The following is a 71,937-nucleotide window of genomic DNA, read 5'->3' as shown; positions in this document are numbered from 1 at the left end:
ATTCAACTTACCACCACCTCACCTCTTTCTGGCTGGCTCCCAGCACACTCCCTGTGACAGAAGTAGATTAACTCACCTGGCCCATGGATCAGACACTCCCCATAAGATGCCACAGCTAAACAGTGGATGAGGGGGTTCCATCTGGGCTAAAAATGCTGCTGCAAAATTGATTTGAGATGTTTGTCAACTGAGGAAGAAAGGGACACAGGAACAGAACTACAAAGTGTTTATTTCATGATCATGAGACCCCTCCTTCATCAGAAGGGATCCAGAGGGATTTTTAAGGAGTTTATATACAACTAGAAAATAAAGACTAAGCATGGTCATCTGACAGCACACAGACACACCTTTGCCCTCTCTCCTCACGCTCAGGATTTTTATTTTACAGCATTTTCAGACACGCAGTTCTGCATTGCCTCTGCCACCGCGTGGTTAACACAAGCAAAGCTCCAGACCTTCCCCTTCAACTGCCAAACACACGTTGTTTATTAATCCTTCTCCTTGGAGCAACCTGCCAACATTCCACCTCATGGTTGTCACTGCCTCAAAATTCAACAAGGATATTGTGGTCAGTTTTGAAAATCAAAAGCTAAGAAATCTCAAGATAACAGAGTCACCCTTCAAATCCTGGAGAGCTGCAGTAACTGAATTCTGCAGGAGAACAGCCATCAAACACCAGCAAGGACAGTTTGTGACCAGTACCTGCAGTTTTAAAGCATTTTCAGCCAAATATCATTACAACTCCCACTGCAAAGCATTCCCATAAGAGTCTAACGTGTTTTCCTAAGGTCCTCATTGATCAGTCTGGTGCTGGCAGAAAAATAACCAGCGTGGGGACTCACGTGAGGTAGGGATTAACTACAGGATGCTACATAAGTAATTATGGGAATCTGAATAGCATCCTCCATGAGGAAGCATGTTGTTGAAAGCAGAAAGCAAACAAAAATGTCTGTTCACAGCTGAAGCCAAGTTTCTGCAGTTCCTAGATTTGTCTATTTACTGAAAACTCAGAAAAAGTGTAAATTGAAACCTCAGTCTTTGCCACGTCTCTCAAGCAGAACATCTGAATTTCACTTCGCTTTACCCACTACCTCCATCACTTCCTAGAACTATAAAACACAGCAGGAAAGGAGCCCAAGAGGACACATCTGTTCCCTGGACAGCCCAGCTCACACGTGATGCTCTAGTGTTGCAGTGCTCAGCACTCCAAGGCAGGAATCGCTTCTGTCCACAGGAAAAGCCACCTCACACACCCACCTGAGGGTGCCAGCAGGGACTGCCGCCTTTGCTTCCTGCAGATCACATCCTGGTGTGGAAGGGAGAGGCTCTGTCATTTACCTCTATAGAGTATCTGCCAGTGTCATGTTCCTGTATCCTGCCCAGTCTGAGACAGAACAGTCTCAGAACTCTCCACATGTTCCTTATGGTACCAAAAGCACAAACAATTCATCCAAACCATTTCTGTGTTTTCCATTTTTCCAGACCACCTGAAAGAAGTGTTTCAGCTTTGTCTCTGTCAGATTCAAGAATGTGGATTCACCAATAAGCTCTGTAATTCCTTTAAATGTTTACGCTCCTGAGGGAAGAAAAACGTATCTGCTCATTATTGGGATACATTCCACAGAGAGTGACCACAAGCAGGATTACTCCTTTTATCTCTTGTTAATTGGAAATGTTCTTCCTTTACTATATTTATTTGAAATACTAGCCTGAAACCAATAGAGAGAGATTCACTGTGAGTGCTTTAATACCTTACCTTGTAATAAAATAGCTTTTTTTCATTTTAACAGTGTTTCTTCCATTCCACGTGCTCACACAGATTTTCCTCACCACAAGATGTGCAGGAGGGATGCACAGGAGACCACATATATTTGCTTTCTGAAATCTCCCACTACTTTGGAAGCACTGCCACACAGGCTTACAAATTACCTACTGGGAGCCTGCACACAGCCAGAGGTTGCTGTTGAGAAGGCAGCAAGTAACAAATGAGGTCCCTGAACAGTTCCCCCACCATAAGAAGGTCCATTTCCTTGTCAAGCTGAGGTAGCATTTTACTTGGATTTGATTTAGAAAGAGAGAATCCTACTGGGAGGTCACAAGTCATAGCAAGAGTGTGTTCTGAATCAGCGTCCATCAGATATATTAGTGCCTAGGGACACATCTAGAATATTGTCTTTGACACTGTAAAAAACTAAAATAGTAATTTTTAACAGCTTCCCTACAAAACTGGATCCTGACATTTGCAACAGCTGCTGTGTCAGAAGTGGAAACAAACCCTATCCTTTTGTCATAAGTTGAACTTGGCATGTCTGAATTATACAATTACTGTAGTCTGAATGAAAATAACTCACATACAAATGATGATTGCTTGCTTCTAAAAATCTAACTGCTTCTGAGCAAAGATTATTTTGTTCTGACTAGCAAAGATTCTGCCCACATTGAAACCACCTGCCATAACACAGTTGAGTCCTTTAGCTATTTCAAAATAAGATAGGACATGTCTCAGCCTGAAACCCCTCCTGTAGGTCTGTTCTATCTTCCCATCTAAACTAGAAGTATTTTGTAGGTCCCAAAATCTCCACATTATTCCACTGTGGGTCAGACTTCATGAAGGCTAAGGTAGCTTTTAGTAAACCTTGCTGGCCTGGGTTGACCTCAATATCTAGGTTAACACATATTTCAAAATAAGGATCTAATTTTTCTAGCTGGCAAAGTCAAGAACTGGATAGAGACAAAAAAAACCCCAAAACCAACGAGATGTGAAAGAGTCTAAAAATAGCACCCAATAATTAAACAAGGAAGCTCAATAAGAGCTCAGCACATTTAGGAGCTTAAATGGCTGAGTTTAAAAGTCTAACTGTAACATCTTGTTTTCAGTCTGGTAGGAGAAGCGTAAATGCTAATTGCAAGTGTAACAAACCTTAAATCAAGAGTATAACATGCAGGAGTTCTCATTTAGATTATCACATGAGCTCAAAATGAACTGACATGAACTTTTGCCAGGGGAGGTTCACATTAAATATTTTTTTTAAAAATAAATAAATTACACTGAAAGAGTGGACAGGCATTGGAATAAGATGCCCAGAGAGGTGGTGGAGTCACCATCTCTGGAAGTACCAGAGGCACCTGGATGTGGCACTTGGGAATATGGTTTAGGAGTGATTATGGTTGGTGCTGGGTTGAGAGTTGGACTGGATGATCTCAAAGATCTCTTCCAACCTTGATGATTTTTTGAAAAGCAGAGGCAGCAGCTGCCAACTTTGAACACATAAATCTATGCAACATAACACAAACAAGTGCCTGATCCATTGATCTTGGGCCCATCACTGGGAGCTGAAAGCACAGCACATGGGAAGAAGGCACTAACAAACAATTGAACATGACTGTAGACATCAGGCTGAAACTCTGGTGATGATGGGGGGTTGAGAACATCACCTGGGAGCTGGGATTTAAAAGTGAGAATTGGGATCCACTTCCAAATCCAGCCACTGGAGTGTGTGGTCCCTAACTAAGCACTAAAGCCTGGCTTGTCCAAGTGCCACAGATCATGCCCAGAAGCTTTGTACCAGTCTTTCTCCCTAGCAGTTTTATAAAGCTTAAATGACAAATTTCTTTAAACACCTGTGAAGTTTTTTTATTAAATAAAGCCACAAATGGCATAAGCTGATAAATGTTAAAAAGTATTGCTGACAGCTAATGATCCAGCCGTTTCTACTCTCTGTAAACACTAAGACACAACTCTCAACTCATAGTCAATTAATAATATCTAATAAGCCAACTCTGTCAAATTATATTTGTTTTATTAGTATTATCTTGCTAGAGTTTATTACAGTGCTCCTTCAAACATTAAATCTTTAAGAGGAAGCCGTAAGCTTAATTAATTAATATTCTATTTTTAATTGCTTGCCTTTTTCATATTCTAAATATACTGACGTAATTCCATTAGCCGAGGTCTTTTATTTCCCAGTGGAATTAATTTCAAGCAGAAGCTACTTAACAACAGCGAGTGCAGCATGCTAAAACACTTTGGGAACATAATTTTGTTTCAACCCAACACACAAATGTTGTTCTGGTCCTGCAGCTAATAAACCCACAGCTGAAACCTCTAAGAACACATCCACACCAAACCAGATTAGCATAAAAACATGCTGCTACTAGGGAATTACTCAGGATTAAATAAATTTTCTTACCTTCAAAAATAACAAGTGCACACAACACAACCTGTAATGAATAATATTTCATATTTATAATGATTATTATAAAATATGAATAATTATAAAATAATTTTGAAATAGGTAACTCTTCAAAAGTGACCTTTTCTTTGCAATTATGTATACACTTCTTCATGGGCTTGTTCACCAGGAAACCTTCAAATCCCATTAGCTTAGATCCAAGTATTCTTGCATACCAATTATTTCCTTACTGAACTCAAGCAGAGAATTTTTAGATAGAATAGATACTATTTCATTAAAAAAAAGCCCAAACCTGTAGTTTCATCAACTGGCAGCAGTACTGCTATGAACTTGTGGGTGAGTTTCCCTTTTTTCTATGCCCCAAGTGTGACAGTGGAGATTCACATCATCAGACAATTTTTCACAGCCAAAAGAAATCCAAAGGTGTAGCTGCAGGTCAGCCAAGGAAGATTAATTGCTAAAGATGGACTTGCATGTCTGGACTGGCAACTGCTCCTCTGGCCCTCAGCAAAAATACCCCAACACTGCCAACTGTTTGTATCTGGTGCATGTCTTTATCATCAAAAGCGTGAGGATGTCTCCAAACAACCCCGTGTTACAGTCACCTGCAGCATCAGCGCTTCCCCCAAGGAAACAAACTTTATGTAAAATAGTGTAACCCCATACAGAAACCCACAGCAGTGCCATGCATCCTCCTCAGCTTCCAGTTTTCCCTGTGGATGTGACAAACCATATGAAGCTACAGGAGACAGTGCAAAGCACTCCTTGATATGCCAAAGGAGCATATGCAAAGAAGCCAAACTCCTGCAAGTCTCTAGAGAAGCCCGTGGTTCCAATGCCTCTCCTCAGCAGTCACCTCAGAAAGGAAATTTATTTCTGGAGTTCACAGAATCTGATTTCCCAGCCTGACAGGCAGCCTGCAGGATGAAGTCCCCCTTTGCAGTACATGCACTGCACCAAGGCTGCAACTTGAGCAGCAAATTATTGACTGAACGTGTCTTTGCTGCCTCCTGGTTCTGCACAAATCACCACCTCCAACACGGAACAAGGAAAAGTGCACACAGGGCAGGTCTGGCACTCAGGATGAGCACCAAAACAGAACTCCTGAGGAGGAGAACAGGCTGTCTCCCTGCTTGTCAAGCAATGCCTTGATCCCCAGTTCAGCAAGTACAGGGTCAGAGAAGAACATGCTTCCAAAAGCCTTTAAATGAAACAAATGTCAGCTGCCTCACAGTGACTATCCAAAATAACTACTTGCTGTTGCTTACAGACGTACAGAAATGAGAGGCAAATCTCAAAGGCAACCATCTGAAAGATCTCAGCCTGACTAAAAATACATGTTGCCATCCTATCAACAAGTCAAGTGCTTCTCACATGCAAACTTTACCAGAGCCTCCACAACTTTCATTGCTACCTTGATAGGCTGTGTTTGACCACAGCTTGGCCTTGTGGGTCTCTTTACTGCCTGGTTTCTGCAAACATGGAGACTGTTGTGAAAACCATGGCACTCTGAAAACAAACAACCTATGATTACATATTCATAAGAAGAGGAAGGGAAAAACCACAAACCAGCTCCTTTCAACACAAAAGCATCCAAATTAAATATTAAATATTAAAATAGCAAGAAACAAGTGCAAAACGCCAGCAAATACAAGAAGTTGAAACCATGTGCAGTCTTGCAGCAACTCAGAGGTCTAAATGAATAGGGCAGCTTAATGAAACCAGATAAAATGCTGGATGTCTGTCAGTGCCATTGGCAGCAAATGTCACTCAGCTTCAAAGGTCTCTGAAGGAGAGCAGCCACACTAATAATTAACATATTTTGCTGTAACAAGGATGGACAGAGTGCAGCCTCAGAGGCGCCTTCCCCAATTTCAATCCTTGCACAACAGTCCACACAAAGGCTCATTAAATGACCTCCACAAGCAGTGCAGGTCCCCAGAGGCACCAATCCATTCACCCTCCTGCAGATCTGCTGGTAATGGCACAGCTCCTCTGCCCTCCTGCCACACTGAACTGGGGATGCTCCTCCTCACGTGGATAACAAGGCAGCACGTTTCTTAGGCAGCCAGGAAGTGGCTGAGCCTTTGCACAGCCCAGACTAGCAGCAAGACTGGGTGAGTAGCAGTAGTTGGGGCTTTATACCAGGTTCAAAGTGGAAAGATGTCGCCTTGCACCACCAGTCTTGCTGAAATCACTGTGCCCTTCATTATTCTCCTGCTCTGAAGAACTGTGAGCCTGTGCAGGTGTGCCTGTACCTGTGCAAATGTTTACAGGCAGCTCTGTTTGAGCTTTTTGTTTTAAGCTTTGTCTTGCTCGTTGGATCCTCAGGCAGTCATTGTAATTAGAGAAGGCTCAGGAGAAAAGCAGCTGAATAACTCCAGCTTCCCTTGCCGGGCTTGCTGCGCAAAACCTTCACAGAGCAGCAGCCTCCGGTAGTCTCATAATCATTGTTAATCACGTCTTCTCAGCACCCACAGACCACTGGAGCCCAGATAATTTGCATATGCCATTATCTTTGGGCAGATAAGGCTGGTGCACGCAATTTCAGGTGCACAGATGCACTTGGAGCTTGTCAGCCCATCGGTTCCAATTGAAATGGAGCTGCAGCGGGACCCGGGGCCGCTCGCTTTTACTTTGCATAACGCGATTACCCTGATGAGGCCGGGAAAATAAATATTTAAACAAATAACCATGTTAATATAGCTCCGTCCCCCGATCAGCCATAACCTAAAATGAAGTAATTCAACAACAGACTGCCTGAGGAAAAAAGTGGGGAAAGACTGACCCCTTCAGTACAAGAACGTCTTATTCCCCAGATGTCTGACAGCAAAACACAGCTTTCTTAGCACACTTCAGGACGTTTATGTAATTTTAAAAATTAACAAAGCTGAGTTAAAGCGATTAAAAACAAGTTGCAAGTTCTCTCTGGTGAAAAACAAGCTTTCAAATACAGACAATAAGCACCTCATTCGTGCTTCTCCTTCCAATTCTCCCACAATTGTACACATTTCCCTTCACCCATTCTGATTGGCTTCCCAGTGCTGCCCCTCCATACACAGGACTACATCAGGACTGCTTTGCTACTTCCCAGAAAACTGCTGGAGAAATGAATGCACACTGGTCACTTCATTTTGCCTAACTTCTGCTGCTCAGCATGCTCTTTTTGCATGTTTTCTTCTAAATACCTAATCAATGCTCTGCCACAGGCTCTGCATCCCCAGTGAAACTGATCTCCTAATTCATTAGCACAAACAGAGAAGCGTGAGAGGACTGACTCACAAATCACCAAGTACAATATTGAAATCCGTCTGCGTTTTACAAATACACCGGCAGACCACAGCAAGCTTCATCAATGCCACACTCAAGGGACAATTGCAGGCCGTGATCAATGATGTTTGCCGTTTCCTTGAGGGTGTTTCATCCGTGTTGCTCAAACAAGCCCTTTTTCCTCCCACAGGCAAGTGGCAATTAAGTGACAGGAGACTGTATTATACTTCAGTCTGAAATGCCTCAGCGAAAAATATGAGGGACGACTACAGCGCTTTACTAAAAAACTTACACGTTTTAAGGGCACTCTACCCTTTATGTGTTGAGTTCTTCCTCTAGACCTCTAAGATTACATTTTGAGCTTAATTAAAACTAAGACATCAGTAGGTAGCATTGTTTGCAGATACAGAAAGCTCGAGAGAGTAAGATGTTTACTAGAATATCGTGTTCAGATATTTGCAAGGAAAACACTATTAGAAACAAACCTGTAAAACTGTGATGTAAATGACAATGTGAGTTACAACATAAGAGAGCACTGCTGCTGCAACCACATGAATGCAAAGCTGGGGGCACAACTTTGGGCAAAGCAGTCAGGGCACAGGTAAGCTGGACTTGGGAGGGTCTCACAGAGGAAGCATCACCCAGCACTTGCCTTTCTTACAAGCAGGCCTTTACCTTTAGATGGATCTTCAGTGTGACATTCCTTTCAATGCCTGACCATACTTCCAGTGAAGAATTTTTTCCTAATATCCAATCTGAGCCTCTCCTGGTACAACTTGAGGCTTATTTAACCAGTGAAATATTTAAACCTTGTCTGTCTTCTAAAGATGTAACAAAACTGAGCATCTGTTGAAAGACTACTCAATGCAGTTTCCCTGGCTGCTTTTCAGGCTGCAGGGTTTCTTCAGCTTTCAGCCCTCAGCTGGTTTTGTGAGTGCATGGCCAAAGCCATAAATCCAGATAAGGGGTAGTTAGGCAATCAGGAGCTAAGGGAGTCACTCCCGTAACTCACAAGCTTTTCTGGGGATATAAACACAGCCTCCACTTACAAGCTTGCACCAGTGTGTTGGCCAGCTGTCCCGGGAGCCTCGGGAGCTTGGGGGCTTGCTCTGATAAACTCACACAGGTGTGTTCACTTGTTCTTTGTTCTAGTCTTCTCTAACATTTTTTTTCCAGTTACTCAAAGCTGGGAATGCCTCTGCTGCCCCTGGTTGATTCTCCTCCCCTAGCTGTTACACACCTTTATCTCCACAAGAGCTTTTTTTCCTTGAATTTTACTTAGGGAGTCTTAAAATATCAGGCAATGACAGCTACCCTCTGTTTTGGTGAGGGAAGGGTCCCTCTCAGGTTCCTTACATTAACCTTCACACATGTCAGCTACAGACTGCTGCTCTACAAGTGTGTGCCTAGGAAAACCCCCAGTGATCTCCCTCTGTGTTTTACAGGGGAGATTATAAATCAAATAAAGTAGATCTTCTCAACTACATGTCACTTGCCAAAGGGGTGAATCTGGTGCACAAGCATAACTTTGATTTTGCATTGCATATGTAATTGGCCAAACACACTGGTCAATTTCTTCATAAAGGGAGCAGCAGGTCCACAGATGTGCACACACATTTTCATCTTCTTCTTATTTGGAAAATCTGCAATTTATCCAGTCTGGGTAAGCTTGAGTCAAACCTAGCAAGAAGTTTGTGGCAACTCCTTGCTTGCCCTGACCATGTGTTTGGAATCACTTTGATGGCTATTTCAGTCCCAATCTGTCACAGGTGCCCTTGAGTGTCCTGACAGAAAGCTCTTCTTTCTGCACCCATTTCTAAGGCTGCTAGTAGATTCAACTCAATGCAAGAAGCCCAAAGCAGCAGTTATTAATCAAATACAAAATTAATACCTTAAGCTGGAATCCTTTCCCAGGACTGGCACATACTGTGGTGTGAAGAACGTGTACCTCCCTGAAACACAGTGAAGGTGCCCTGAACTATAAAAAATGGAACATGACACAGTGATGCTACCAAGCTTTTGGCAATTTGCTTGTTCACTTGGTTTTTACCATGAGCACGTGCCTAGGTTAGGGTAGTTGCATTTTAGCATTGATACAGCAACTGTTTGCTTTCCAATTTTTCAGTCAATCTGGTGTCAGTTTGCTTCCTGCCATTTTTCCCCCTGAAATGCCATGGAGATGTGGAGATACTCAGAACTCGACTGGACATGGCCTTCAGCAGCCTGCTCCATCTTACCCTGCTTCAGCAGGGAGTGGGACTAGGTGGTCTCCAGGGCTGCCTTCCAACCTGTGAGTCTGTAATTCCCACATCAGAAACTACTGGGGGAGGGGAAGATTTAATACTTCACATCCAAACCAAGGGCTGCCATTATCTGCTTGGAAAGCACTTCACTTAACTTTCTGCAGTGTTCACAAGCAATCTTCCCTAGGCTACGGAAAACTGCATGTGTTGATGGAGCTGGAATACTTGGAATAGAGCTTCCTGTCAAACAGGCTTGAAGAAGAGTAAGACAGCAAACTGTTCCCCTTGTTTATTTCTCTTCTAGCAGCTCTTCAGAGTGTTGCTGCTCTCTGCATATAAGTGATTGATGCATCACTCCACGCCAAAAGTTCTTTCAGTGCAGGTGAAAATGGTTGATCAATACCTAAGTTTAAGAAACAATCTTCAGTGGGCAGCCACAATTCTTCAAATGCCTTTATTAAACTTACTTCCTTCTATTCAGATGGCAGTTTTGCTCAGCGTAAATGAATTCCTAGAAAAGCTGCTGGGTAGGTACGGTGTTCCTTTTGGCACTACAATACCAAGAGAAATGCAAAGGTTAAGACTAGCTAGAGCTTGCTGCAAAACGGAAAAACAGCTCAGTATTTCTCTTTATTCTGTCATTCCCACCAGGGTTTTTTCATTGCTTTTCTCCAATGATCTCTCCATTCAACACGTGGGTTCGGTAATTTCAACTTGTGGAGTTTCAAATTGTGGAGTTTTAAAAGACAAAATACTTGTGACAATAAAAGCATAGAGCCTTTTAAAACTGATAGATTTGCCTTGTCAAAACAAAACCAAAAATAAAGGAAAGGTGACTGTTAAATCACTAGCCAGCCTGAAGTTCAAAGTAATCAAAGACCGAAATTGCTCTGATGTAGTAAAAAAATGGAGCTAAGGCTTGACACGGTGGTGTTTCTGAACTATTACAGATATTTTGAAATGCAAGAAATTCTTTTATACCTTCTGTCTAGATTCAGGCAGTTTTTAGTAGTGATCTAGTAAATGCTGGCTTGTCATTCATATCAACCTAGAGATACTTTGTTTCTTTCCCTTTTCCTAGAAATACAGTCACATTACCTATTTCGTGCACTTTACTGCTTTATGCATTTTCAAGACAGCCAAATCTTTTTCTGAAGATTTCTCCCAAATTACCAACTCTTAATTATTGAACTGTCTTCATGATGGAGACAGTATAGTATAAAAAATAACTGTAATAGCTCAGAAACTTCTGAAATAATACACAGAATGTTGACTGGAAGAAACCTCTGGAATCCAACCTCCTGCTCAAAGCAGGACTGTCACCAGCACCAGATCAGGTGAGGCAGGGCTTTGTGTGGCCACATGTCAAAAACCTCCAGTGATGGAGATCCAGCAATCAGCCAGTTTCCCCTCTCATTTTGCATACATTTATGCTTCGACTGTGAACACGGTGATCTCCAACCCTCCACACTTCCAAGCAAATGTGCTGTATGGTACAAGCACAACGAGGATACAGCAATGTGCCTGCCAGTTGCACTGTTTTGTAAATTAATGGGGTTATGTTTTCCCTTTCATTCTATTTCAGTATTCCCATCTTATTTTGTTGACAACTGTTTCTCCATCTGTACACAGCCATCGAGCCTAATGAGCCTGTATCAGTCATCACTTCTCCAACAGAAAAGGTCTTTAATGCAAATTGATATTTTAACCTTAACAAACAGAGCCTCAGCATGACAACGCTGAACCCTGTTCATTTGTCTCTTACTGCAGTTCCCATGCACCAGGGTACACAGTGACTAAGGTTGCTGACTAACATCGTTTGTGCCCTGCTAACAACAGCTTGAAGTGAAAAGGGAATCTGGAGGCTTTCAGCGTATTTGTCGCTTCGTTAGCATGAAAGATTTTCAGATTCCTGAAAAAACACCTCTTCCTTTGTCATCATGTGGGTCCTCATCTCATGGCCAACCTGTTTTGTACCACTGCTAAGCACAAACTACGTGCACTGGTGTTTTAGCTCCTGGGAAGGCTGGGCAATTTTCTGTATTATCACCTGGGAGCAAAACCATCACCCATAAAGGCAGCGTATTCATCAGCTGGGATACAGGGGCCAAGGTGAGAAGCAACTTGGTTTTTTACGGCCTCGGGAAACCCATCTGCTGTCTCCTGCCTGTGGCCACAGGGTGGCTTCCTCTGCCTGCAAACCTGCTCATGGTCCCCAGGTAAGGTGGCAGGGAAACCCGAGTGTCACCATGCTTCAGCAAACCCTTTCCCGTGTCACCTGCTGTGTGGGGAGAACTTCTCCAGCATCAGTGTGGGAAGAACTCAAGCGAACACCCAAGCTCTCACATTTTCCACCACATTTCATGAAAACACGCAGAGTCAAATCCCTTCTTCCCTCCATGTATGAGTTACCTGGAGAAATTAGGAAGAGCAGACATCATATTGTAAAAACATCTGTGTAAAAACATTTTATTCTACTGGGGAAATTCCAAATAAGACAAATGATTCCAGAACAGTGACTTCCCGTCTCTTCTCCCACCTCTCACAGCATGGCGTCCTCACATGGAACTGCTGTGTGTCCTGTTTTCTACCACTGATACCTACTATACCCCCCACATCGGCTGCTTTCCCTTCTGCCCTGAAGTTAAGCCTGGCAGTGCGCTGTCACAGCTCCTGCTTGTTCTGTGGTTTAAGTCCAGCTAAAAACGAAGCATCACACAACCTCTCGCTCAACCCCCCTCTCTCCTCTTCAGCCCGGTGGAGTGGGGAGGAGAATCAAAAGCAAAACTTTTAGGTTGAGATAAGAAGAGTCTCATAATTGAAAACGAAGTAAAATGCAATAATAATATCATAATATAAAGGGGGGGGGGGGGGGGAGTGATGCACAATGCAATTGTTTGCTATCCCCTTCCTCAACCCAGACTGGCTCCACTTCCAGTTAACTCCCCAGTTTATATACTGGGCACGAGTTCTAGGGTGTGGAATATCCCTACAGCCAGTTCTCGTCACCCATCCCGGCTACGCTCCCGCCCAGTTTTCTTTCGTGCAGCTCCTCACTGGCAGAGCATCACACACACACACATAAAAAAAATCCTTGACTTAGGATATAAACACGACTTGTAGCAGAAACCCAAGCACCGCTGTCATCAGCATTATTCCTCGCGCTGAATCCGAGCGGTGTGGGGCTGCGGGGCGGGGTTATCCCGGGAATGCGGGGGGGTACCCAGGGCAGCGGGGCTCATCCCGGGGCTGGGGGGGTTATCCCGTGCCGCGGGAGGTAATGCCGGGAATGGTGGCGGTACCCCGGTGCCGAGGAGAAGCCCCCCGGGCCTCCCCGGTTCTCTGCCCGCCGCCGCCCCGCCCAGGAAGCGCCCTTTGCCCGCGGAGCAGGATCCGGAGCGCCGGGATGGGAGCAGCCCTGCAGGTAGGCTGGGCGCTGTCCCCGCCCGCCGGGATGGGGGCCGGGGGCGCCGGGCCCGGGCTTTGAACCCCCTTCCGTGGCAGAGCCTTTGAGTGCCGGCCCTGCGGAGGAAGGAGGCGGCCGGAGGAGACGGGGCAGGGCCGGCTTGTCCCTTCTGCCGCTGCCGTGCCTGCGTGCATCCCGTGCCGAGAGCGCAGTTCCCCGCGTTCCCGTCCGCCGCACAGCAAAGGCCTGTCCTTCCCCAGCTCCCACCAGTGCCTCTGATCTCACCAGCTCTGCCCCCTGCCCCGGCTCGGTGGGAAATCCTCGTCCCCTCCCGTTCTGCCTCCTGTCCCCCCACCCTAGTGTGTGATCAAATCTGACAGCGCAGGGAAGGGGGCTCTCACCACACCGGGGGGTGCAGCTGCATAATTAACAGCTTCCGGTGATTCAAAAAAAAAAAAAATGTCATCACCTTTTGATTTTACCGCAAGCATTATCTGCCCCAAAAAAATAGCTGGGGAGAGGAAGATTTGAACGTCTTCTTAAGGCCGTGGGGAGAGCGCTCGGCTGCTGGTGGCACGTCAGGAGCACAGGAAGCTGGGAGTGTGGAGCTCTGCACTAGGATGAGTCCCAGAACCTCCACACCTCGCTATAGCCATGGCAGGAATACAGAGCTGGGTGGTTGGAAGAGAACATGAGTAGCCAAGGTAAAGAGCATCCATTGTAGGATCCAAATGTAAAAACAGGCTATTACAACACTAAAGCCAAGGCCCCAGGAACAGTAGGGTTTGTCTGCAGAGCCTCCCTGAGGAGGTCCAGATTGGGTACCCTTCATACCTTGTTTTAGTAAAGCTGTGGACATTGCCTACAGGAACCTCACATAACAGATGATCTCCCTGTTTTGGTTTTCACATTCAAGCAATAACTCAATACACCCAAGGATATGCTTCTGCTAGTAACAGATGAAATCCCTGCAGGAATGTCCCCGCTGTTGATGCAGTTTGTGCCCTCCTTTCACAGACACATGATTGTGATCCTGGGAAAGGAAGAAGTACTTTCTTCGTCCAGACTGCCCTATTAGTTGTATAGAAGTTATCTGTTTCCTGCCATAGCAAATCTGAGCATAGCAGCAGTGTCAGTGGCAACCTGAACTAGGAATTTGTGCTGGGTCAGAAGGGAACTCTTCCTTCTACCTTGTCTGCCTTCTGAGATGCTCCCCAGGGCAGTGGTTGTCAGGCATTTGTCAGATGCTGGTACCACCTCTGAAATGCTGATGGATTTGCTCCCCCAAAGTTCCTGTTTGTTGACAGCTTTCAGAGCAAACCCCTTCTGTTTGGTGAGTTGCCTGGGGGAGCTGTTTGTGTGTGGACACGGTTCTGACTGCAGCTCTGGCGCGGGGGCTGCCCATCTGGTGCCCCTTGCAGCATGTAAATAGCTTGGGCTGGCTGAGCTGCCAAACTGTTGCAGCAGAAATTCTCAGGAGTGGCAAAATCCTGAGAGCTGCAGGGCTGCAGAAAGCAACCTCCCTTTATATATCAGCTTGGAACTGCTGGAAACAATCCATCTGCAAGGGTGGTCCACTTCAGCTTTCAGCAAATACTTGAAGTAGGGACTCAGATTAAGGTGGTTTTTTTTGCTGCTAAAGCTTCCTTTTTGCTCATCTGTTTATGTTTTCCTTCTTGATTCTGCAGCTCACAACTGCAACCTTTTTCTTTTGCTTGCTCACTTTGCTTCTGTCCAGCTTTGCCACAGAGAATAAAAGACTTCAAGACCGGTGGTTTTGTAATCCCTGGCACCTGAGGTCCAAAACTGTTCCGTTCATCTGAGCTGTCTCCTTGATTCTGACACCATCCAGTGCCTTATTCCCATCATTAAATAGCTGGTGGTGGATGAAGTGGTCTGGGCACCCATTAGTTTGCAGTGTTTTGCCCATCTGTCCAGTAAGTCAGTTCCATCTAGAGCTTGAGTGGTTGTGCAGCATCTTTGAAGTGATAAAAACAAGTAACTCCGAAGATTGAAAGGGGACAGGGGGGAAAGTAATGTCTTAAATGCCTTAAAAATATCCCCATGAGTGATCTCAGCTTTAGCTGTGGTGCACGTCGCTCCCTGGTCCTAGATTTATCCCCCTGGTATCCCTTTCCTGCTATCTTTGATTCTTACCTTTTAAAATAAAATGGGATCTTTCTTACCATTCTATTTTCCCTGTTCTTCTGCCTTTTCTCTTCAGCAACTGCTATTGCCAGCCTTCTTGATGCTAACTGCTGGTGCTTACTGTTTGGCTGGTTTTGGCCTCAAAATAGTAAATACTGACAGATAAATTCTTGTCTTGGGTGTTGATGGCATTTGCAAGGGCAGCCTGCCCAACAGTTGGATTCATGGTGGTTGTTGGAGCTCAGCAGGGATGCCAGGCTGGGAGCTGGCAGAATCCAGCCAGAGTAGACAGGACATCAAATTGCTTTTTTGTTGGGTTTTTCTGCCTCAGCCTGAGAGTCTTGGAGGAGAAAGAAGAGATGAGATAGCAAATAAGAAAATCGGATTCTGGTGTCTAAAAAGTAATTGTCTATGTAAAATACTTTTAGGAGAGTAATTAGACTTTTGGCTGTTGTTATTGAAGAAGTGTAAGTATGGTTGGCTTTTGCTCTTTTCTGACACCTGTATCTATGATTACTGTCAACCAATTCTGAGCCTAGCTCGTCTGGTGCATGTCCTAATGTGTATCACTTATCAGAAGAGGGGCAGTCTTGAGTCTCCTTTAAAGAAAATATCTGACACCAGATACCTCAGTAGTGCACAAGATGTCCCTAAATGTTAGTTGTGCTCAGTTGACTCCATTCCTTTAAGTAACCACTCTGTTCCCAATATTCAGCAGGGTCAGTGGATTTTAGGACAATATGACAAGCTCTGAATATTCAACTAAGGTTGCTTTTGTTTGCTCCTGCACGAAGCATTCCTGATTGCTGAACCTGATGTAACTGCACAGATGGACCAGGGAGAAGAACAGGAATACAAAGCCTTGGAGGAGACACATACAGGTGAGGAACAAGTTATGTAAGTCTATAAACACAGAGCAAGTGAAATGCTCTTTGGGCTGCCTCAGTGCTATTTGAGCCACTTTATTTTATGCAGGTCACATTGAGACTTGCTCTTTCCCCCTCAGGGAAGGCAGTCTGCTTGTCTTTCTCAGCTTGCAGGTAAGGGTGTGTAGGAAGAGGGAGTATTAAGAATGTGTGAAGGTTTTTTGGGGATAAGGAGACACCTGTAGCATTGCCCGTGGCTCTCCTGTTCATGGCATGTCTGCTCTGGGTCCTATGATGAGGCTACAGAGCTTCTCCAGCTGGGTTGCCATTTGCTCCCAGTCTTCCATTTACTGCTTCTCCCGTGTGGTGCAAACAAGGCTCCCTAAGGTAACAGCTTGCCTGTTTGCTGTGCCAATTCCCAGTGGGAAACACAGTCGTATTTTCTTCTCCAGGTGGTGAGCTGGGGCCCCTTCCAGATCACCTTACAAGCGCATATCTGCAGGACGCCTTGGCAGTGGGCTCCAGAGGAGGAGAGGAGCAGTTTGGGGACAGCCATGGAAGTCAGCGTGGTTGCTCAGAGCCTCAGCAAGGTGGCTGTGAGGAGGAGGTTAAGCTGCCCTGTTCTGACATCAGCCTGGTGAAAAGGCAGGGGAGAAGGGTGGCAGCCTCACGGCGAGCCCCTCGCGTGGAGCGCCCCACCATCTGCCCGGAGTGTGGCAAGGGCTTCAGCCGGAGCATCCACCTGCTCCAGCACCAGCGCATGCACACCGGCGAGCGCCCCTTCCTGTGCGGGGACTGCGGCAAGGGCTTCAGCCAGAGCTCCCACCTCGTCCAGCACCGGCGCGTCCACACGGGCCAGAAGCCCTACACCTGCGCCGAGTGCGGGAAGAGCTTCAGCCAGAGCTCCAACCTCCTCAAGCACCAGCGCATCCACACGGGGCTCAAGCCGTACGCGTGCAGCGAATGCGGCAAGTTCTTCAGCGACAGCTCCACCTGCATCAAGCACCAGCGCATGCACACGGGCGAGCGGCCCTACAAGTGCCCGGCCTGCGGGAAGAGCTTCAGCCAGCACTGCCACCTCCTGCAGCACCAGCGGGCCCACGCCGGCGTCCGGCCCTACGGCTGCGGGCAGTGCGGCAAGCGCTTCGGGCAGAGCTCCGACCTCATGAACCACGCGCGCACCCACACCGGCGAGAAGCCCTACAAGTGCAGGCAGTGCGGCCGCGGCTTCAGCGGCAACTCCAACCTCATCAAGCACACCCGCATCCACACCGGGGAGCAGCCCTACCGCTGCTCCCAGTGCGGGGAGACCTTCCGCTTCCAGCCCCAGCTGGTGCGGCACCAGAAGCACCACGCGGAGTAGCTGGTAGAGAGGAGAAAGCTCCATGGACCATAGGAAGCTGGCTGGTGCTGGGAAGACATAAAGCTGCTCCCTGGACATCTTGTATGGGACATGAATTTTGGTGGAGAGAGGCCTCAGAGCCTGTCCTTTTATTTACTTTTTTTTTTTTTTTTTTTTTTTTTACTTTTTTTTGGTTGGATTTATCCAAATCTGTCTGTGAGCACTGCCCAGCCACTCAAGCCAAGAGGGAGGCCACTGCTGATTGAATTAAATGAACTAGAGCACGTTCACTGTGGTACAGTGGTTGTTGTGAGCCTCTCTTTTGGGGATGAAGAACACAAAGGTACTTACTCAGTGTGGTACCTTCAAGGACAGAGAGAACATAGAGACATTCCAAGGATCAGTGTCTTTTCCTGTTATTTCTAGTGGGGAGTGATTTTTATCCCAGGATAAAACAGCTAAAATTTGTACCCGTTTCTTGTACAAGATGCCTGTGTTTTCCCTCACACTAAGGCCACAGTCTGGGCTGATTGCTTCCCATAGAATCCATGTCTCCCACATGCCAGTAGTCTTGCTTTTAGATGGTGTTTGCATCTATTTATCTGAAACCCCTGCAACGCTGTGCTGGGTCCCTCTACGTGCATGTTGTGGGCCCAGCTGATGCTCTTTTGGGGCCACATCTATGAAGCAGTGCTTTTGCTGGGTTGTATCATTGTTAAATTGACAATTCCACAAATCATGCTGCCGTCTGACAGCTTAGCCCTCAGAAGCAGTTAACTACATTAACCTCCTAATTGGTGTTTCAGAGTCTTGTTTAGGCGTTTTTGTGGGTGGCACTTTATGAATGTTTTTATAAGGCTTTAAAAAGTATTTAGGATGACTTTTCCAGTTGTGGTCTTTTAATTTTCTGATGAACTGAAAATGAACAAGAAAATGATGCACAGAAAAATGATGGCATTTGAAAAATAAGCTGTGTCAAACTGATTTTATATTAAATGTTAAGCATTTTTTCTTGCATAAAACTTTTGAATTCGAACGCTACAGTTTTGAGTTGTTAATGATTACAAAGGGGTAATTATGATTTCTCGATTGATTCTGAGAATTTCTGTGATGTTTTTGTGAGTGGTTTTGACTATTTTAATAATGACTTTCTAAGGAACATAAAGGAGACAGGATTCTGAGAAAGCAGAAGGATCTGACCTCTGAAGAGGTCTTCTTCACTTTGAGGAGGAGAATACTACTACTGGAAGTCTGTCCTTAATAGGATTTCTAGCTCAGGCAACTGCTTGGTACGGGGGAGGAGGAGGGAACTGGCAGTAATAACAAAGATGTTAATATCTCTAGAACTCCCTGTAATGAGCGTGGCAGTATATACTGAAATGCCTGTTCCACCCACGAAGACAAACAGGGGAAGAAATCACAGTGTGCTTCAGGCAAGAAAACGAAGCAATCAAATCTGTTGTGCTGCAGAATTTTTATTTTCAGCACCACACACAGGCCTGGTGCAAACAATGAGCTTTCACACAGGGCTGAGCTTCCAAACAGGGGAGATCACTTAGGGCAAAGAGAACACCCAACGTGAAGAACACAGGATCCTGAGGAAACCAGCAAGCTGTGACCAGAATATGACTGGAATTCCTGGCTGAGTAATGTGGATACATCCATGCCTCCCTTAGCCACCAACTGCTGCCACAAAGAGCACAGCTTCTTGCTCCATTGGCGGCAGATCTGGTTTAAGTCATTTGGTCTCTACTCCCACCTTCTCCCCAAGAGCCTGAATTAATAGAGCTGTGCTGAGTAAGTGTTCACATGGCTGTGCTCTTAAGATCCATAAGATGATCCATGCTTTTTGAAGTACAGATTCTGGAGAGTTCACTCCAAACTCCATTAGTCCAATCTACACCACAGGCTCATGAGGAGCAGGGTATGTACCACTGCAAGGCTTGGAGTCAGTGAACAGACAGGTGAAAAAAAGGAAATAAATAGTGTGGCCAGTATTGCTGTTAGTTCCCAAGAAATACATCATTTAAGATGTTTGTTACTTTCCTTCCTCTTTTTTTTAAATGTTTCTAAAAAGGGCTAGACCTGAAAAAGCCTGACACATTGCCTTTGTTGTTTCTGCATTCCCAGCCCCATCAGGAAAGCGTTCATTGCCACCAGAGGACGGAAACTGCAATTCATTTTTGTGGTGTCTTTGCTGCACATGCTGTTACCAAAACATGTATTTATTCTGAAGGGTAATTCTGCCCCCATAAAGCAGCTGAAAAGATGTCTCTTGCCTCAGAGTTGGAGTTTCAGCCAATTGTGTATGTTTGTGGAATGGACAAAGCCAGGCCAGGGTGGTGACATTTACACAGTAAAAGGTGCCAGGGTCACAGAAGCCAAGCAGTGTTAGCCCAGGTGAACTCTTTTGCTCTAATGCTGTTTCTGTTCATTTTTCAAACTAGGCACGTGTAGAACCTGCTGATGGGCATCATCTACACCCAGTAAGTCCTCATACAAACGCTGCTGCTGGGCAACCCCTGTGCCCTCACTCTCCACTCCAGCCATGACAAGCCAGGGCACTTTGTGCTCTCTCTGTTCAGTCACTACAAACCCCGTAGTTCAGAGCCCACTGCATCCAATTCAACTTCATTGCATTAATTCAGATTCCCTTAGCTGGGAGCCAGGGGGAGTGGGAGAATTACGAACATCTGAGGACATTTTCTGTCCCACACTTTCCGTGTTCTCTCTTAGTCATTCATTGAGGTACAGGAAGAACGGGCAGCGGGCCATTTCGGGATCAGCCTCTTTCTAGAAATGGCAAACAAAACTGCTGTGAGGACTTGCCTGTATGCCATGCTGCATGACTTCTCAGAGAGTTGGCTGTCAGGTTCTCAAAATGCCAGGTTGCCACCTAACTGTGGCCTGGACCACGTGTTGGTTTTGGTGCACCTTGTGCCCTGGTCTTCTAGACTTGTAGCTCTTGCTGCAAGTGCCCCCATGGACAGCCTTGTTCAGCTGGCAGCGAGAGTGACTAAATGTGGGCTGTGGCAAACAATTTTACTCCAGAATATACAGTATCTATAGAATAGAGTACACTAATCCCTTATGCAGAGCAGATGGGCAGGGACAGCACCCAGGTTCACTCCTTGGGGCTGTATTACACACGGGTGTAGACAACATAAGGGTCCTAATCAGCTAAGATGTAAGATGATCGGTGTCCATGCAGCATTTTTGTGTTGCCACTCGATGTGCTGAAGCACACCAGCGTGTTACCCTTCACTTCGCTTGAATTTAGTGTTAATCTGCAGGCAGCTGTTTTCCTTTTCCAGGCGCTCCCTACTGGCCGCTTCACAAACACCAGTGTTCTTCATTCTCCTAAACAGTTCGTCCAGTATTTTGACCATGATTTTTTTTTTTTTTTTGTTTTCCCATTAATCTGAGCATGTTTAATCATGAAACCAAATGTCACTGAGATGCTCAAACAGGAAATCAGTTAAGCTTAGCTGCAAGGGCAGCTTCTTAATTGATTTGCTTGCAAGTAATGGTGAGCTTTTCACAGAAGTGTGTGGATCTCAAATCTTTCCAACAACACTGTGCTGCCTTTCAAAGATCTTTGAAGTAGTACAAAACTAGGCTTCTGCTCTTCAAACACTTTTTTGAAATGTGTTCTCTGCATGCTGCACATGCTTGAGTGTTGAACTTTCAGACTTAAAATTCTCTTGAAATCCTCTAAAACCCCTTGTTGTTGGGAGCTCTTTAACTTCAGGCTCATTGATATGATGAGGGAAGTTGGTACACTTAGGAATTGTTTCATCTACAATGCAGCATCTTCTCTTAATTAAGAAGTGTCTCTCATCAGGATGACAGGCTGTCCATGGAGACCTCTTGATTACAGAGCTCTGCTACAGTAACTTTCCTTTTACAGCTATTCACAAGAACCAGTCTAGACTGCATTTGACTGAAACTGGGGAGTGAAATTTTCCATTCAGGCATCATACTGGCCTGAACAGAAGGCAGCCTCAGATCTCTCTTCTGAGGAGCAGAGACAAAAATTTATATATATAAATATATATTTCTATTTAAAGAAAAAAAAAAAAAAACAAAAAAAACCCCCACAACTCCCAAACCCATTTCATCATTTCACTTCCCCAGTTCTAATTAAAACATACCTTGGGCTCAGAGGCTGCTACCCACTCAAGTTCTGTCATTCTGCCCATTGGGTGAGGGCCTATTTGTGCATGGGACCAAGTGCTCTCCAAGCCTTGGCAGCTCAGCTCCCCAAAGATGCAGGTTCCAAATTGCATCAGTTGGTTCTGGCTGCCAAAATTGCACATTGCAGTCTCTGTAAACTGGCTGCACTGGGGTGTTGTGTGCACTGTGGTTTTACCAATTTGAGTAGTTTTACTTTCTCAGAAATCCTGAATACTTGACTGTGCTGAAAATGTCAATTCAAGAAACTGGGACTCCAAGTTCTAAAGAAAAATGTTCCAGGTACCAGGTCCACACATCATTTCTGTATGCACTCAGTAATTGTGGCCAAGTTCATGCATGAATATTTGTAGAACCTGCATTTTAGACAGGTACTGCTCAAACTTCAACTGTGTAGGCCTACTCTTCAAAGTCTAACATGGCCAAAAACCTGAAAGAGAAATCCAGGAGGAGTTTACATAGCTAAGATAGCCTTCATTTTAGTGACCTCACCCTTCTTGCAGAATCAGTGATGCGAAGATGGTATCTTTACACTTTTTACACACTTTACACATCTTTTATGCACTTCACACAAGGTAAAGCTTTTAGCTTTTTCTGCTACTGTTTTACCTGATCTCCACCCTACTGGATGTTAAAAGTCCTTGCGAAAACTTGTAATTCCAAGGTGAGCAGGCCTGAGGCCTGTAGAAACACACATTCTGGTTTTGCCAGGAAGCAGAGCACTTTGAGAAACTAAATGAATTAATCATTTAGCAGGCTCTTGAGTGTAAAATGCAACCAGTTGGAGATCTGCCTCTCACTACCCTGGAGTACCTATTCAGACACAAGTGCACTGAGTGATCTTTTGCTCAAAGAGAAGATCTGATAACTGGGACAAGAAAATCACTCCCACCTGCTATGGAGAGGCTGATGGAAACGAACGTGACATGTTAGCAGAAAGGATTTCTGTCACACAGCAAGGACTAAATGAAAACACTACACCTGCTGTAGTAAGTAGTGCTGTGCAATTTTAGGCAATTCTTTCAGACTCATTTCTCTAATTCAGAAATGGCCCTGAATCACAAACCTGTATCCATGAGCCAAGTGCTCATGGGTAGCTGAGCATGGAAGAGTGTAAGTTGTAAGCAGGAATTACGGTGGGAGCTGTAGGGCACCTCTGCCTTGCTGGCACAAACACTTCCCCACCCAGAAGTGACTTCCTGCAGAGCTGGGTGACCTCTCCCTGTTGCTGTTGTCAGGTCTTCCTCACCCCCATTAGTCTTTAAGGTAGGGATGGGCACCTTTCCTGCTCCATGTTGGCTCGGAGACTTCTGCAGAGAGGGAGCACTGAGGGACAGAGGAGTGCTAAAGAAGCCCAAAGAAACACTGAGCACGTTGACAGGTGGTAAAATAGAGGATGAGTGACAATTTTCAGAGCCAAGGGATGCTGTGCCTTGCACAGAGAAATACAGAGCAGAGCTGCTTCTCTTGCACCTGACTGCTGATAACACCTATCAGACACAATCTAAACGTGCAAATGCTGTTCAGGTTACACCTACAAACAGTGTGAGTCATAATCCATTATTTACAACACGGAGACCTTGATCTGAATGAAGTTGCTTGTTTATGACACAAAAATCATCAGTCCAGAGTACTGCAGACTTTAGGACAAAGAGGCCAAAAGAAAAGAACATGTCTGTACTAAAAAGATAAAAGATTTCTGAATAAAATAAAAAAAAAAAAAGTTTTACATCTGCAAGACCAGGGGAGAGTTTATCCTTTCTCTGAAGGAGTGTGGCTCCATAGGGTACCTGCATGGATTTTTTTGTATGAAAATGCTGGGCAGAATGTTTTTGTATGGTATCCTGTGAATGGTATGAGATTTATGAAGGGTCTGCTGCTCCACAATGTTTGGTTTATTGGCCATTAATCAAAAAAAAAGGGTTGAAAACTACTCATGTAAACTGCCCATTTCTTAGCAAAAATTGGGCAAATTATTTGCCTGCAGGATAATAAAAAGGCAGATTGGTGGTAGCTTTTCCTGCTTTTATTCTCCATGGTGACAACTCAAAAGCAATGACTTTGATACTGTATGCATGGCAAATGTATAATGCTTGGTAATTGGGGATGTGGATGTGTCCCAAAAAGCTATAGAAGTGTTACATTTTCATTACAGAGTATTGTTACGTCCTTCTCCCCCTCATATTGAAAAAGTTCATTACAGGGGAGGACAATCTAAGTAAAATAGCAGCAGCAAAGAAAGCCACTCACTCACTGTGTAATGGCTGGGAAATGGCTGTGGTAGGCAGCAACAGAGGCAGGGAAAAAGCCCAGCTCATCTGTAAACAGCAAGAGGATTGTACCCCTGGGCCAGGGCTCAAGTTTCCCTGGACTGAATTTTGCTTTTAAGCCAAGCCTGTCGACTTCTAGTTCACACTTCTAACTCACATGTCATTAATAGCACCTTGGAACACCGTTTGCTTTCTGACTCATTAAATGCTGCTTCTCTCTGCCACTGCTCTCACCAAGGACAATGCAACCTGAATGCATTTGCTCCTGCGGCTTGCACTCCACAGCTCTGACTGCAGCTGCCCTGGGGTTGAAAACTATACCGACTCGTTTTGAAATTATGTTCAGCTTTAATTTTTAAAATGTTTCCAGTAACACCCCTGCTTGGGCTTGAGAGAGTATCTGGAGGGCTTGGGCTTTTGTTGCGGGCATTCTGCAATTTTTGCTTTTATGGGGGTAAAAATGCCTTTTTTACAAAACACCACCCATTCTACATCCAAGCTGCCTGGAACCCCTAGGCACAACACTGAAGGCTGACTGGAAATAGCCAAAGGAAAGCACAGGGGTCAGAGAGGCATTACAAGCATGACAAAACATGGCAGGCAAAAGAGAGAGGAGGTGGTGGCCTCCTCCCCTGGCAAAGGCCCCTGTGCAGGCAGGGGTGAATGCCAGAAAGAATTATAAAGGTTACAAGAGAATTCATATGGGAATCATGGCAGGTTCCTTCCTTTAGTATTAGCTAACTTTATTATTTAGATTTTTGCTGTTTCTAATGCTGGTAAATCCAGCTGGCATTTCTGAGATCACATCAAAATGATAGCTGTTCCTTCACATTATACAATGGATACTTTTTCTGATCTTCCAGGCAATGGGAAAGGGACTTCAGGAGCCCCAGGTGACTATGAGGGTGGTTTCGACATCACAGCTGTTGTAGCAACCATGTACAGCCAGTAGAGCCTGGAGATGCTGCACCACAGAGATTTCTGGAATTATAGGGGCAAATCTGCAGCACCTGGCAGATGCCAAAGGCATCTTTGCTTCTGGATTCTACTTTGCTCCAGTAAAAAAATGGGCTAAAGCCCCTTTAGCTTTTATTTCCACATGTCCCAAACCCTGTACCTAGTCACAGCAAACAGATCGTCACCCACATCTTGTGTGAAAGCTACCTGGACAAAAAGACAGCTCCATGCAGTTTCTCAACAATCTCCACATCATTAAAATTATTTTCAGAATAGCTCAGGCATGATGAAACACCATGGTGCTGCATTTATGTACCTGGAACAGTTTGTGGCAAGGCTTGACTCCTGAAATATTTTGTGATTGCTCCTTCTCAGGGATCTATCCCAGGGGCTGTCCTTTATCTCTCCGAGATGCAGCTCTGGGGTGCACTGCTGATGGCCACCCCTGACCCAGCTCCAGCAACAAAGGTGGGGATGTTACAGCTCCAGTCCCCTGTACCATATGCCAGCATAAAGACCTGAGTAATTCTGACTGCCTGTTTCAGCTGATAAATGCTGGGAGTTTCTCTTAAGTATTCAAAGTGCTAATTTTGTTAATTTTCCATTTCAGTGGAAATTGAGTGTTCTGAAGATATTCACACTGAAGCCACCCACTGGAACTTTTACAATGCACCTTAAAGGAACAAAGGGATTGATGAGAAGTCATTACCATTGGTATTTATCTTCCTAGTCCATTATGTCAAAATCTTTTTTTTAGTAGCCAAGATCACTTTTGTTGACAGCACAGCCAAATCTAGTGCTGATGCTCAATCCTGCTTTTGCTCTAGCGGCTCTTCTAAATTTTTACAGGATTCTCTCATCATCTGTTTTCTTAGCAAGTCACCATTGTGATGATGTGATTTTAAGACCACAAAACCCTCCATGTCCTTGACATGACCCAGACATCCATATCCAGTAAGAAAAGGATTTTAATTTTATGCCAGCAATAAAAATTGATCACCGGAAAACTTATAATTTGAGACCACATAATAGCCAGGCTCATTATTATTTCCCAGTGCCAGCATTCTGCAGGTGTTCTGAAAGATGGCACAGACACAAACCATTACTCCTCTCTTGAAACATGAGGCTCCTCTCAAGCTGTCTGTCAGTCTCTGGCCCCCTGCTCCCCTGCTGCAGGAGTCACAGGTCATTAGGGTTGTGTAGCTGTGCAGGTACTCTACATCACCCCTCGCTTCTTGATTTGGTCCATTGGCTGCTGCTGCAGACATATTTCTAATGGGAAAAATAAAGATGGCCTGAGGACAGACATGATCAGTAGCTGAAAATTCCTGGAGATTTGTACAGCAAGATACGAAATCTAAAACTTTAGAGCAAGGTTGCTGCTGCCCAGATCTGACTTCAGGTGATGCCATGATGATTTTTTGCCTTTTCTTTTATACCCCTGTTATACCTTTTTACAACTTCTATATTCTTAGTGCTTTTTGCCTACATTCTTGGACTTGTTTGTCAAGCTAAGAGACTAAACATTTTAGAAGCTTCGTAGCTAGGGATCAGTGTGCCCCAGAGCCCAAGGTCCTCTCCAGAACACCTTCTGTAAACTGAGATAGAACCATCCAGGGGAAGCTTCCTTGGGGAGGGGGGCTGATTCGAGCCTCTCATTGGGGAATTTTTGATAGCTATGCTAATTAGTAACACCTATAATGTTATACCAGATCTTTTGGGGGTGTGTGTTGTGGGGTGCATTTCAGTGCATTCGACCTGGACGTAGTGCACCTAAGGATCCGTAAAATAAATACCAAAGTAAAACCCCTTTTTCCCTTCTAACCGTGTTTGACTCTTGATTTTAAGACCAGGAAAAGGCATCACAGGCAATTAAGGCCTCCTTTTTTTCTTTTCTGCAGCTGAAACTTTTATCACCTGATAAAACTCATAGAATCACTAGTCATAAAATCTTCAATACTCTTCCAGGTACTTGGATTCAAGAGACATTTCCAAGTTCTCACAAACAGTCGTTTCTACAATCAAGACAGTTTTCTTAAAAGAATTAGATTGCAACTACTTATTTATAAGCTAGATACACAGATGGCAACTTCTTACACACAGTGTGCAGATGCCCTAAAGTACCAGCACTGAACAAAAAAACCTGACTCAAATAAATGAAGACTTGTATTTTTAATACACACAACTCATTCCTGAGGGCTTGATCAAATAAACTACAGTGACTGAGATAAGGGACAGAACATAACTGATATGAGAAGATTGTAATGCTCAGGCTTTCAGTATGATTTAAAAGACAGTAAAGATTCAAAGACTGTAAAATCACTGGTTTGGCCCCTTTCTGGCATAGTCAGATGCACTTTCAAATTTCAGTGTCAACTGTTTCCTGGGTCTGCTGGATGTCTGATGGAAATGATAGCAGGCTAAGCTCCCTTGAAATTCATGGCACATGGGTTGCCAAGGTTTTCAGACTAACAAAACATCAACTTGCTAGAATCCTCATAGATCAGGAATGAAATGTTTGATTTACAACAGCATGTAGTGAAGCTCCATAGACTTCTCAAGGCCCCAGAGTCCTCAGATGGCACCCAACTGCTCACCTCTTGCTAACTGTGCTGTGATTTTCCTAAAAACACACATTAATGGTAAGAAAAGATGAAAATACTTAAGATGTTCATCTCTCCAGCCATAATACAGGTAGATGGTAAAGGCAGTTGCTAAGTTGCTCTCCCTGTTTGGAAAGTCATGGTACTCGGGTAGTCAGGTTCCCAGTGACTGGTGAAAGGGAAACATCCCACCTCTTTTAAAGAGGAATAAAACAACAGGACCCCGGGAACTCTTGACCAATCAGCCTCACCTCTGTGCCCTGAAAGATTCCCCTGGAATCTATCTCAAGGTATATGGATGGCAGGGCAGTGATTAAAGACAGCTGGCATGGCTTCACTCAGGACAAATCATGCCTGCTTACTTGGAGACCTTCTATGAGAGTGATGACATTGTGGATAAGGAAAATCCATCTGCTGTCATCTACCTTGACTTCTGTGAGGCCTTTGACACAGTCCCACACAATACTGTAGTTTCTAAATTGGAGAGAGATGGGTTTGATGGATGGACTTGATGGACACAGAATTGGCTGGATGGACACGGAATTGGCTGGATGGCCACATCCAGAACATCAGGCAATGGCTCAGTGTCCAAACAGACATCAGAAACAAGTGGTGTCCCTCATGGGCCTGCACCAAGCCTGACACTGTTCAATCCTCATAAATGGCACAGACAGTGGGACTGAAGGCCCTCTCAGCAGTCTGTGGGTCACACCAAGCTGAGTGATGCCACGGAGTCACTGGAGGCGAGGGATGCCATCCAGAGTGACCCTGTGACAGGCTTGAGGAGTGGGCCCATGAGAACCTCATGAAGTTCAACACAGCCAAGTGTGAGGTGCTACACCTGAGCCAGGGCAACCCCTGGTACTGATACAGACTGGGGCAAGAATGGACTGGGAACCCTGAGAAGGACTTCAGGAACTAGATGATCTTTAAGGTCCCTTCCAAACCATTCTATGATTCTATGATTTTATAGTGGTAAAGGTTGGACATGAGCCAGCCACGTGCTCTTGCAGCCCAGAAAGCCAACCACATCCTGGGCTGCATTGGGTGAGTGACCAGCAGGTCAAGGAGTGGAATTTCCCTCTCCTCTCTTCTCCCAAGACCCCACACAGAGTGCTGTGTTCAACTCCGGGGCCACCAGCACAGAGACATGGACCTGTTAGAACAGGTCCAGAGGGACACAAAAATGGTCACAGGGGCTGGAACACCTCTTCTATGAAGACAGGATGTTCAGCCTGGAGAAGAGAAGGCTCTGTGGAGACCTTAGAGCAGCCTTCCAGTGCCTAAAGGGTCCTACAAGAAAGCTGGAGAGGGACTTTTTACCAGACTTTTTTACTTTTTTGCACTGATTTTCAACTAAAAGAGGGCCATTTTAGATTAGATACAAGGAAGAAATTCTTTACTGTGAGCGTGGTGAGACACTGGAACAGGTTGCCCATAGAAGCTGCAGATGGCCCATCATGGAAGTGTTCAAGGTCCGGTTGGACGGGGCTTTGAGCAACCTGGTATGTGGAAGATGTCCCTTCCCATGGCAGAGGGTTGGAACTAGATGATCTTTGAAGGCTACCTCCTGCACAAAAAACTCTGCAATTCCACAACTGTGTGGTCCTGCTGGCCAATCCCTCTCAGGCCAGGAAGACCCAGGACTGGGATTTCCAAAACTACAGTCATCACTAGAGGAGTGTGGGAGAAGAAAGTCATCCTTTCATCAATGCACTTTCTCACATGAAAACTGTCATCAAATATACGGAGATTTTTTTTGCTCTCCCCTGACCATTCCTGGTGGGTGAACAATCTGGCAAAGGAGTAATGCAGAAATTAATCTATCATTTTTATGGAGAACTGCAGTGATGTTACTATACCTTGTGTTCCAAACAGTACTGCCAGTATGAGCATCTGAGGCCAGACAGCTTCCCAAATTCCCACAGGAGCAACAAAGATGTCATTTCAGAGGCTGATAATGTCTGTAACACAACAGGGCACTAAGTTGTTTCTAGGTGTAATAGGGATCAAGATACTGGACCTTAAAATGTTCCCATCATGTTCCCTCACATGATGATTTTAGCAGCTAAATAAATGACTGCATAATACCCTATGAAAACCAGAATGTCAGGCTTCCAAATGGTGTGAAGCACTCACTTCTAAATAAAGCTATTCCTGAGACAACAGCCACTAATACCACATCCCAACCAAAGTGAATGGAATGGTTTTAACTGAAAAGGTGACTTTCAAAACTTGTATCCATCCACAGTGCTAATTCTTTTCCCACTGCTGTTCGGGCTCTCTTCAGTGCCTGGAAACAATTCCCAGAAAGGAGTGATACCAGTGGCACAGAACGAAGGTCTGCAGCTGCCCTCTCGCTGAGGCTGTCCCCTTTTTGCTTCCTTGAAACAAAAAGGCCACTCACTGGAGTAGCAGAGGTGTCTGGTGGTGCTGGAAGCAGAGCACTAGGAAGGCTAGAGCACTGCTTTTAAAACAGTGGAGTAGGTACTCCAGCTTGAAGCTCTACAGGGTCACAGTTCAGCTGCAAGGAAATGCAACTGCATCAAAACAAAACACAGTTGGAGGCAGGGGGGAAACAAATCATGCTCTCATCACAATAAAAGCTACTTTGACCCACTTTTGAAACAATACATCAATCTCACCTGCAACTCTCATCACACAACGAACAGAACTAAATATATTGAACAAACCAGCTCATAATTGTCTCTTTCCCCATTCAGCCCTTATCAAGGTAACATCTCATCAGTCATTTCTTACAGTGTCTGAAAGGATGTAGATTTTCTTTCATGATTTAGGGCCTGATCAGCTGGAGGCAGTCTGCAGCTGTAAGAACAAGGCCTCCTCCCAGCATGGGGGTGATACAGAAAAGGCTTTAAGTATGGCGACAATTTTGATCCAAACGGAGAACTGAGGAGACAGAGAGAGCAAGAGGTACACAGGCCTCCCTCTGCACATGAGACAGGGCAAGAGGCACAAAGGCAGCCTCACTTGTAGTTCAGGGCTGCAGGGGCAGGAGGGATGTGGCTGCCGTCCAGTGCAGAATGGAGGGCACTGGAAAACAGGGTGCCAAAGAGAGCCCCGGCCTCATTTTCGTGGCAGGCTCTCAGAGCCTCTGAGATCGAGTGCTGTCCATGGCAGTCTGTCTCTTACAAAAGCCTCAGCTCCCCTGGATGAAACAAACAACTGAAACAGTCCATGGCTGATGGCTGCAGAGGTTCACAGAGGCTTGTCTTGCTCGTTGCTCTGCATCTTCTCCACTGCAGTCACCTCATGATATCCAGCCCATCAACATGACAGGTCCACAACAACTTCAAACCACAAGGGACATCCTTGTTGGGAAATCATTCTGAGAGGAAAGAGAGAAGATTAAATGTCAACAGGAAAGCACTCATTGGAACAGACAAAGGGACAGACAAAGCTTTGACAGAGACAACTAAACAGCAACGGCTTTGTCCACTCACAATCCAATCCTCTCTCCCACAGCTAAGCTACTCTAATGATAAGATCTCCCTCATGGCAAAGGCTTCCCCAGCTGGGGTAGATGGGGAAGATCCCCTTCCCCAGCAACGATGAACTCATCAGTCCTCACTAGCTTGGACCACATGTGGCAGGATGTTTTGCACTTGCTGGTATCCTGGGTGAGGAATGCCTTTGGCATGAATGGCCCCTACAGAAGCCCATGTACCCACAGGAGTCTGTGATCTCACCCCATTCAGGAAGATGCCTGTTACGCCATCCCTTGCTACCAACCCAGAAGAACAAGAGCCTCTCAACCCTTCCTTAACAAGGACTAAGGCCAAAGCAAAGCCCCGTAATTTCTGTAAGGCCTGGGTAACTTCCCTACCATGATCCTCCTGAACTCTAGATAAACTCCCACCACCTTGGATTTACCAGGCCACATATGCCAAAGACATCCCTTGCCTCCCCAGTTCCAGGCATGTCTGGCTTTCCCCTCCATCATGGACTCACCCTTTCTGGCTTCCTACACCCACAGTTCCTTTTCCCCTTCCCACAGGGAGTGACACCCAGACTCCAGGTGTCACCCTCCTGGAAAACCCCCTTGGCCCATCAACTCTGGTTAGTAACCCCTGCCTGGTGGCTCTCCGCTCAGCCTATTTGGACCAGGACCACCAGACATGGCCTCACTGTTTTCTTGGGGTCCTTTTTCCTCTTCTTGTCAGAGGCATTGAGGTAGGCCTGTTCCCTGGCCCTGTAGGAAGGGCCTCGGCTCAGCTCCCTCTCGCTGTAGGGGGGCAGGCTGTCCTCCTCCTCCTCGTCCTGCTCAGGGGACGATGACTGCGGCGGCGGCGGCGGCTGCGACTTCTCAGCTTTGTAGGTGGAGGGTGGTGACCAGGCATAATATGTGCTCCCTCCCCTCTGGCTGGGCTGCGAGCTCAGCTTCGAGGGGGTTGCACAGTGGTCACCACTCTCGTCATAGCTCCGGGATTTCCTCTCCAAGACGCTGCTGAGGTAGGAGTGATCATATTTCTGGCTGCCTCCGGGCGTCCGGCTCACCAGCCTGGGAAGGTGCTTCTCCTCGTGGGCCCGTCTGCGGGGCGGGCTGTAGGACCAGCCCCGATCCGAGTCCGTCAGCGGCTCCCGATTGCCCCTGCAGCGCTTGGTGTAGTATTCCTCCATGGAGCTGTCCTGGTGGGGCAGCCCCCCGCCACGCCCGCCGTGCGACTCGGAGCGCTCGAAGCGCCGCATGTCCTGGCTGTCCGCCCGCCGCGGCCGCTGGCTGTAGGACTCAGCAAAGGCCGCCAGCTCATCCATGGACACGGCCGGCACTCCCACAGAGAAACTCTTACGGGACAGCATCTCCGACTTGGATCTCTGCTGGCTGGAAGAGGGAGCTAGAGTTAGAGGGCAGGATCCAGCTGCACTCATCCCCTCAGCTGCCTGCAGAGACAATGGAGGGAAACAGGCCCTCCTGGGAGCGTGAATCATCCGAACTGTTTTCATCGTCTTTCATCATAGGAAAAGATCTATCACATCCTTGAAACCCCAGGTTCTCTCTGCTGTCTGTAAAGGCAGCTTAGCACAGATAGCTCAGGTTCTGCATGTCTAATGTTACCTGAGGTTATCCCCAGTTGCACTTGCCCCGTCCTCCAATATGCAGGGCTGCACCTGCTTCTCCTTCATCCTAGAGCTTGTAGGTGTATATCCTGCTGGAAAAACCCAAGAACCCAGCCACAGAAGCTCACAGCGGGGCAGTTTTGAAGCAGGTTTAAAGACAGTGAGCTGGTACAATAGCCCACTCCTGAAGGAAGGAAATCCCTGCCACAGCTTTTGGAATATTGGACTGCTTGTACATGAGGGAAGGTTGTGCCATCTCTCTTCTAGGCACCAGAGTGAGAGTCCTTTAGGCCTGGAGCACAGATCTCCTGGAGCACAGAGTCCTTTAAGCTTGGTGCACCAAAGCACCAGGGTGTGACTCCTAATAAAGCACACCAGCACTGGGAAGTGCTGGAGCAATCAGGTACAAATTTCAAGAGATTTGCACCTTCCCACTTCGGGAAGGGTGGCCTGGTTCCCTATTGATCTCACTTTTACGTCTCACTGGGACTACTAAAGCTGTACCTAGCTTTACCCAGCTGGGAAGGCTTCAGCAGGTTTGTGGCAATCAGCTTCATTCTGACCTCATCTAATGACATATCCAGATTTCCTATTTCTCTCTAGCCCCTCTCCCCCTCTAAGCAGAACAAGAGCAGAAGGAAATAGGGGAGAGCTACCAGTCCATCTGTCCCTTCTGCTCTCTTTGCCAGATAGAGCTGCTCCACAACATGGTGTCCCTCACCTGTGCCAGTAGCTGTCCCGCTCATCCCTGTAATCAGACACAGCCTGTGATCTGGAGGTGCTGCCCCCGCCCACAACTCCTGCCCAGTACTCGGTGTCGCCGTCCATGTCCCCCGCGGGGGGCAGAGGTTTCCTCCGCGCCTGCCGGTAGGGCTGGCGGAAGTTCAGGTCCTCCTCGTGCAGCGAGCTCAGCTCAGACACTGTGTTGTTATCTGCAGGGGAGGATGCAGGAAAGAAACGAGATAGGCATCACCCGACGGCCGCCAGGAGGGGCTTCTGAGGGTATCACTCACGGAATGAGATGCCTGCGTTCCAGATAACTGAGTTCAGCCTTCAGGAAGAGCTTACCCTCAGTAACACATGTGAGCTCCCCACCCTTGTCAGGTGGGCACCAAGCTTGGTGGGACACCACTACAGCACAGAAGTTGTGCCACCTCCCCTTCTCCTGGTGTGAGACAGGCTGGCTCTGGATTTGGCCTGACTTGCCCAGCTAAAACAAAAGCAACCCCCTCAAAAAAAGATTAAGAAAAAAAGTAAAAGTCTGTCTGAATCACTGTCAGTCTCTACCCCATCAAGCACACTGACATCTGTAGGCCTGACATACCAATCTGCAGAAGTCTTTTTATAGTAAATCTTGTGGGTGGAGAAGACAGTGTGCTCAGCAATGACTGTTTTAGAAGTATATATAATTTGTTCGTTATGCCTAATCTGTACAGAGCTTTGATGTAGTGCCATTCCTTAAAGCTCTTCCCTTCAATGATTTTCAGGATCCCACATGTCTGTTTTAAGTGAGCCTCTAGCAGTGCCTAACGTGGCTTAGCTCTGTGCTGCCCAGAGGAACTGAGCCCCCAGCCGGCCCTGTCCTCTGCACACAGCAGCCCCAGGACAAGGAACAGCACTGCAGGCCCTCCCCACACACCTTGTCCCACTCTGTACCTCTGCCTCCTAATGTGGAAAGATCCCCACTTGGATTTGTGTTCTGACACACATTAAGTGCAGCCTCAGCCTTTATTTAAGGAAATAAAGCTTACCAGAGGCTATGGGAAGATAGTGAGGAGTTCCACAGAGAAGCTCAGTTCTGAGTTTGCACCACATCCCTATTCACCACCCTGCTCCTCCTGCAGGACAACAGCCACTCCAGACAAACTTCCTGCTTCCTTCAAGCCACACAGTGGTCACTGCAGCCCACAAAACATCCTTTCAATAAAATTATCCCTCTCCTGTTTTGCCATGCTGGGAATTTACAGACACCACACTCTTAAGAATTTGTGAAAACAATATCCCAGCTATTATCACACCACAGGTTGTAGAAGGCATGGGTAGGGACTTGGCTTTTCAGATACTGATGATCCCAAAATTTAATTATATGAGTGGACAATTTTCATGAGCTTTTCAGTAACACTCACTTTGCTCTAATTAATAATGATTAGGCAAGCACCAGACCTTTAAAATCAGAACATACCTGTAGATACCTAAAATCTAGACTTTATCTGTCCCAATTACATATCCTAGACATCATATCCTAAGGGTTGATGCTGAGGCAAACCAAGTGAGCTTCTAACTATAAATTTGCAGACTTTCTTAGGTCAGTGGGGGGGGAAAAAATCAAACCATGCTTGTTTCTCACATCGTTCTCGCATCCTCCTAGATGGGTCAAACTGAGCCAATTCTTTCTCGACATAGTACAGCACCTTCATGGAGTCCCTGTCCTTGTCAGTCTGGATCCTGTACCCTTTGCGCACTGCTAGGGAGAAGAAAAGAAAACATTAGAGGAAAATCCATGTAAGAACAAGGAGACTTTCCCACAACTCTGCTTCTATAGTTGAGCTCACGTCTGCAGGCAGGTAGGCTGCGTCAAAACACACTGAGTCAGTCGCTGCTTCACCAGAAATTCATCTACAGTGTGGGATGTGAAGTTGTAAGCACTTGCATCATTTTAAAAGTTTGCAGGAACAGCAAAAACGGCTTGGAAATGCCCAGTTTGTACAACCCAATACATCTGGTGATGGACACTGAGCATGGTGGGACATCCTCACAGCACAGCAGCTGTGCCACTTCACCTTTCCAGGTGGCTCAGGCTGGCTCTGGAGCTGGCCAGACTTGCGCAGCTAAAACAAAGGCAACCCTTCCTTGCCACAGAGTGATTCCACCTCCCACAGCTTATGGCAGAGAGAAAAGCAGAACTCATTTCTCCTTCCTCAGCACTACTGAAAAGATTCGTCATGGTATGGGAGAAGCAGTCCCAGATCAGGCTTCCTCTAAGCTCCCTGTCTGCAGGAGAAGCAGGTGGCTGAGCATTTGGGAGCTGTCACTGTGCAAGACCACTCCACCCTCCCACCTCCATGAATTCTCCTCGCATAGGTTGAAGAGCGTGTGGCTGAAGCTCCAGAGAATACAGAAGGAAACACAAAGTCCCACAAAGCACATCACACTGCTTTGAGATTTATACTGACTCCAGGGATGAGGCAAACCAGGTCACTGGTAGCTGTGAAACTGTCTGCTCTGGGATTCTCTACGTGCTTTACTTTACAGAAGAGGTATGTATCTTAGACATACATGAAATGCTTGACTTCTGGGAAATCTGGACAGCTTTTTGACTCGTCCATGTTCCTGTGTATAGAAAAGAAGACCCTATACAACTGGAGCCAAAGCAGCTTTAATTCTGGCAGGATGGCTCCATGCACACTTTACCTGCTAACAATAGCTACAAACAACCTGACTACCTTAAGGCAACTGTGGCCAGCAAGCAGAGAACTCCACCTTTCCACTCGTTCTTTGAAGAAAATCAGGTTTTTATAGCAGATTATTTAAGAAAGGTCTCAGCCTGGAGCTATTTCAGGATGGACAGAAATTCAGGTCTAGGTACAACAGTGGACTACAACCCTCAAATTCAGCGTCATTAGAGAACCATCTTATGGACAATTCACTTAACACTACAAAATGGAACCTGTCCACCTTGCATGGGGTTAACATGTTCCCTTGAGGGAATACTGCAGTGTTGCATGAATGCTCCTGCTGGGGAACAATTTAAATACTTGGACAGTGGTTTTGAGCCAACCTGTTCCTTCTGTTTTATCCCTCACCACCGCAACACATCGAGCTATTAACATATGGCTTTGGTAGTACGTCGCATAGTATGTGCTGTGTGGGCTGAGCAAGGACTTGGCAGAGGTATTCTTAGGCACCTTCTGTCCTAAACTGCTGTGCATGTGTCTGCACACTAGGAAATAACCATGTTCTGCTTCAGGAGTGCCTGTGCCATAGAAATGGGTAGAGTGATTCCTCTCATAACCCCACAGACTGCTTCAGAAGCAAAGTGCTTTACTGTGGGTTTGGACTGTGCGTGTGTAAGGTAAGTGATTACATCCTGAAATACCACCTTGTGGGTCTGCACTTGGGAATGGTATAGGATGTAAAAACACAGTAGGGGTCTATCAAGGCCCTTCTTTTAACGTGCCTCCAGACAGCTCAGCTGACAGCAGTGTGTTCTTTATTATCCCCGTGAGTGAATGCACAGTGCCTGGAAACGCAGACAGTGGTTTACAGAACACAAGGAATCCTGCCTCTGCCCCCCAAAGTGGAAGCACAGCAGGTCTCCTCAAGTGAGGCTGGTCTGACTGGCCTCAGAAGCAATGCTTCTGGCTGCACTGCATGAGCAGCAAGGCTAGTTCTCCACCTCACCATCACAGCTGGTACCTCCCTTCTGTCTGGTACCATGCCAGGAAAGAGGCCTCTCACTGTTCTTTCTTCTAATGTGCCTGTTAGGAGCCCAGCTAAGCTGCCACCTCATTTATACACAGGCCACCAAACCAGTCTGACCTACTAATAACCTTCGGGGAACTTGAACAGGCAGCTTCCAGACTCTGTCTCCCCAGAGCCACTGCTCACACTGAGGCTGTGCCAAACATCTATTTGGGCAACATCTATAGCACCTGGAACTGATGGAGAATTAGCTAGGCTTCGTGCTAGCTTCATACTAAACTTGCTATTGCAGCTGTGTATCAAAAGACAAATGAATTTCTTGGTTAATTCTGCAATCATCTAGAAATTAATTTTGGATTTAAATCTGCAAAGATGACTGTGAACAGCTCATAAAAAGTATTTTCCATTACAGAGGAAGCATGTTTTGTCTCTATGTTTGTTTATTAAATACTTCTCATGATACTAAATGTTCAACTTACTAAATCTCTTCATTATTACTTCATCTGAGAACCAAAGATATTATAGCTTTCTCTTCACATTCTTCTTCATCTGTAAATTGCCATAATCCTTTAATCAGGTCTGAATAATTTTAAGCCCATTTTAATTATAAAGAAATAAAGATGCAGAGATGTTGCCCACATGTGCAGAACCATTCACTGAAGTCAAAAGGAATGGAACATTCTTCCCTGTTAGACCATATTTTCTTCTCCTGAACAGTTCATAAATTTCTAATGTTTAATTTGTATTTAACTGGACACTATTTTTATTCTTCTGTAGGTGGAACCAAGTCAGCCAAAACTATAAGCAGTCTCCCTCCTCAGAAAGGACACCACTACCTTTTTTTCAGACAAGTATGTTTAGGAAGTAAATTATGTCTCATCCTTATACACTTCCCATGTTAAAGATCTAGGACCAAAAGCTTCCCTGTGTGCAGGGTTTAAGGGATCTATGCAAGAGCCTCTAGGCAACCACTGCACTTAAAATAGAGAATAAATCCTAACTTATGTGTTGTCAACACTCTTCTAAATAAGAGAGCTAAATGGGGGGTTTTTTTTCCCCTATTCAGTCCTAAATTTAATATAGAGTTCCTAAGCTTAATCTGAGCTTTGCCACATGGCTTTTATGTAAGCCTAGACAAATTTTCTAAATATCCTCATGCACAAGTTTGCTCACTAGATCCCCTCACAGGGGTCATTTATAAGCACAGAATCTATCTAGGGCAAAGGCTGTAGTTTTTAGCTAGAATTACAGAACTCTCCAGTCTCTGTTCCCCAGCACTTCTGATCCCATTTTTTTAAATGGACTTGACAGAAAGGTTGAAGCCACAAAGACAGAAGGTTTCAGATCAGACCTACACTGGCTGTGTGGAGGACACAGAGGCTTTTTATTGCTTCTTCTGAGAAAGGCTTTTATTATAAACTCAACCATTACCTGTTTTGTTTAGCTTGCTGCCTGGCCAACAAGCAAATAACTAGCTTGGAAAAGCCACACAATGTTTTCTCTTCTACAGCCTGCCATTAGGGGATATTCTGGCATTGTGGAGGACCTTAAAAGAACAGAGTACAGGCTATAACTCTTCCTCATCTCCACAGTTTGAGCACCTTGAACAACACGTTCATGATCTCGACTAAGGGTTTGTCCACATTATTGCAAAAAAGTTTAACTAATTTAAAAAAAAAACTGAAGAATCTCTGTTGTCCTGCCACAAAGGTTAGAACTCTGTGATAATGTTTTTATTTGCCATACGCACTACTTCCTGTAAGGTCCTGAGGTGAGGGATTGAGTCCAAACACCTGATTTGGATGCATCATACATTAAATACATCTTTCTGTGTAAGGATCATGGGATCCTAAGAGCCATTCCATTTGGTTACCAAACATATCCACTGGTTTTTATTCTGCACTTGTGCTCTGCTAGCAGAGACAAGACTGGGAGCTGTGATCTGACTCTTAAAAAATCCCTGGAGTTCCCACAACCAATACCACACTCTATGTGCAGTGACATTTTTCACAGGAGAAAGAACTTTAAGCACTGGGGTGTCATTCATCATTTTCTGACAAAGGTTTTTGAATTGGATACGTTCTGCGTTGGATCAGTGATTGATTTATTTCCTATTTCAAAATGCTCCATTCCAGAGCTCTGTTTTGATTCCAGTGGCCAAAAAAAAGTACGATTGTTGAAAAGAAAATACTTTTTGTAATTCCAGAAAGGTTAATATACTGACTGGGGCAGCGGAAGCATGTGTAGGGTTGTTCCAGAAGCTTCATTAATTATGCTACTTAATCTTGTCTTTTAGATGTGTTTTATCAACACACTGTCTGTCGTGAGTTAATTTAACAACTGATACTTAGTGTGGTGCTTTGAAATCAGACAAGTAGCTGGGTCAGTGATGACTCTACATTGGTGAGAGTCATTTCTGCTGCATAATGTTTGAATTTAGACAGCTGCTCTGATCCTGAAATGCATGTGGCTAAATAACTGCCCCCTTTTTTCCCTGATGGCAGCTTCCTTTGAGGCAGCAGAAGTGACCCTCACCAAGACAAGAGGCATCTCACTGACACTCTAGGTCTGACACTGATCCACAACTCCTTTCTAGTCAGAAGCCTTTCATCACTCACATTTCACAAATGCAAAGGCTGAACAAAAAAGTGACCTACTGACTTCTGTAAAGTAGAGGACGGGATCCAGCCCCAAATGCTCTTGGGCAGAAATATCAAGAGAATAGGTTACTTTGCCCAAAATGCCATGGCAACAGTAAAACATGCTGCAGCAAAAACTGCTGCCAGAGGCCAAGCAGCGCCCTACAGAGGGTTGGAAGGACAGTTTACAAAGAGAAAGCAGCCTGCAAGGCATCAGCTCTAAGGGGAAAATGGCTCCTGCCTCTGCTCCCCTGAAATCATCTTTGTCCTTTTGTCCTCTGCAAGTGAACATCTGCAGCAGTAATGAGAGGGGTCCTGTAGAAGAACTGGGCCTCCCATTCCCTGCTGACCTAATTAGGCACCCACAAACTGATTCTGTGTTGATGGCCCTAGAAAAGTTAGACCATGTGGCCCTAATGCAAATGTCACTGTCAGAGACAGGATTAAAATGCAGTTTCCCTGTGTTTCTTCTCTTCACACCACTAGATCAGTGACAATTGTTTCTCCCCTTCCCAGCCCTACTCCCAGTAAGAAGACTGAATGTTGTGCCTGGCACTGCAAATTACCATTCTGGCTTCCTGCGCTGGCCTCACTTGGGGCTAAGGGAGGAGGGTGTGACTTATCCATCAGCACAGCAGGAGATGGGACACCAGCTACAGGAACACTGGGGATGTAGTATGGACCTGGCATGGCAGAGACTGCAGGAGGGTACCCAGCTTTTGCTGCTTTGCCTGCTACATACACTGAAAAAGAAAAAGAACAAGAGTTAGCATCACACACCAGCCCCCCACAGACTCACTGGACACATGGATGAAACCTGCACCAACACAGGTGGCAACTCCACAGGAGACAACCAGACAAATGAATTAACAAGGACCAACCTGAATTTCTCTAAGCCTTAAAGGGCACTGAGGGGAGTTTAAAAAATGCACACAGCACTGTGAGATGCCCAGAAAGACACTCAGAGTGTTACAGCCAGCACTACCGCTGCCATGATCTAGTGGCAGTTCGGCTTTAAAAATAACTGATGACTCAAGCAGCAGGATGAGGCTCATGGAACTTGACAGATCTGACTGAGCCTGACCAGGAACCTGCTGGGTTGCAAGGATTTTGCACTGTTGTAGAAGACAGCTGATTTGCATTGCCAGGAAGAAACCTCCCAGGATGCTCTTAGCTCTGACCCACAACATTCACTGACACAACAACAACTTTGGAACGGGAGCATGACACTTTGGAGAAGCAGGCACAGCTGCCAAGGCAGGGAGGGCTTGGGGAATTACATTTGTAATTAACTTTGAGCATTCAACCATTGAGTAATAGGTCAGATGCTTCACTCCCTAAGAACCAGTTCTTTAGCCAAGCAAAGTGCTCAGGGCAAAGGAAGCAATATTAGCAGATTCTCCTCCTGTTCTGCCAGGGAGCAGAAGTAGTAAGGCAGAAGATTTGCACCAGGCTTGGAGAGGGTCACTCACGTGCCCGGGGACAGCAGCAGGACTCAGGACAGCAGGGGCAGCGGACGTAACAGCAGCAGCTGTGTGGGCAGCACTGGCACCAGCAGATCCCCACCAGGAGGAAGAACAGGAACGCCCCCAGGATCACCAGGCCCACAAAGACCCACTCTGGAAAACAAGGGGAGAGAGAAAGGGAGATACTTACAGGACTGCACACTGCTGTGGAAGGGAACGTCAGCAACATCCTCCCAGCGGAGAGCACAAGGACAAAACACACAGGTGAACAACAGAAGTGGACCGACTCCCCATGGGTCCAGGACTAGGTCTACTCCTCCTCTTGTGTCAAAGCAGAAATGGCAGACGACAGTGAGAAATGAGCTACACGAATGTGGTCCCTTCTGGCAGCATCTCTGGCTGGCTGAGAGGCGAGCAGCACAGAGGCAGGAGCTCTGGTTCCCCGGCCAGAAACCCTTCACCCCACAGCAGACCTGTGCCAATGCTGCAGGACGTGCTCCATTAGCATTTGGACCTCATCAAAGACTCATTCTTCTTGGCCATGTTCGTGCCCTGCTTATGTGTTTGTTCCCTACCCACACTCTGGTTTTAATGGGACATACGATGGTGAAAAGCAGGCTATAAATAGCCCAGTAAACGAGCCAGGCCTGCCCCTTCCCAGCGAGGCCTACGCATGCAATTATTCTTGTGAATGTGCCGAACGAACACCCTATTCAGGCACCACAGCCAGCCAGGAAACCTAACAACCACTTTTTTTCTCCCCCATTGAAGCCTCAGATGCTGTGTGCCAGGCCCCAAAAGGGAGCGGCTGAAAAACACCCTACAAATGAAAGCATGCAAGAGCTGGCTCACAAAAACCAGGATGGGGCTTGAAGGGGAAGGGGAGGGAGAAAAGCTTTGCTCAAACTTTCCTACTGGAAAATCTGGTGGGAGAAGGGGTAGTGGGAGCAGGGCTCAGCCTGTGCCAGGGCAGCACCTACTGCCACATAGGAATTCCACAGACTAAGGGGATGATCAGTGAACACATCTGGACCAAGAAATTGCAAGACTCTGAACATACAGGAGGCCTGGGGTTGGTTTTATGTCAGAGAAATGCACCAACCTATCTAGAAGCAAGACTGCTGGTGGGTAAAGACTTCAGGTGTACCCAGGTGGTTACTCAACCACCTTGGAAAAATGGCAAAAAAGCAAATAAAGATGTGGTGGGGCTGCTTTGCAGTGGGAAAGGGTTTATCCCCACCCCAGAGGAAAAAAAGCAGCAGACCACTATTTCCAAAGAAAAGTCCAGAGTTCACTAAAGAGTCTCCTGGTACATTATTATTTGAGATGAAGAGGTATTGATACAAGGATTGCAATGTGCATGAAGAATCACAATGGAAAAACAGTGCAGCACCCTCACCTGTATTGCTAAGTTAAAAAGTCAAGGAAAAATGTTTCCCTTGGACCATTCAAAATGGAATTTTTCGTCGTTATTAATACAACACAAAAATAAGAAGTGTCATTTTTGATCCATCCACAGCATTTTGTTTGAACAAAAGTATGATTCTTTACTTTGTTGGAATTCTCCTTAACTCTTTTACAAACAATTCCCCTTTTTTAAAATGACATTTTAAATATAGAATTTAAAATTTCCTTTAAAAAATATCAGTCAAAGATCTGGCATCTACAAATCAGAACACTTCAGAAGTGTGCAATTTTTTTTTTTTTTTTTTTTTTTTTAGTTCTTTATTTCTTTTTTGGCTGACACAGATGACTTTCACTTAAATTTGCAGTAATTTTGGTCCCTGTGGAATAATTTTTTGGGGTTGAATTTACTGTATGCTGAGAAAAATTCAGCTAACAAGTAAGGAAATGGCAGAAGGGAAGCATTCATGAACGGGAAAGCAAGAGGTGAGAGATTGCTGACACAGTCCCTCAAGTTCTGCTTCTAGCAGCTGTTTTGCATAATAATTTCATTAATTATCTTGACACAGAAAATAAGAATGTGTTAATAGATCATGACAGTAAGCAGTAGGGATGCATTGTCACTAAAGGCTGGGACATGTTACAGAAAGGCCTACGGTAGGAAATGTGAAATGCAGCATTCTCCTGAATTTCAAGGTATGCAGCAACACTTTCAGAGTCACAGGTTCAAAGATGAAGAACAATTTCTGTTCCGAACAAGACTTCACTGGTTGAAAAGAACAAGAGAAATGATCCAGTATACAGAGGATTACTGTCACCACTCATGTAATACAGCCACCAAAAATGACAAATGTCATCCTAGGTCAAATACGGGAAGAATTTCCAGTAGCATTAAGGAAATATCAATGCCATCACATAAGGCCTCCTTTGTTACAGCGGGGATTCTGTAACACGCCTATACCAAACCAGGAGTCCCGTGGAAAGGAAATCTATAGGAGGGACTCTGGGTAGGTGTTCGGGAGCTGTTCATTTCCCCAGCCGGGGCCGGGGCTCTGCCGAGGAACTCTCACAGGCCCGGCCCGAGGGTCCTTCCCGCGCAGGGAGCACAGAACAGCCAATGGGAGCGAGGCTGAGCAGGGGCTGGGGAAACCCCGTGCCGCCCTCACGGCCCCTGCCCGCGGCTGCTCGGCGGGGGGACGAGAGCCCGACACTCCTCTCCTGGTAACTTCAGATGAAGTTACTGATGTTATAAAGCTCTGGTCATCTTTGCAGCAGAAAAGATGAATTTAGGTCAGAGCCCATGGAAAGGAGGGATTTGAGGGATGAAGGGACTCTGGAGCCTGCCTGGCAGCAGGGGAGCTGAAGTTACTCTGTTAAACAGAAGGTTGAGGGCAGATGTAGCTTCTGCCTGTAAATATGGTAGGAGGATAAATGCAGGAGGAAAAGCAGGTATTGCAGTTAAAGATCTTACATAAATGGACATAAATAGATGATCAGTGATGTAGAGGGAAGCTAAAAGAAACCCATCAAAGAAAGTGATCCAACGGGAAAGGCAAAACCCAGATTACTCCTAAACTTGCTAAACTTTCAGAAAGGATGAAATTACATGGTGCTGGGGATAGAATGCAAGACAGGGAGCCAGACTATCCGTTCCAGTCCTGCACTTCCTAATCTATGCCAATCTAAGCAACAGCTTAGTGGCTTTTCTTTTGTTGTGTTCTCATCTTGTTTTCTACAACCATCATGGACACGGAGGTGAAACAGTACTGAGGGACACAAGTGGCCAGCCAGAGCTATCTGATGAAACTCAGATGTCAGATCTCCAGAGCTGTTAGTGAACAGTTCACAACCACTCCATAAAGGATAAAAGCCTGGTAGAGGAAAAAACAGACAGCAAGTCCATTATTAGTCTATCTGTGGTCTTCCTGAAAATATTCTAGGAGTACAAAGGGGGGTCAGGTTAGCGTGTACATTGCACATTGCAGGATACTCACTCAGCATCTAAAGTGGATGCTTGAAATCAGTGTCCCAGCCACAAGGACCTGTGAGTCAGAATTTTACTTCAGAGGAAGTCAGACCATTTCCTTCTCTGATGAGGGTAAGGAAACAGCTAAAAGAGCCTGCTGGGTTCTTCCTTTATGCACACAACTAGGATTCAACCAGCTCCTGATACAACTGTGTAAGGCTGAGATTCAAATGATGAGAAAGCTGACATGCTCTGTGTCCTCACTGTCTGGAAACTATTGGTGTGTGCTTGCAGAAGTATCTGCCTTTGTTTACTCAGATAGCAGGCAACACCAACAGCTGAAATGTGGTTTGCTGCTGCATCTTACACTTTCTTGTTGTCTACCCATGCAGTGAGGGTACCAGAACGCTATCTGCCCAACACACCAGAATTTTATACCCGTTCAGTAAAATTCTAAATAACGGGAGGAAAAGTGTTAGGCAATAGAGAATCAACTGTTATCTATGCTGAAAAGACCAATCCCCCTCCTGCCATGCAGGAATTCTTGGGAGCTTTGGGTTACACGGGAGGTGGGTGAGTGTCTGCCTTCTCTCCGTTTGCATCTCTGGGACAGGCTCGAAAATAGCTTCACACATTTATGTGGAGTTGCATTTTTGCACGAACGTGTGAAAGAAATGCTCCTCGGGCACCACCAGGGAATGATCAGATGACTCGAGGGCTAAATATTCTCACAGCTTTTCCCTTTCAAAAACAATCTGTTGCACTGTCTCTGTCTCCTCTGCAAGGAGTGCCAGAACTGGTGGCTCTCACTAGTTTTGGCTAGCAAGGGATTTATCACGGGCGCAGAGCTCTCACGTCGGGCCCAGAGCTCTCGCGTCGGGCCCAGCCACCTGGTGTTACCAAGATCATGGCCTGGCCATGCAGCACAAGAGGAGCTGTGCCACTGATGGGTTGCTAGCCAATGCTCCATTCCTAGCACCTCCTGTGCTGCCATCTGTGGTGATGGTGTAGCAGTAGCACGGGCCGGGTCTGGGGAGCTGAGTGGCTGCACAGGAGCAGCTGACACACAGCCATGCAGGGCTGTGAGGTCTCAGGCTGCAGCACAGCTTCCTCTGTGCTAGCAGGGGGAGACCAGAGAGCTTGATAGAAAACCTGCCCACAACAGCTCTGGCATTTCTGCTCTCACACTGATCCTGGCATGACAATCAACCATCTCTGTGTGCTGGCTCCCAGCATGGCCCAGCATCAGCTCTCTCAGATCTGAACCCAGAACTTTCCCAGTAAGTGATAGGATTTTCTCTTTAAATTCTCAGATAAAACACACATACAGGTGAAACATAAACCACACAAAGATGCTGCAGAAGGATAAACAGACAAGATGACAGAGGAATGGATGATTGAAGGGTGAAATGACTGAATACCTGGCATGATCTCCACAGCAAAACTGGGCAAGAGATCAGCAAGCAGCCCTGTCCTGCCTAGAAAAGACAGAAGGAGGAGAAGAAGGAGAGAGGTTACTGCAAAGAAAACACACTCCCCAGCCCCTGCCTCAGCCTCTAGTTCCCTTCCTCATCAGCCCACTTGCACTCTGCGTTATGTGAATTCCTATCAACCACAGATGTCATCCTGCTCGATGCCTGGTGTCTGCCTCTGCACTTCTGCCATTTCTGTGTCCTTGCGTTTTATCTTTATCAGCAGAGCTGGAGGGAAAGAATCTGGAACAGAGCTTCTCCAATCTAGGCACAAAACAACAAGTAAAAGGAGTCCCTTTAGCACGGTTACATGGTAACATCTTTCTGGAGTTATGCTCTACACATGCAAAAGCTCCTGGAAATGCACAACAGCCCTTAAACAGAAGGACACAGCTTATTTTTGAAACGTACTGATGTAGTTTCTACAGATATGAAACATCTTTAACCCAAGGCTATTGATAAATCAGCCACGTGCTTCCAAAACCTGTGAATGCTGCTCTCTGTGCGGGGCTCTGTGAGTGCACAGACAACTCCAGGAAAGGAGCCTCAAAGCAATGCTGTGCATACATGCTAATTATTTGGAGATGCACAAGCATCTTGGTGAGACTGTGTGACGAAGGCCAACTCTCAAGTGAAGCAAACCAACCAGGGAAGGATTTGTGTAGAAATTCGTGGGATCACTTTGCAAAAGGAAAGAAAAGAAAAAAAAGAAAAAAAAAGCAAGTCAACTTCGAAATTTATAATTTACAACCAAATACAAACAAACTCCAAGCCCAAAGGCAGCTTGGTGCCTGTTTGCTTTGGCACAGAATGTCTGGGATATTTCCAGTACACAGCAAACATCCTGCACAGGGCTCAGCTGTAATTTACACACACCTGCGCATTGGCAGAACAGCCCTAAGTGCAGCTGTGCTGTGAACTCTTCCATAGAGCCCCAGGATCATGCCGGGATTTTTAAAGACATGCATATGGTAGGAGAGCTGCACTCTGAAGAGAGACACACAACAGGAGCAGCTAAGGGTAAGCCAAGGCAAAAGTGGCAGAAAGCTACCTTTAGCCTCCACACATGCCCTTCAGGTCCTGCACTACACAGCACTCAGGCATAGTGATGAAGTGGATCCCAAGTTCCTTGGCCTCTAGTCTATCCTTGAAGCTTATTACAATCAAATTCCCACCATCCGTTTTTTCTCAGTGCTTCAGCAGAGACTCTGTAGAGATCAAAAATCCACAAGGAAGCCTGCTGGAGCCATAATGAATATACTGTGACTGCAGGCAGTGCTTTGCAGCCAGTTGCAACTCATCAAAGCCGACTAGTACTCACAGGAACGCCCATCCTGATGAGGTGGTCCTGAATCCTTAGCAAAAGATAGCATGGTGATGCTTCACATAATTGCTCCCCATCTACCATTTTGAGGGAGGAGACTCTTGCCACCAGTCTGCTGCAACATTTTCATCTACATTTACAAAGAGTTCCGTGATGTTCTTTGCAGTCCATTTCCTGGAAGGATCAAGTGTCCAAGCTGCTCACAATCAGCACATTATGTTCCATGTGCATATTAAACATATTCCTTATTTTGATAAAACAACACGCAATTCTTTCGCAGTCCTCCTGTGTGCCTGTGTGAACAGCACCCACGTGAACCACATGCATGCAGAATATGGGCAGACATGAGCATGTAGCTCACCCCCCAGCTGTTATTACCTCTGCACGAGCTCACATGCAGCCCTACTGTGAGAGCAGATGCCACTGGATAAATGGCTGGAGGGATACAGCTAATTTAGGGCTTCTATTTGTGGTAAAAAAGGCAAGGAACAGACACCTTTAAACAGCAGAAACTCCTCCAATGGTCACTGACAAAATAGGTACCCGCTTTATTTGAACCTACCTGGAGAGCCTCGAACCCTGCTAGTGCTGGGTACCTTCTGATCTCCAAGAGGAACCACATGTCCAACAAGGAAAAAGCATCCCTTAATATAACAGTGCCTGAGAACTTGGTAAAAACAAAGACAACCAAAGCAGCTCCTCTGTGGTATCCACAAGCAGCCAGTAGTTCCCTGCTCATGCAGCCTCACTTGGCTTGTCAGAGTATCTGCCTAGGGAATTTGCATCCCTGCCCTGCCAACAGGACTCACACAGCCCTGGAGGCCCCAGAGCCCCCAGCAGGGATGCACAAAGCCTGGGAGGACCCAAGGCAGCAGCAAATCCCACCACAGCTCATCCTGAACTCTGCCTGCCTTGCCAGCCCAGCTGACAGCCAGCAAGCACAATGCCCACCCCTGGACTGCCGTGGCCCCAGCAGCTTTCCACAGCTCGGCCCCCTCCCTACCCTGGGCTGGATTAATCCCCTGATAACCCTTCCCCACACCATTCCTTCAGGGAATCCAACAGGCTGAGGCTGCCCGCGGTTGCCCCAGCAACGGGAGGCTCCCGCCACTGTCCCTCATTGAAGGCGACTTTCTTCCCTCTGCCTTTCCTCCCTCTGCAGCTGCTGCCAGCAACAAGTGGAGCAAAACCCCATCCTGCCAGCCAGCGGGCACAGGGACAGGGTGGCTCACAGTTTTTTTCAAGGAAATTTTAAAGTGGAGGCTGGGGCTAGATAGCAGTTGGTGGGGAAGAAACAATTCAGTAAAATATCCTGCCAAGAGACCATCTGGCCACAACACCTCTGCACAGCAGCTCTGCCCACCTGAGAAAGGGCTGCAGGCACTCCAGGCCATGGCTGGGCACCGCTGCTGAGTCACAGATCTGTGCCCCCACCCAACAAGAGCTTCGTGTCCTCTGTGCAAGCTCTCACCACCAACGGGATAGAGGGAATAGACAATGGCCCCGTTTTCCAGGGTTGTCCCGGGTGACTATGTCAGAGCTAGGAGCTTGTCCTCATTCTGCAGGGATCTGGGACATGTGCCATCTCTATTCCCATCATGCTGCTGAAGGGTTTTACCTGCCCATAGTGGCCTCTCACCAGGCACCTCACATGCCCCAGGCCCCAGCGAGCCTTGAAATGCAACGGAGCTCACAAGCCCCCCATCTGCACTGGCAGAGAACAGGAGGAGGAATGGGAGAGAAAAAGCTGAGGGAATGCAGAGCAGCTCCAAGAGGTGCAGACACACAGCAGAGGCGAGCGAGGACAGGAGTTAATACACAGGAGGCAGGCAGGCGACAGAGCAGTGAGCAAATAGCAGCGGAGCAGGGAAGACCTGGAGTCAAGCACACAATTAGCAGAGAGTCTGCAGAGAAGAGACACAAAAATAATTAGGGTAAGTGGTGCAGCTGAAAAGAAATGGTGGCATGAATAAAGTAGGCGCAGGTGCAGTCAGAAACATGGCAATTGGGTAAATGTGGGAACATGGTAAATACTGGCAATTGCATAAATGTGATAAATATTGGGTAGCTATGGCAGTAACTGCTGAACTGTTTTCCTGTTTGAAGGCTGCTTCCGCAGCCCGACCTGCTGCAGTGGGATCACAGGACACAGCAACTACAGAGGGAATTATTTCCTTCTCAGTGGTGGAACACTTTGCCAAGCCATGCCACAGCAAGAGGGCCCTGGCAAGGGACACTGCCCTGAGGAGAGGCTGGGAAGCGTAGGAAAGGAAGTGTGGCCCTTGTAAATCAGATACTTTTCCAAGGCAGCTGCTGTGAGATTTATTGGGGGAGCATGGCTCTGCAATGATTTCCTCCGTGCTCCCTCTGCTCGGAGTAAACTTTATCCTTTCTTCCCATCCTTCTCTTCAATTGGACGGAGAAACAGCAGCAGCCCCTTTCAGAGATCAAAGTTTTAGCAGGCAACAAAGACCTCCAAGGAGGCTGTTGCCATGGCTACCTCAGTAACCGAGGTCTTTTAATCACACCAGTCTCCTTTGTGACCAGCGTGTGGCTGGCAAATAAGGAGGAAAAGAGGGGCAAAAAACCTTGGCAACAAGTAGCACTTCTAATCGGTGTGAAATAAATAACCAGGAGTAGGCTGGGCTAGGACGAGGGGACTGGAAGCAGGTTACAAAGGCGGCAGCACAGTGGTCTGAGGTTGTGCATCAACACTTCCCCAGGATTTTTAAGAGGAAGTGTGCCAATCACTTCCTTCACCTGCTAGCACTACCCACCTTTGGTCACAGCTCAAGGTCGGCGAGCCCTCTCTGTGGAGTTGCTCACATTTTCCCAGCTGAGATCTGGCCCAACACATCCCCAGCACAAGGCCACCAGCACAACTCTGCCAACTCCTGTGACCAAGCACTGGCTCAGATGCTACTGGCAGCTTTTCAGCAAATCAGAGCAAAATCCTAAAACCAACATCATGTAAGGGAAAATTTTGCCAAGAACTTTTCAATCTCCAAAATCATGTCAAATTTTATAATACAGTCTCTCCTGGCATAGAAGATACTCCAAACCTGGCTATATTTATACCAGTTATTGAGTCACTTTGCTGAGTAAGAACTGCCTTATTAGCATTGCACACCATACACACATGTCCCAGTGGAGATTCATCCTCCCTGAAAGTCAACACATGTCTCTATTAGTGCATTAATTACTGTACAATATGCTGTGTGTACATGTATCTACATTCTTTACTTTACATCCTTTACTACTTTTACTATGGGTGTTAGACTTCTTAAATTCTGCATTTAGACTGTATGGATACTGGCTGGTAATACAAACTACCAAAGATATGAGTTTATCAATGTTAAGTGCCAATGTTAATTTCTGGAGAGAAATTAACACAAACCTCAAGTGCTAATTGTTGTTATTTAAAGCAAAACAATGGGAGAAGCTTCTGTTTCTAAAAGATTCATTTGGGGAACTTCAGGCCTGTCAGACTGACCTTGGTGCTTGGGAAGGTTATGGAATAGATTATCTTGAGTGCGACCACACAGCACATACAGGACAACCAGAGGATCAGCAGGATCCAGCATGGGTTTAGGAAAGCCAAGTCCTGCTTGACCAAGCTGATCTCCTTTACAACCAGGTGACCCAACTAGTGAATGAGGGAAAGACTGTAGATGTGTCTTCCTGGACTTAATAAAGCCTTTGAGAGTGTCTCCCACAGCATTTTCCTGGAGAAGCTGGCAGCGCTACAGGCTGGGGAAGAATGGCTGGAAAACTGCCTGATGAAAAAGGACCTGGGGGTGGTGGTCAAAAGCGCTGAACTTGAGCCAGGTGTGTCCAGGTGGCCAAGGAGGCCAATGGCATCCTGGCCTGGAGCAGGAATAGTGTGGCCAGCAGGAGCAGAGCAGTGATTGTCCCCCTGCACTCAGCACTGGTGAGGCCCCTCAAGTCCTGTGTTTATGTTTGGGCCCCTCACTCTGAGAAAGATATTGAGGGGCTGGAGTGAGTCCAGAGAATGGAACAGAGCTGGGGAATGATCCAGAGCACAAGTCTGATGAGAAGTGACTGAGGGTGTTTAACCTGGAGAAAAGGAGGCTCAGAGGGGACCTCACCACTCTCTGCAACAGCCTTAAAGAAAGGTGGGGAAAGACGGGTTGACCTCTTCTCCCAAGGAAGAAGTGACAGGATGAGAGGAAATGGCCTCAAGCTGTGCCGGGGCAGTTTCAGGTTGGACATCAGGAAGAATTTCATCACTGAAAGGGTGGTTAAGCACTGGAATGGGCTGCCCAGGGAAGTGGTGGAGTCATCATCCCTGGAAGCTTTCAAGAAACAACTGGATGTGGCACTTGGTGCTATGGTTTAGTTGAGATGGTGGTCTTCAGTCAAAGGTTGAACTCAATGATCTTGAAGGTCTTCTCCATCCTTAATGATTCTATGATTAACTATAAAATAATATTTCACTGATACACAGTTTATGTAATATTAGCTGCCGAATTGGATGGAAAAGAAAGCAGGCAACAGCTGTCTAGCAAAGCACACGGATCACTAACCAAAGTGTCAAACCAACAACTGGGATTAGTGGAGTACTTTCTGACCTCTTCCAGAAACTTGACAGATCCTTGGGAACAGAGCCACTGTTTTGTGAGGCATGTCTAAGCTATGTAAAACCTAAGAATGCAAACATCACTGAGCTTGCACAGACCTATGTGTTCCAGGTCTCAGCTGTCCTGAGCTGTAGGTACAGGCACTGCTCCATAGCTATTCCAGCTTGGGAAGGAGCAGTGTAGCAGCTTCCATAGGTCCCTGCACCTGGTTAGTAAATTCTGGCTCTTGGGAAGGCTTATTGGGTTGTATGCAATGCCATGCAATGAAGCTGGACTGCTTCCTGATGTGAGCTGGTGATGTGAAGCTAGGATGGGGTATCTGCTGATGCTGCCCTGTACTTCTGGTTTGAAGGTTACTCCAGGCACGCTGCATCCCTGCACTGGTACACGTGCAGCTCCCTTCAGAAGGGCTGCAATGAATTACTTTACTGAAACCCATTGACATTCTCATATAAAAAGCAATACACAGGGGCTACAAATAACAATATGATTAATAGCACTGTCTGCGTTTCCAGAAGGAGGACATTAGCTGCCACCTACTATGACAGAAACATAGACTTCCTTCAATTTAGGATTCAGCCTTTTAGATTCAATCACATTAAAAAGTTTAAAAAATAAAATGTATAAAGTTGCAAATGGATTCATTAGCCCAGCTGTAATGTCAGCAAAGGTTCTCCTCTTCTAATAAAACACATGAGTGCAGGGAGTGTCACTTGATTCCTGCTGCAGAATTGCTAAGCTTTGGACTAGTCTGCAGCAGAAGCAGAGTTCATACAGTTTCCAGCACGCTACATCCTGTTTGGAGATTCCAAATGCCATCAAAATGCACATGTATCACAGAATCACAGAATCATTTAGGTTGGAAAAACCTCTGAGATCATTGCGTCCAACCTGTGACCAAACACCACCTTGCCAACCAGACCATGGCACTGAATGCCACATCCAGTCTGTCCTTAAACACCTCAGGGACAGGGACGACTTCAACACGTCCCTGGGCAGCCCATTCCAATGTTAAACCAACTCTTTTGGGAAGAAATTCCTTCTGATGTCCAACATGAACTCCCCTCCAGCACAGCTTGAGGATGACCCCCCACCTTGCTACCAACATCCTTCAGACAGTTGTTGAGAGCAATAAGGACTAAAGAATATTTTTTAAAATAGAATAAATGTGTAATAGTATTTTTTTAATCTAAATTCTCTCCTTATCCTTCAGGAGGTTCACTACCAGTCCATCTCCTGTGTTTCTGAGGCAGAGGTTGCTACCCCTCTTCCCTCACCTCCACTGATTCCCTTAGAGAGGGTTAAAGTCCCTGACTAAGCAAAAGATACTGGACAGTCTTTTCAGCAAATTACATAATAAGCACGTGCTTAACATCAGGTATGCTTTACAAATCCTATCAGCTTTGCTGAGGACAAATGGATATAAATAAATGCTTATATACTTTTCTGAAATAAGAGTGACATGAGGACAGCACATGGGGTCTGATGCTACCCAGCAGCTCTGCATGTCAACATGACACACCCAGGTAACAAAACCCAACATGCAATCCCATCATGACCCAGGATCCCTGGCTACTTAACAGTTTGCTGATAGTCTCAGTGATTGCTTTCCTAAGAAAAAAGGAAATATTGTAACTTGCCCAGGTTTTGGATTTTGCTCTAAGTCATGATAAAGTGCCTTTTGACCAATTTTTTTGTGGTGCAACTCGTTGTATAGAAGAAGCAGGACCCTCCACTTGTAGCTAACTAAACTTCCATTAATTTATTGATGCTATTAGTACAGTATCTGCCATTTTTGTCTCTCAGTCCTTTCACAGTTTCAATGTGATATTAAACTGCCCTTTCATTCCAGCATTAATATGAAACCACTAGAAAGGATATTTTCTTATTTCCTTTTCTGTTCTGATTCCTCTGTCACCCCAATGATAACGTGAGTGGGTAGAACCTCTGCTCTATTCAAAATTCTAATTTATGCTTAAAGCATGCAGCAACCCCAAAAGAAGCAATGTGAATTGTATCTGAGAGACCACTGTCAGCAGGGAGCAAACAGCAATGTGCTCTGGGAATCGTGGCATCTCTTGCACACTATCCCTCTGCTGCTCCAACCTCTATTAACAGGGAATCTGGGTTCCACCCAAAGAGCAGCGAAACAACAAACAAAACCCTTTTACCACGTGTCCCCTAGGATGGTGGAATTGCTACAGTCTACATCTGTATTTAGTATCTCCCTCCAAGCAGTGGGATGGAACAAAAAAATATCTCAGAATATGCAGAATATTAAGAAATGGTATTTTCATCACTGGCTGCTTCATCCTTTAGCCATCAATGGGGAGAGATAAACAAAAATGACAAAAAAACAGCAAAGGCAGAAGGAATAAGGCAGAAATGGGGAGAGAAGGAGGGAGGAAAACTGGTAGGTAACCCTGGAATTGCACCAAAAGCTGGAATGTTGCCTCTACCCAGGAAAAGCAATATACAGAAGCTGCCTAACAGCATGAGGCAGAAGTATGCCCACGACAAGTCTGCTTTCATGCTGCTGCCAAACTTGGCAGAGAGCTGCATAAAGTGCAAGGTCAGACCCAGAGGCCAAACAGAAAAGCATATGTGGTCAAGGGTGATGCAGCCTAAGCTACACATGCCCCCCAACATATCCACAATGAACTGGGGGCAGAGACATCAAGCCAGCTCCAGAGGAGGGGATTTCTATGTTTTCTCCCCACAGTCTTCTGTACACACTGAAAAACCAGATTCTTCCTGTTACCATGGCACTATTTCATCACTGGTGTCTGAGTACAGTTGTAGATACACAAGAGGAAGACACCAAATCCTAGACAGGAAGGTGAAGAAGGGACAAAAATTCAGCAACTCATCACTACACAACCACAGACAGGATCTCAGGGGAGGATTTTAACAGCTACTGCTGCCACCTGGCAGAGATAAGCTCACCTGAACTCACACAGGTCAGTCCTGGGCCTGTCAGTAAATGGCAGATGATACACAGTCACACTGCGGATTTATACAGGCGCGTGATACTGTTTTCTGGAGTGACCAGACTGACCTTCCACTTTCTGACCTTCCCCTCCAACTGTCCATTGCTTGACTGACATCCAAAGGGGTGAGGAGAGGCAATGGCACTGTGACAGTCACTCACCCATACAGCCTGGTTTACTTGGTGATGATAACTACAGCTGCAAGTATAAATATCAATTAAACTCTGACCTTAGGCAGGAGAGCAAGGGAATACTTGACAGATGTGTTTTATTGTACACCTCCACAGATCACCTACACACTTTCAACCCAAGCTTTTTAATATTTCCATCACAGGATGCAGAAATCTGTACAAACAAGAACCATGGTAAGGTCTTAAGGTAAGCCAGGAAAAACTCGGCTTGCTCTCCTGGGATATCTACGGTTGAAGTACTACAGCTGGCTCAAGGCATGTCAGCAAAAGTCCCTGAAAGGCCCATTCCACTCTGCTTTTCTCCTCTAGTTGGTATGGCTGCTTTTCTGACCTTTACAGTGAGCTGTATCATGGAAGCCACCACTGAAAGCAAACCCTGCAAATAGGGAAGAAGCTGATCCTGCTCAGCACAGTGCTCAAGGGAGTTTAACAGAAACAGAGCCAAGCACACACCACACCACAGAGAGGGTAGGTCCTGTTAGTGGCAGCACCAGCTCAGACCTGATTAGGCTGACTGTGAAACTGCACCTCTAACTGGACAAGTGTTATTGGGCACACAAAAAAAATCTCCCAAACTGACACATTCAACACAGTGCTTCTTGGCATCCTCACAGGTCAGAAGAGTGGGATGAGGACTGCAAAAATCACATGATCTGATGTCTTCTGGGTGTCTGTCTCAAATGTTCATTTTGCTGCAAGTTTATTGTTTTATCCCTTAAAAACAAGGGTTCTGCCTTTCCACAGCCCTGCACTTTCTGCAGTCATTTACGCCTGTGTAACGTGTGAGCAGTGTGGGTGTAAACATTACTATTCTGGTTTGGTAGCATTTGCCACCCACTTTGCCTAGGTGTGAATGACTGCACAAGGTGCAAGGCAATGGTGACAGCGCTGCAGGCACTGTTTTACATAGCTCTTACACCCATAGTAATACAGTGCAGAGATGGAGAGAGCAGGAGGAGAGATGCATCAGGTATCTGCTGAAAAAGCAGCCTGACAAGAGGCCTCACCAAGCACAAGCAGCTCCACTGATTCTTCATTCTTGCCCTCTACATCATCTGGTGTGATAATAAGGCAGTAATAGAGGCCACTGTCTCCCCACATCAACTTCCCAATCTGCAGGTCTGCATCTGGAAGGCAAAAAAGAAAAGTCAGGCTTTCCCTCCAACACTTACAGGAAGGATGGAATGTTGAATGCACTGGGTCCATCTCTGTGTCCCAAATCCATTTCATTTCCTTATTAAGAACAGGGGTTAGCCTTAGCCAGAATATGACAGTACTCAGGAAAAAACAACATGCTCAGGACTTCTGGCTGTAGGTGGGAAGACAGACAATGCTGCAGAGGCAGCTCACTCTGCAAGTGCCAAGAGCAGAAGGGGTCACTAATGTCTCTGTCCTTCCTGTCATCTAAGGCTGGGGTCCCAACACTATTCATGTCATGAAGAAAGGGCTTAGACAGTGTCTCCGCTACAGCACCTCAGTCATCTGCAAAGAGGTTACACAAAGGAAAACACTCCCTCTTGCTGAGGCTGATCACATGCTCTCCACACCAAGGAGTCTCCACTTCTGGCTAGGTGGTATCCCGAGTCAATCAGACACCTTGTACTTTTGAGGGACAAGGTCTCTCACACAGCCTTCCAGACAAAAATGTTTAAGGAGCCTGCCATCCCTCATCTCCACCCAACCTGACTTCACCCCATGGAAATCTCTTCCTTTCACTCTGCTCAAGGCTGTGTGGGTTTAGGTTCATGACAGGGTAAGCCGGTGAAGTCCGGGGCTGAGCAAACATGAGGTGTAGGATAATCTTGGTATTTCAGAACAAGGAAAACATCAGTGGCATTTGCAAGGAAGAAAAATCTATCCTGCAAAGACTGAATTTGTATCTCTCTTGCTGCCATCCCTTTGCTAAGGAAAATCTATATACACGGCAATACGCAGAATTCAGGAATAAAAACCTTCCACTTCATGGAAAGGAAAAAAGGATACTGTATCTGAGTTGAAGACCTACATGGAGTCAATTGAAGGGAAGTGCCAATGTAAATTACCTTTGGGTCTAGGGCTGGTTGGCTGAATCCTAAATGTCTGACAAACAACAGCTCTCTTCCCACAGCCTTTTCTAAGAGTCAGCTGAACAATTAGTGCCAGACTCCAGTATCCCAAATTGCTAAGGGTCCATTCCAGCCCCCACCAAGCATCACTGGGGTAGGAGACTTACCATGGACGATGCTGACATCTCTTTCCTTATAGAAGTCTCCTATGGTGATGGCAGATCCCTGCTTGGAGGCCACGACACGGACCGTCCTCCTGCTGTCCACACAGTCCAGGTAGGGATCCCAGTCCAGGTTCCTCTTGCTCATTGTTTGCAAACCAGAAGTCACCATACCCAGAGCTTCTCCCATCCGGTCCTGGCAGTAGGATTTGTACCTCCACTGTACCACAGCTGGTTGGGTGGAAGAAGTAGAGAAATGGCAGCGAAGCAGAGCGGGCTGAAACAACATGGCCACCTTCTTCTTCTCAGGCACAGTGACCTGCAACCCTTCCACCTCAGCTAGAAAACAAAAACATGAGTATCATATGCCATGGCACTGCTTGAAGAGGGAGCTACTGCATTTCATCATAGCATCATTCTCCCCACATAAATAGGTAAAACTGTCCATCTGTTCCAGGTGCTAGGGCGCAACACTCCTCAATGTACGTAAGCACAGATGTTGGCAGCAGAAATGAGTTTGCTTTTTCATAGCTTACAGTCACAAAGAAAAATACAGCATGATGGGGTTGAAGGCTCAAATGTAGCATCCTCATGCTGTAGGAGCCCTAACACAATGGTGTGATGATTCATGGCTTCTGGGGCAGGTTCAAACATAAGGAAGAAGTATTTTAGGGATGGCCATGCTCCACTTGTACAGCAGGTCAGCAAGGGGCCAGATCCTGAGTTCATGACAATCCCACTGCAGAATAAGTCACCTCCCTCCCATTTCAGTGGCATCACACCTCCTCTTTAAAAGTCAGGCAACACACAGTGCCTGGACCAGCACATTCTGCACTGGTGCCTAGTGCTGCCTGCTCTGCCAAACCCTAGAGATGCACGAAGGAGTGGATCCAAATCACAGAGCTCTTCCCAGGGCTGGCAAGTAACACTGAGAGAAATTGCTCCATGTGGGAGGTGTGGAGAAAAATGGCCCAAACACTCAAGTTTTTCACATTCCCAGGGAGGAGAGGGATCTCAATACGTAATGTTTATCTAGCAGCTGACAGGAGAGCTGTAGCCTGGACCTGATGCATTAAGGCTCCCGAGAAGATGCAGGGGACTGCTGCTACACCCTTGTGTAGCTGAGGGAGAGTCAGAATGTCAGCAGAGAGCACTCGGGAGAGTGAGGCACTCCATACACCCACAGGGACGGCCAAAACTCCCCCGCATGCCCTTCATTGCTTCCCTCCTTGTGCTGCAGGCAGCAGTGTCTGAGAGCACTCATCCAACACTGGAAAAAGGGAATCAGGCTCAGTATGGAAAATGTTGGTGTTACCACACACCTCGCCCAGAGCAGCACACAGGGAAAAAGAGGAATTACAAGGAAACAGTCAGGACAGCAAAGCAGAAGAGAAAGTTTACACAACATCTGGAGAAGGGAATGATGGACCTGAAGAAGCTTAGTGAGGAATGAGAAGACTGAGGACAAAGAAAGGCTTCCTGATATCAAGAAGCAATAGAAGAGAAGGGAAAACGCAAGAAAGAAGAAAACAGAGTAAGGATAAAGTATCAGAGCAAATACAAGAAACAGAAGGATAAGCAGGATGACAATCATGGAAGCTTGCATTCAGCTGGAAGAAGCTGGAGAAGGTGTCTCAGCCCAGGTCAAAATAAGTACAAAGGGCTGCAGTCAGGTTGCAGGAGATTCAGAAATGATGTAGAGAGAAGAAGAAATGGAGTCAGCAAAAATAATCCACCCACTCCAGAACACAGAGATGAAAAGGAGATGGAAGTTGGCAAAAGAAAGTGAAATGACAGGAGATATCTTTAGAATGGGGGGGGGGGGGGGGGGGGGAAGCACAGACTAAAGCACTGGAGCTTGAAGCAGACTGAGAGCAATAAATGCATCAACTGTGTAACAGCAGCAGGCATGAAGAGACAAGGTCAAGCTGGAGACAGCTGCAGACCTGAAAAGCAAAAGCAAGAGGAGATTGCATGATCAGGATTCAAAACCAAAGGAAAGCGAAGAGGCTGGAAAAACAGCGAATATTAAATTCAACAAGTTATCACTGTCTGAACTATAAAGCACAATGAAGTCTATAAATCCCAGTTGGAGAGAAAAACACAGTATAGATAGAACCTAGGGGAAAGCTTATTTCAGGTATGCAAGACGGTCACTGATACTAACAAAGAGTTACTGATCTAGGCAGGATTTGACCTTGGGGACTACTATGTGAAGGCTTGAAGAGCACAAGGGTGCTCTGGCATTTGCACAGCAATGCTAGATTGTGCATACAATGAATGCAGGACATCAGGCACATTGTACTTGCACAGGAGGTTATCAGGTCTGCCAGAAGTGCCCAGACCCAAATCCAAACACTGAAGTGTGGCTGTTCTCCAGAGTACCACCAAGCACAGCTGAGGTCTCCCACAGGACAGGAAGGGGAATGAAGCAGCTCCTGCACAGGCAAGGAGATTATTCAGGAAGTGGCAGCTGGAAAGTTTCTGCCAAGCTTCTTTTACACAGGGACCAAACACAGGGGCCATGTGGCACTAAGGGAATGCCACCGCTTGCTTCTCAAGGTGAACCAAGTGGTGATGTGTTATCCTCTCCTCTCCAGAGACTGGTGCTTTCTGGGTTGCATCTGAATGCAAGAAACATGAAAAACCCCTTGAAAAACAAATGAGTCCATGTCAGACATGTGTCTGGCAACCCTGTGCCTGACCCCTCACAGTCTGAGGCCAAAGCCAGCATGTGCATGAGCTGATCAAGTGACTCATCACGTTACCTCAGCTCCAGGGATAAAACAGTGACACACTGAATATTTAAATCTTTCCCTTGTGAACCAAGTACACTGCTTAGTAAACACAGTGCTCTCAGATAACCATGCACCACAGCCCTCCTTCCCTGTTAATGAGATTAATGAGTTTGGCAAGCCAGGGACTGCTTTAATAAATGATTAGCTGAGCTTTAGCAAATTCTCATCTGACTAACTTTCCCCACCCTACCCCCATGTGAACGCCTATATCAAGAAAAGAAAAGCAGCTTTTGGGAGAACGCAGGAATTATTTTTCTCCCCAAAAGCATTTTGGAGACGTGCAGAAAATTATCTGGCACCTTCTATATCCTATCTCAAGCTCTTTATTAACTTCTTATTTTCGGATTCTTTCCAGGAATAGCACTTAAGAGCAACACAGTGCCTCAGATTGAGAGACTGGAGCAGAGGAAACTTTAGATCTATTTAAGTCAAATTATATATAATTATATATGGCTGAACTGGGAAATTATACACCTGTTATTTCCTCTGCCAAAAAAGAATTATTGGAATTGATTCATGCAGTACGTCACTGCTGTAACAGTGTCCACCAAAAAGGCCACCAGGATGCTTGACTGCCTGAAGACAAGATGGTGGCTCTACACTGATCAGTTATGTCCAAGCATGGGAATTACAGGACTTCCTCACCTTCAAGAAGAAACTGCTGACCTGAAAATGTAATGTAGCCAAGATAAGAAGAGCCTCAGACACATCAGAGGACAGAACTCTGGGTTGTTAATACATCAGAGAAAAAGGAACGAAATATGTGAAAAATTATGAGAAGCTTAGTGACAGCACCATGGTAGCTCTTTGTCTAGTTTAAGACAAATAGGACTAAAAAGAAACTGAATTGTGTTGTGCTATGTTTTGACTAATGCAGACAGAGCAAAATAAGCCCTTACTACAAAACCATCATGGAAATGCAATTCCTGCACTCTAGAGAAGGAACCTGTTCATTGTGAATGTTTCAGGTTTCACAAGAAAAAAATGTAGCTCCTGGGAGTCTCACGACTATGTGACTATTTTGCTTTCCTCCCTTCTTGCTCTCCTAAACCCACAGAAAAAGGTCTGAAAATATTAATCAATTGCATTTTACAAACACATTTATCCTTACTCTTAGAAAATAAAAAGAACCCATGGTTTTGTGTGTCTGTACAAATATATATATACACACACACTCCCGGAGAAAGAGCTTAAAAATAATCACACTTCCGAAATATAATTGTATGGGGTTTGTCTGTTTCAATTGGCAATGTGCATTTGTCTCCTTTCTCTGATTCCTTTCCTGAACTATCCTCAGATTATGCATTCAAACTATGCAATCAACACTACACACAAGCTATCACTAATACATTTCACTGGTGATTAAAGAAAATTCCAGGAAGTGATTACAGAGGGGATATTTGTAAGGGCGGGTTTGAGCCTTGTGAGCCCAATCTTCATAACCGCCTTCCCTGAGCAAGAGAGGGAAGGCAACTGAGAGGTGATAACTGAGGCTCTTGCTTTGCCATTGACCTCCAGAGAAGGCTATGCCTCCCTGAGGTGAAATGAATCCCAGGAAGATTTAGCTTCACTACACAGCCTCTAGGAATAGAATCACACAATGGTTTGGACTGGAGGGGACCTTAAATACCAACCAGTCAGAATAAAACTGATCTGAAGCACCAAACCCTGGAAGTAACGGCAAAGCCAAATACTGTAGTTCAGTGGAACAGGTCCTTCCCTCCTTCTGGAATGCAAGAATTGAGTCCAAGAGAAGACAGCACACATTATTCTTCAGGTCACATGGGTCTCCCTCCCTATCTGTGCATACATCTCATCTACTTCTCTGCAATTACCTGGCTCGCGCTACTGCTTGCCTGAGGTAGTACAGCTGATTCTATGAAACTACAAAAATTGCCTCCCCCATTTTCATGTACCTTTATTGACAGGAGTGGCAGTTGTGCACACAGGAGAATGGAAATCATTGGATCCTGAACCAGGCACCTCAGGAAAGCTACTCCTAGACTTTACCTCAGGGCTTTGGCAGAAAAGCATCTGTTCACTGGTGAGAGACAGTGCCCTTAGGGTAGCTTATACCAATTCCCAACTAAAGTAAACTGTTGGGCAAAAGGATCATTGTTTTTGGCATCTTGGATACTATGCATCATTACAAAGTGTTCTTTCTCCACTGCTGAATACTGGCACCCAGTTCCACCTTTCAAATGTGGATCAAGCCTGAATCAGGAAGTGCAAGATCTGGGCTTTGAAACCAGAAAGTCAGAGATAATAAAGAGTTGTGTAAACAGATGAATGGAGAGCCAGTGGGATCACTGAGATTGTATTGTACAGGTTCTTGCCTACTCATGTTGGACTAAATCCAATCCATGCAATTTATCAGCAAAAGCCATCACCATCAGATCGTGTGGAGTGCCTTATGGGAAATTAATAGGATGTCTTGGTCTGGTTCCTATCAGACTTGTGTTCTTAGCAACGTGACCGCTAATTGTCAACTTTTTTGGAAGGAAGAAACCAATGCCTGAACAGGTCAGCTGCAGCTAAGGTGAAAGCATGGTTGTTTTTCACAGCTCCATGGCAAAACCCAAGAATTTCAGCTCTCAAACTGCTTAAGCTGGAAAGGGAAAAACCCAAAGCAGCTGCAGAAAAGCGTGGCCTTGCACACCCAGCACTCAAAGGACAGAACCTCAAAACAAAAACCCTCCATGCAGGACAGCCCAGGCTGTGCAAAGTGACTGCAGTAGACATTGGACTATTTCTTGCTCTTCACCATTCTCTGTGGTGCTCTCCCCAGGCACCCCCTGCTCCTCACTTCATTCTCTTCACCAGCTTCCCTGTGTTCCTTACACTCCCTTTCACACATTCACAAAAGTCACCCTGGGTGCTCTCAGGTGAATTAGCTCTGGCCACCAGATCGAACCCACCCTTACTACTGTCTGAAAGCTGTTACAGTTGTCAGATGCCTCCTGATTTAGACTTGGTTCAGCATCCCAGAAATCATTCCCAGAAATATCACTCATCAGAAGCCTGAGAACAAAGCAAAAGAAATGCGAAGAGTCTCTCCCAGCCTTGTAACACCAAGCTATAATACCTGTCCTTGGGATAGCATTGGGATTTCTACTCCTCACAGGCTTACTCAAGGTGACCTCACAGGAATAAAAAGTAAGAAAAACATGAGATTTCTGCCCAGTTACATTACACTTATGCTCTGTGAAGCCAGGCAAGGGAAGTCAGATGAACACTTTAAATCAAGACAAGTAAAAGAGTCCATCAATTTCCCTGCCTTCCCAAGAAGTGTGGTCAGCTGGCCAGAAACAGCAAAGCACAACTGTGCTCCAGCAGGCCCCCTCTGCCTGCCCTCCTGAACTGTGGCTGGGAAAGAACAGGTACAGCAACAGTATACAGGGACTGAATGCTAAATTACTGGTGGAAAAGTACTTATCAGGACAAAAATATCCCATTTTAATGTGGACAGTCTTCTAATTGTAACTTTTCCAAGCTTAGTCCAAGTTGTGAGGCAGAAAAAATTTGCTCTGCTTGTTCTGTACTAAAACTGGAGTTCAGTCTCCAGTCCAGTACTTTTCTCTAGTTTTAAATGCATCAGAAATTACAGCATTAATAAGAAAACAGTAAACACGACGGGAGGATTCATTCCAGAATCAAGCTGCACTTGGTAATTTACAAGAACAGGCTTTACACAGGGACTAAGGATACTTGGCAAATGGGATCTTCTTTTTATAGAATGAGAGCACAGCCCTACACATATCTTAACCCGTGTGACCTCACAGGAAGGAATAAAGAACAACCTGCTCTTCATCCATTTGCTGTTGTTATTAAAACATGAGCTTTAGGCACGTGGGAGAGCAGGACAGGAGGGGGAGAAGCCAAACCAAATCCATTGTACCTCACATGGGATTTTTTTCAAATTGCCATAAGAACTCACAGTGCGCAAAACCAAACAAAAGATAAATGCAAGAGCCAAAAATTAAAGACAAACAAAGGACAGAGAGGAATTACTGCTGGGAGGAAAGGGACTGAAAGTGCTGATTAGAAATTTCTCAACCCACCTCGAGGAGGGAGGAGGGGAGAGAAGGGAACGAGAGCCTTCTCTTTCGTGCTCCCTTTTGTCTCCCTGCTTCCTCCCCATCTTGCACTCTGTCTCCTGGCCCCTACACCTCCCAGCCCCCACTTCTCTTTCCCAGACCGGAGTGTACCACTCTGGCTGGATTAGGGCTCCTTACCTTGATGCAGACCTTTCATTCCTTTGCACAGCCACTGGGGAGAGGAAAATCTTGAATCCACGTTTGCTAGCCCCCCTCTTCCTTTTCTGTGCACATACACACACTCACATACCTTTGCTTATTTACTTTCTCTCGGCTGTGAAAAAGGACATCAGCACCTGATTTATGGCTGGGCAGCAGCGGCTGGAGGGGAGCAGGCGAGCACTGACTGCCTCCATCCCTCAGCACACAGCTATGGATAACCTGTTGCCTGCCGGAAGCCTGTGCCTGCCAGCTCTCCACAGCACCAGCAGCACGCAGCCCTGTCTCAAAATCACAGGGCTAGAGGAAACTGGAAGGTCTTCCCACTGCAGCGGTACCTCTCTCTCTGCATTGACCCTGCATGCTCCAAACAGCACTCGCTGCCAGGAATCGTGAACTGCCCTCAGTGTAGGGAGAAAAGTGTCAACAGCCCGGTCTTTTAGCTTGATAAAAAAAGTCCTGATTAGCCTGACATGTCCAGATAAAGAAGCTCTTCAAAAAGAGGGAGGAATGTAATGTCATGTTTAGCTACACCCTGTACTCCTTTACCGGCCCCTGGACGCTATTTATCAGCACACTACTATGGCTAGTAGGAAAGGAGGGGTAGCTGAGGGTGCACTGGCACTCCAGACCAGCTCACTGAAGTGGGATACATTTGGAAGCAGCCAAATGGCAGGGAAGGAGGAAGAGAAAGAGGATGAGCTGGAAGCTGCTGAAGCCCCAGATGAGGCCGTGAAACCCTGGAAGGGAGCAGTAGGCAGGCACCGGTGTTGAAGATGACTCAGAGTGAAAATGCAAGGAAAGGGGTGGGTGGGTGGTGGGAGAGAGGTGTTATGACTAAAAGCCGAATTTACTGCTTGTGAATCCTAAATCTGAATAGGAAGAGGGAAGAGGCTGAGGTCTTTTTTGTGGGATACATTGGTGACAGGGGGAAATATATGCCACTTAACCCAAGTGTCTGTTTCTTCTTTCAGCCTGTAACCAGCCCGCCTGGCTAAGTCATCCTACTGCAGCTTTTCCTATAGCCTGCTGCTCCTGTGCCCGGCTGCTGCACCGGCTCACAGGAGGCAGATCTTGCCCCGGACCTGACAGGGCTTTCTCTTTCTCCCCGGTTCCCGGCTGCCCCGCCGCTCACACCCTGCTGTAATCCCTACCCCCTCCTTTCCTCGCTGCCCAGCTCTCAGACCCAGACCCTATTCAGTTTGTTCCCCTTGCCCTCTCCCCATCGCTGAGCCCTCTCTTCGCCTCTCCGGCTCCCCTCCCCCTGCCCTAGGGGGGGGCTTGGCTTGCCCGACCTCTTCAGGAGCCGGCGGGGCAAGCGGTGGTCGGCGAGCTGGGCTGGGGGGGCAGTCCCGTCCTGCGCACACAAAGGCCTGGGCTCAACTGCACCGTCACGGGGAGGGCCCCCCTGGAATTCTGCCCCCCCTGGAAGCCGGGGCAGAGGCAGGTCAGCCCCCACCTCTCACACCTCTGTTGAGACGGCATGTGCGGTCAGGACACCGGGTAAAGGAGAAGTTCCTGCAATTGTTCCCGGCCCAGCTCGGCACGGGCGGGCGGGGGGAGCCGGGGGTTTGTCGCCATCCCTCCCCGCACCGCGGCCAAGGACACCCCGGCTCCCCGGACGGGCTTCCCCTTGCCCGACACGAGCGCGCTCTCTCCCCGGCGGCGAGCGGGGGCCCAAGCGCCCCGCGGACCACGCGGAGAGAAGCGCCGGGGCCCCCTCGGACCTGCCCCGCGGCCCCGGCCGGGCAGGAGGCACCGGCTGCCCCCCCGTCCCCAGCCCTCTCCGCGAAGTCTCCGTAAACTGCACCGCGGGACGTGCCCGAGCAGCCCCCGGCCCCACGCCGGCTCCCTCCGCAGCATCTCCCCAAAACGTCCCCATTTTCGCCCTCAGGAAAGCCGTGAAGCCCGGCGGGCTGGGCACCGCACGGGGACGTCGGGGCCACCGGGACACCCGTGCCCCCGCCCGCGGCCCTACCTGCGAGCCACAGGAGGACGATCCATCCCAGGACGTGCCCATCCATCTTCTCAGTGGTCCAGGCGGCGCAGGGCGGCGGGAGAGGCGCGGGGGCGGCCCCGCTCGGGCAGCCGCCTCCCCGCAGAGCCGGCCGGGCTGGCGGAGCGGCCGCGCCGTGTGGCTCCGCTCCGCTCCTCCCCCGGGCCCGCTCCCCGAGGCCGCCCCCGCCGCTGTCCGGGCGCGGCGGCGGGGCTCGGGCGGGGGGCGGCGGCGGGAAGGGGGACGCGGCTTCCCGAAACTGCTTCGCTTCCCGCCCGCCCTCCCTCCGGCAAAGGCGCGTTTCGGTTGCCTGGTGCCTCTCCTCAGCCTAAGGACACCCCGGCACGTTCCTCTGCAACTCCTTCAGCCCCCGGCATCCCCGCTTCTTAGCGGGGTTCTTACAACTTCTCTAGTAAGCGCTTAAAAATGTCCCCGATGATCATCTGTCCTCCCCAAATTAGCCAAGTGTATACCTTGGGAAATGAGCGTAGACGGTTCCTGTTCTAAATTTCCAGCATGGGCACTGCAACTAATTACTGGAATTTTAGATAAAGTGGGAGTATAATTTTAGGTGAGGATGTGTTCTCTCTATTAACAATGGGCAGCCGAGTTGCGGGGTGTTAAGTTTTCGTGCCAACACGCCGAAGGGATGGGGATTTTTTTTGTTTGTGTTTGGTTTGTTGTGTGGGGTTTTTTTTGTGAGAAAGGGGTCACATACAGCTAAAACCGACATTTTAGAATATGGATGTTGCTTAGAAATTAAATGGTCCTGGCCGCAGCAAACCCACGTGGATACACATTAACTGTACTTAAAACTTTTAAAGTTTCTGTGAAAACTTAATAAGTCAGTGGAATTATTCATGGACCTAGAGCTGGCTAAAAAGCATTCTAGAGCTGGCTAAAATAGCATCGTGCATTCTTTTGTGGCTCAGCACCAGAGAGAAGCACCTTGCAAAATGGCACTCCCCATTCACAGCATCCAGCACAGCTTCCCTTTGAGTGTTGTTCATCCTCAGGCACTTTTCTTAAAGGGCTTGGCTTGTGTTTGTAACCAAAGCTGGGATGGTGCAGGCATCAGTGACGCACATGAGAGATGGGAGTAGTCTCCAACTTTGTCTCGTCTGGAATCTGCCAAAAACCATAAACGATTCTGATTTTTCGAAAGCAAAGCGCTTGGTGGGTCCTGCTGCTAAAGGCAGGAGGCACAGGGATGGCTGCAGTAAATCTGTACGAGCTGTTTACATTCTAGCAGGTGGTTTCCAGTTGCTTGTAGATTCCTCATAATTTTGCCTTTCAGACTGAACTTCTCTACAGGCAAGATAAGCTTTTCTTAAAAAGCGTGAATGAAAAAAAAGATCAGTAATTTCTGAAGGAAAAAGCCAACCAGCATGTTTGCTGTGATAAAAGATGTGTTGAAACATCTTTGGTTGTTTTCAAACAGGTGTAGTCCCTCTGTTAGTACAGTTAAAATGGAATTAAGCAAGGAGACAATCCCATGGCAGTTAATCTGTTTTAAGTGTTTTATTTGGAGCTATTCAATGTTATTTAAAAATATTTTTCACATGGAAGTTTATTTTTATTCAGCATTGCTTTAAAAAAAATACACACCCACCCCAATCAGTGTCCTGATGTTCCTCTGGCCTGATACATTATGAATTTAACTGTTTTGCAGTACTAGCTAACAGTTACTATTAAGAAGTAAGTCCCTGTTACACTAAATAATGGATATGTGCAGCAGCCCACAGTGATGTTCTCTTTCAGCACACTGATCTGACACCCCACAGCCTTCGTGCATACTTGCAGGTGGAAGACAAAGTAAAACTCTCTTTAGGGCCACAAATTTAGCCTCCAGCAATGTGTGGTTCCAGAAAATTCAGATGGAACTATAATACTTTACATCAGCTGAGGGCCTGCTTCACCACTGTTACCTATCTATAGGATATAATCCATGAAAGTTTGTATGGGCTGAACTAAGACTCCTAAAAGGTAAATACAAAGCTATCTTTCTCCCCCTAACCATTTTTCCTGATAAACCTCAAAATTTCAAGTGAACTCCTGGTTCCTTGCCTTTTTGTAACTTAGCTGGCCAGGATTCTGATCCAGAGTTTCCTGAGACAATGTTGACAACATCTCATCTGTTTAACACTGGGAGCAGTTACTATTGCTAGCTTCTACTGGGTTTTTTTTTTGTTGTTGTTGTTTTTTTTAAATCTACTCCAGCTTTTGCAAATAAATTTGGCAAACATCACTTTTGCTAAACTTTTGACTCACGACAAAGGAAGGAAAGCTTTTCAATACAAGGAAGCACCATTGTTTCGCATGTAACGTTGGATTTACATCTGCTTTGAAATTCTCATAAACTTACTGTACGGTCCTTTCTCATTTAACAAGAGCTGTCATTTGTATATATCCACGTAAGATGGATGCCCAGGCCCTGAATAGATGTTCCAGATCTCTGTAGACCTTTGATCTCATGATTGCAACATCTGAGCTGGCTTAATAGTTAATGTTAGGATGTTGTCTTTCCTTTTAGCCCAAGACAGAAAGCTGCATGACTGCAGTTAGCCCCACTTCACCTTCAAACGGTGAGTAAATTCCTATGCAATTAGCCAGATGGCTTCAAGCCACAGCCCAGCTGGGATTCTCTGTCCTTTGAAAAACAACATACTGGTGGCCTTAAACCTTCATCTTCCTCGGTCACTTGACAACCTTGATACCGGATGAGCAAATTCCCGGTGTTTGCCCTGTGTAATTTAGTCCCGGGCGGAATCGGAGGAATACCACACTTCAGCAGTGTTTGATCTCACTGCTGATACCGCGACTCCACCTGAAGGAGTTCTCTAAGCGATGGGATCATGAACAAATTCAGCTGAACAAGAGGGAAACAAACAAACAAACAAATTTTTACTCATGCTGTAGCAGCTGCTGGCTCTTTTCTCTCCTTGCCAAGTACTTAATTCCTCCCTCCCTCGTCTCATCTTCCAGTACCAATCTTTTGTGGTCATTTCCTCTGTTGATAAGCAGAGTCAGCTTTTTAAGTTACCACCACATGGAACGATTTATACCAGCACCTCAGTCAGAATGACCCATCTCGACAACACCCCTGAAAACCCATTCTGCTGCATGAAGATTTTCATGCCATTCAGCCCCCTGGATTTCCCTTGTAGAAATTTCCATAGAAACAGTGATTTCAACAGCTTTTCTGGGATGCCATGCTGGATTCAGCCATTAGACACTGCTCTCTTGATTTAGTACTGAGATCAGCACATCGCAGAACTTACTGGGTGACACAGCATCAGTTCATAGCGTTTAGTGAGTCTCTTCAGATAGCTACCGAGTAAAACTTTTCCTCATTTGCTGTGTTACGCTGGAATCTCTTATTAATCCTTGATAGCTTCACAGCAAGACACTGCTGAAATATGTGTACTCTCTGTATATGTTGTTTTTTTCCAAGCTGCCTGGCTACATTTGATAGCACAATAATAAGAGCTTTTATGTCCTATTAACATCAGGAGTGAGTGATGTGGATATATAAACTGCTTTTGTAGTTTTATACCCAGATGTTTGTACCAAGAAATAGAATATTTAGAATATTTAGAATATTTAATGGAGAAATTTGGCTACAATGAACCTTCAGGTCTGTAATGTAAATTCAGCATTAGGAAGAACCCAAGAGAACAGCATCCTCCTATAGTATTTACTCCTCTGTGTAAATTTCCTATGCTGCTCATGACTCTTTTTTTAGACACCAAAAATCATAGCATGGCTTTGCTACACTTACAGAGTGAACCTGAAATTTTCATTTAAAACACTAATGGCATGTAAGCAATAATGTTTTGTGAAGTTATTATATAGGTACAAGATGACAAGTGAATCATCCCAGCTCACCATCTTTTGTGTGTCACAATAGGCAAAAATACACAATAGGACAAACCCTGCTTGCCTATCTACAGATAGCCTAGGAGATAACAAGCTGTTAAACCCTCTAAGGTTTCGGCTGTAGAGAAACTGTGGGCAGCACAAATACCTTCAGGGACTTGGAGTTCACAACCTGGACTTTCGTGACTGTCCAATCCAGCTTTCTTAATAAAATAGGCCACATCACTTTGCCACACTACATCGCTTAGTTTGAGCTACAGCCCATATGTTAAAAAAACGAATCATAGATTCCTTTGGGTTGGAAGGGAGCTCATCCTGCCCCTAATTTAATCTAATTTCACATTCTAGTACTGCCAAGCCAGCAGGCAGGGCACTCTTAAGGCATTTCTGAAGAGGTAACACAGCAGGCTGTGATCCAAGCACTCTTAAGATCCTCTCTGGAAGTTCAACAGACTGTTAGCTTGCTATATTCTTACGCTAACATCAGAACCGGAGAGAGCCTCCCAGGCCCAGTTGCTAAAAGCATAAAAGCAGGAGTACTACAGCATCATCATCCCTACTTAATATTTGTTTATCCTTCCAGGGAGCATGCCAGCTGCTAGTATGACATAGCATCACATAGGAAGCCTCTCTTTGGTAGATATCCTGCTCTCCCACCTACCTTATTAAGTATTCCCTCAATCTTTTTATTTTTTGCAAGTAACTGTGATGACTGTATGTTTCCTAGAAAGGTACCAACAAGTATTTAGTAGTATGCAGCCAAGAAACAACCTAAGAAAGATCTTAATAAAAAGTGTGACTACAATTCCTTATTTAAAATTACATTTTGGGACATCTTAAGCCAATGCTTTAACCAGGGACTGGATGGTCTCTGTATCATAAATCTGTATCCTTGATTCAGTGTTGTGTGGTCGAGTCACGTGCTTCACGTGTCTGAATGTGTTACCTTTAGTAACCACACTTAGTATCTTTTTTGATGCAATTACAAACCAATGTGACAGAACCGATTTGCTGCAAACCCACGTTGATTGGCATTAATTACGTTACTTTAATTAATTATTGAAGCAAATCCTGTGTCAGTGATTCTATTCTTTTGCCTGGGGTCCCTGTCACTCTGACGGGTCTGTAATTACTCAGGTCATCCTACTTAGGGTCAGATCCAAAACAAGACTTTGGAAAATTTTTGGTACCTAACATTTAGAACTCAAATCTAAAACACCCTCATTCAGCAGCAGATTGAGACTGAAAGCGCACATGTACTGTCAAAGTTGCCTAAAGGCTTCCAGTTTTCCTTCTCTGCATGCCCAGATAGTTCTGAGCACAGAGATGTCTAACAAACACCCAAAGGCAAGGCATTTGGGGTGTCACAGCCAGGTCCTTGTTTCCTACCCTGAAAATCTGGTCTTACCAGATATTAAGGATTTCCCAGACTTTGTCCAGCATATTTGGAACAATGTGGTGGTTTCCCTGGAGCCATGGCATTAATGATAGATGAAACTGATGGCATATAGGGGATGTAGCTGTAGCACACATGGATAGCTGGTTGCCATGTATCAGGTTTAGTGGTTCTGGGATGTGCTGGTCATCAGGGTTACAGCACTTGCCCAGCAAGTTCCATGCATCCCACAATTCCATTACCTGCTGCACTGCAACCCCCAACACAAATGCTACCATTTCTGGAGAGCAGACAGAAGCATTATCAGCTCTCATTTGAGTTCCCTGAGAAACCTGAAAGAAAGGTGCTGATACCTCCTGG

General features: G+C 46.2%; 1 protein-coding gene across 7 annotated transcripts; it reads right to left on the bottom strand.

The window, feature by feature from the left end:
• Window positions 1–25,875: 25,875 nt before the first annotated feature.
• On the bottom strand, window positions 25,876–66,427 carry ILDR2 (immunoglobulin like domain containing receptor 2). Of its 7 annotated transcripts, XR_014226273.1 has the most exons (11): window positions 66,285–66,427; window positions 57,259–57,591; window positions 56,054–56,173; window positions 45,890–45,946; window positions 41,105–41,251; window positions 40,199–40,375; window positions 34,919–35,035; window positions 33,293–33,503; window positions 31,642–32,335; window positions 29,355–30,841; window positions 25,876–26,161 (listed from the first exon to the last, which is right to left on the bottom strand). XR_014226273.1 is itself a non-coding variant. In XM_082277976.1 (10 exons), the coding sequence occupies exons 1-10, from the start codon at window positions 66,328–66,330 to the stop codon at window positions 30,806–30,808; spliced, it is 1,938 nt and encodes a 645-aa protein (XP_082134102.1). In that variant the 5' UTR covers window positions 66,331–66,427; the 3' UTR covers window positions 25,876–30,805. The 7 variants fall into 7 exon arrangements, 6 of the variants coding, with proteins under 6 accessions (XP_082134102.1, XP_082134104.1, XP_082134106.1 ...); XM_082277976.1 differs by having other exon boundaries at window positions 25,876–30,841; XM_082277978.1 differs by having other exon boundaries at window positions 25,876–30,841; window positions 34,919–35,032.
• Window positions 66,428–71,937: the final 5,510 nt, after the last annotated feature.

The sequence above is a fragment of the Coloeus monedula genome (assembly GCF_965178545.1).
Source record: "Coloeus monedula genome assembly, chromosome: 3".
NCBI lineage: Eukaryota > Metazoa > Chordata > Aves > Passeriformes > Corvidae > Coloeus > Coloeus monedula.
The sequence above is the reverse complement of the archived record's forward strand: the minus strand, read 5'-3'. Positions and strand labels throughout refer to the sequence as shown.

Excerpts from the sequence above, each read along its gene's own strand:
- ILDR2 (XM_082277975.1), bottom strand. The coding sequence starts at position 66,330 with ATGGATGGGCACGTCCTGGGATGGATCGTCCTCCTGTGGCTCGCAG. Across the intron at positions 56,174-57,258 it reads AGATGTCAGCATCGTCCATG|ATGCAGACCTGCAGATTGGG; the intron begins GTAAGTCTCCTA and ends TTTGCCTTCCAG. Across the intron at positions 41,252-45,889 it reads TGCTGTGGAGATCATGCCAG|AGTGGGTCTTTGTGGGCCTG; the intron begins GTATTCAGTCAT and ends CTTGTTTTCCAG.